Source organism: Helianthus annuus, chromosome 5 (assembly GCF_002127325.2).
Source record: "Helianthus annuus cultivar XRQ/B chromosome 5, HanXRQr2.0-SUNRISE, whole genome shotgun sequence".
NCBI classification, from domain to species: domain Eukaryota; kingdom Viridiplantae; phylum Streptophyta; class Magnoliopsida; order Asterales; family Asteraceae; genus Helianthus; species Helianthus annuus.
The window spans coordinates 101,292,579-101,364,667 of NC_035437.2; the positions used below are offsets into that span (position 1 = coordinate 101,292,579).

The 72,089-nt window shown below is 40.4% G+C and overlaps 2 protein-coding genes and 1 non-coding gene across 3 annotated transcripts; 1 reads left to right on the top strand and 2 right to left on the bottom strand.

The window, feature by feature from the left end:
- Nucleotides 1–12,023: 12,023 nt before the first annotated feature.
- LOC110943485 (serine/threonine-protein kinase WNK2-like) lies at nt 12,024–13,400 on the bottom strand. Its single transcript, XM_022185232.1, has 2 exons — nt 12,651–13,400; nt 12,024–12,311 (listed from the first exon to the last, which is right to left on the bottom strand). Exons 1-2 carry the CDS (start codon nt 13,398–13,400, stop codon nt 12,024–12,026), a joined length of 1,038 nt encoding a protein of 345 aa, XP_022040924.1.
- Nucleotides 13,401–25,815: 12,415 nt separating this feature from the next.
- LOC118492772 lies at nt 25,816–25,922 on the bottom strand. The gene has a single exon (XR_004894774.1). It is a non-coding gene; the product is annotated as a small nucleolar RNA R71 (small nucleolar RNA).
- Nucleotides 25,923–39,469: 13,547 nt separating this feature from the next.
- LOC110943483 (cold shock domain-containing protein 3-like) lies at nt 39,470–39,916 on the top strand. The gene has a single exon (XM_022185231.1). It carries the CDS (start codon nt 39,470–39,472, stop codon nt 39,914–39,916), a length of 447 nt encoding a protein of 148 aa, XP_022040923.1.
- The last annotated feature ends 32,173 nt before the right edge of the window (nt 39,917–72,089 follow it).

The window sequence follows — 72,089 nt, forward strand, 5'->3', positions numbered from 1 at the left end:
ACCCTTTTTTAGTACTAATGTTGGAAAAAGTATGCTTTTGTCTTCCTTTTGTATTTTCAGGATTAAATGAGCTCAAATGAACAAAAGAAGCAAAAAGACAGCTAAATCAAACATAAATACAAGAAAAGGAACAAAAGTGGCATGCCCGACCTCCTGACAGCATCTTCCCAAGCAAAACAAAGAAGACAGAAGACTGAACACGCCCCGTGCTCAGTGAGCACGGGGCCGTGCCCAAGTGTCAGCAGAAAAGACAAACTCATAGAAGCTTCTGTTGCCCACCACGGGGCCGTGCCCAGCGGACACGGGGCGTGGTCAACTTCCTGCAGACGCATTTATTGAAATTGCGAATTACAATTAATGAAGAGAGAGACGCGGATGGACACGGGGCCGTGCCTAGCGGACACGGGGCCGTGCCCGAGATTCTGTTCAGCCTATAAATAGGAGTGTTTGGATTTCTTGCAACTCATCCCTTGGCACACCACCTCTCTCACACTTCACCCACCACCCACCACCCACCACCTTCACAACACCATCATCCACCACCATCATCCATTGTCTATCATAGAGTGTGTGAGTCGTCTCGGGATCCAAGATTGATCGTAAGAGTTCTTGACAATCAAAGGCCATGTTTGCCTAAGTCTCTTACATCACTTGGTGAAGACAAGTGTTTAGTGTAATACTTTTTATTTTTAATCTTTTGCACTTTTTAATTTGTTTTGTATTAATGACTTTAATTACTAGTTTCTTATGTTGAAGGTGATTATTCCTTATCGTTTGTCCGTGGTGTCTTGGCATTATTTTATTGTCTATATAAAATAAAAGATTTTCACCATTCATATCTCCACGGTCTATATGGAGGTATGTTGGCTACTTGTTCGGGGGTTAAGGGAACGGTTTGGTAAGAGTCTTGCCATTGTTCAGTGTATAGATCCTGCAAAGGACCTGGGTCAAATTTAGTAGGACCTCCTTCAATATCCAAAGGTATTGGATGGCGTGGGTCCAAACTCTTTGATCCCCTCATAAGTTAAACTACTATTAAAACTTTAACCTGGCTACTTAGGACTGTATCCCTGCTGACTCAAACTACTTAGCCGAGGGTAACGTCGCCTTCAAAAGAGGGGCCTACCACATTATGCATTAATAACGTAATTAATTATCTTTCAATAATTCGACCCTTTAGGATTGTATACTTGCTGACTCAAACTATTGGGTTGAGGGTAACGTCTCCTTCAAAAGAGGGGCCTACTACAATAACTAAGATAATCTCTTAAACAAGTGCAAAAGTGCAAAAATAATCAAAGGTTACACTACACACGAGTCGGATCCAAGTGATTCATCTTGTCTATTTGTTTTATTTTTATTTTATTTTTCAGCATTTTAGTTAGTTCTATTTTCTTAGTTTAAAAACATTTTTTCTAACATTTTGATTGATTAGACGTTGAGGATAAACCGGTACTAAAAGCTCTTGTGTCCTTGGACGATCTCGGTTTCTTACCAACACTATACTACGTCCACAATGGGTGCACTTGCCCATATGTGTGTTTAGTGTTAGTAAATATCGTGTTTTATAAATTTAAAACTTGGCTAATAAGTGTAAAAAGGGCCTAAAATATATACCTAAAACATATACACACTAACACGCATCAAGTTTTTGGCACCGTTGCCGGGGACACAAGGATTTTAAGAAAGTTAGGAATCAACGGCCTAATCATTTTTTCTATTTTCTTTTTATTTTTTTTAGGATTTTCTTAATTTTTCAGCTTCTGCAGAACTCAGCACGAGCCGTGCCAGAACACGCCCCGTGCCCAATCATTGGAACTGGCAATCCTGTTTTAAGTCAGACAGTAAGCTGAACACGGGGCCGTGCCAACTCAACACGCCCACGTGCCCAAGATTCTGTTACTGAAAACAGAACCGTAAGATCCCAACGGTTGGTAATTTCTGACACAAAAATGAGTGATAATGATCTTTTTTTACTTTCGGCACTCTTATGGTACTCGGTGTCAATTATGTGGAGGCGGTCATAAAGAATTAGAATGCTATTTTCTAAATTATAAGCCCCACTATATAGACCCATCGTTTGCCTGTAGCCTTAAGAGGGGCGAAAGTAAAAATAATCCTTATCTCTCCCTCGAATGCGCCCAGCCAGATATTTTAGGAGAAATGCTTCTTGATGAACTATTTCAACTAGAAGATTTGATGCTTAATTGGTTAAAAGAACTTAAGGTGGATTTCCTTAATTCATCTCAAGACGATGACCAAGAAGAAGTGTTGGGGTCGCATTCAAACAACCTCGTTGCTCCCGATAATACCTTCAACTCTAGCGAAGACTTGGACGATAGTCGTCCCTATGCCGATTGTGCCGTGAAGGACTCCCCATCGACTTCGTTCGATGCATACATAGACCTGAGCGATTCGGCATACACCTTCTTTAGCGAGAGCCCGGAAAAGGGTTGGACTTGTCCACCTACATTTAGCATAGGAATCACCCTCACCGACAACCTCTTGCGTTCTCATCTTAATCTAGATCAATTAAGGTATCTTAGGCACTTTGGGGTTGTTCCATCCAGTAAGGAACCGCCCGATCCAGATAAGTTCCTTAAAATAGGCAGCTTCCAGACACGGGGTCGTGCCCAGGTCAACACACCCCCGTGTCCCCAAAAGATTCTCTTCTGATTTTATCAGAATACGGACAAAAATGTGTCAGGATTCTATCTGCACACGGGGCCGTGTCCAGCCGACACACGGCCGTGTCCAGCGTACTGTCGTTTTCTATAAATGCAGCATGATTCCTGCTCATTTGGACCACTTCAAAAGACAGAGATTCCTGGGATCTTCACTCATACTATCCTAGGTATGTTCTAAAAGAAGGTTCTCAAACACCCTATTGTCTTTTCCACTTTTGTTCATTGCCTTCTCCTTAAATTTCCAACTACTACCTCCATTAAAGCTTGGAAGCTTCATGATTCCAACCTTTATTGTGATGTTTGTAAGGTCATTATTCAAGGAATCTTGCTTGAAATAAGTTATATCACTATGTTTTAAATTATTTATGATTAAACGTTACTTACAAACAAAGAAAATAATTTAAAACTTCAAGATTCCTTGCTTTAATCTCCTACAGACAACTAGACACGGGGTCGTGTTCATTGAACACGGGACCGTGTCCGAGGTTCTGTTTCTTAAAAATTGAGTTCTTTTTCGGTCTGTTTTCCTAGAATGACGAGTAGAACAAGCGGAGCGTCTTCATCAAGAAACAACCGACAGGGGAGGAGGTCATCAACGACGGAAGACTCTCTTGTAAACTATGTTTACGCATTAAGAGAGACTATTGATGAAATGACAGGGGTGGAAGAAGCATTGGTCGACCGTATCAACCATCTAATGGAGGGACTGGAAGGGTGTCTCCGGGAGGTCAACCTCTTGCACCAGAGGTTGAACATTCTCGCATGTCCTCCTTTGGTGCCTATAATAACCCAAAGGGCATGGAACGTGGTGCCTGAAGTCATCATACCAGCCGAGTGGTATGCCATGTACTCGGGGCCTCCTCGAGACATATTGCAAGGAGTCCCCGTTGGTGTTTCCCCTCCTCCGCAAGATGTTGAGGAAAACGAAGCCGCCTTCTTCCTCCCAAGAGAGATAGAAGAATGGCTTTAACAACATCTAGGAAGATAACCCTCGGCCAAGACTCCTACTACAATACCGAGGATCTATTCCGGGATTTTGGTTCTTAATGAAAAAATGGGACTCGTTATGATAATTTTGTGTATCACTCGACCAATCTAATTTAGGACTTTTAACTTTTTATTTCTTCTTTGTTTTTAATTTCCTAGGACTATGTATCTCTCTATGATTTTTAATGAAATGATGGTTTTAAGGTTTGGATGATCTTGTAATAAATAAAACACACTCGGGATGGTGAAGGATAACAAGGGAAATGAGAAACATCACCCCATACACGAAAACAGGGCCATCCGACAACAAATTCTTTATTACAGTAAGTTCAGCACGGGCCGTGTCCGCCCAACACGACCCCGTGCTGCACAATCTGCAGAAAATCGCCCAGTTCAGGTAACTGGACACGGGTCGTGTTCATTGAACACGCCCCCGTGTCCAGGCTTCTGTTTCTTTTTATTAATTTTTGTCACTGGCAGCTGAACACGGGGCCGTGCCCGGTCACCACGGGGCCGTGTCTAGAGTGCCAGTAACATAAAATTTTGCTTTTAACACCCTTTTACACATTCAATCAACCTAAAAACTTATTTTTGGGACACATTGAGGACAATGTGTAATTTAAGTGTGGGGGATGCTAAAACCTTGAATCTTGCAAGTCCTAATAACAAGCCTTACACAAAACTCTATTGGAACCGCTAATCACCCCAAATTTTTTCAAAAAATTTCATTTTTTCTTTTTACTTGTCTAAGTTTAAGTTGGGAATTTAAGTTCTAACAAGGTTATATTTTTACAAGTTTACAACCGATAGCATCGTGATAAAAAGAACCAACATAAGAAAATTATGAAACGGCATGACAAGCTTAGTTAAAATTTGATTATATATACTTGATCACATAAAACCCTTTCCCACAAAAGTGAGTTTTGAGCCTTTATCGAGCATACAAATACATATCTTTACACGAAATGCTCATTTTTCGTTTCTTGTGTGAATAGCCGCTTGGTTCGTACGACTCTAGAACTTGCCACGATAATACATTCCCGGTCCTTACCAACTTAAACCCAAGTAAGTAAATGATGGAGGTATTTGGACTAACCCTTTTTTTTTCTTTCTACACCATTATTTTCATTTTTTTACCACCTACCCAAAATCCCCCTAGTTAACCCCTTTGAGCCTAAACTTTTTCATTTCTTAACCCAAAACAATCGCCCTTTTTACCCACCTAAACCTTTTTATTTTAACCCTTTCTATTAGTAACAACGTTCGGTTTTCTTATGACTTGAAAAAAAAAGAAAAAAATGTATTTTGATGAAACCAAATAAACAAAGAAGTCCATCAAAAATAAATTTGTTTGAAACAAATGGTTCATCAAAATGAAATAAAAATGTGAAAAATAAAAAGTCTTTCAAAAACCGACGTTTGTTACGCTTTTCGCCCTTTTACTAACCACTAACCCAACCATCCACCTTTAGCCCAAGCCTAACCCTTCACCCAAAAAGTCCTCTTGATATTTACAAAGGTATATAGTTAAAAAGGAGGAGGATTGATTCCATGGCAAGCTTATGGTAGGAGTAAGTTCCATGCCGCTCTCGAGTGATTCACTAAAAATACACCTTCGGCCGAGTGTTGAGTGATTCCCCGTGAGGTATGTGAACTTGTGTATAAATGAAATTTTAAAAAGGAATGTTATGCCCTAATAAGTAATTTATCTTATGAAACGTTTTTAATAAATCATGATGAATAGGATTGTAAATAAATAAAAATAAAACTTAATTAAAGAATCTTGGAAATCCCGACATTCTATGACAAGCCCCAAAACTTCTCTTCTACCCATTCCATTTGGGTGTGTAAGCCACATAATAAAGAGTTTTGCTTGAGGACAAGCAAAGATTTAAGTGTGGGGGTATTTGATGTGCACAAAATGCAACATATAAATTACATCAGTTGTGGCATAAAACTAACCCTTTTTAGTACTAATGTTGGAAAAAGTATGCTTTTGTCTTCCTTTTGTATTTTCAGGATTAAATGAGCTCAAATGAACAAAAGAAGCAAAAAGACAGCTAAATCAAACATAAATACAAGAAAAGGAACAAAAGTGGCATGCCCGACCTCCTGACAGCATCTTCCTAAGCAAAACAAAGAAGACAGAAGACTGAACACGCCCCGTGCTCAGTGAGCACGGGGCCGTGCCCAAGTGTCAGTAGAAAAGACAAACTCATAGAAGCTTCTGTTGCCCACCACGGGGCCGTGCCCAGCGGACACGGGGCGTGGTCAACTTCCTGCAGACGCATTTATTGAAATTGCGAATTACTATTAATGAAGAGAGATACACGGATGGACACGGGGCCGTGCCTAGCGGACACGGGGCCGTGCCCGAGCTTCTGTTCAGCCTATAAATAGGAGTGTTTGGATTTCTTGCAACTCATCCCTTGGCACACCACCTCTCTCACACTTCACCCACCACCCACCACCTTCACAACACCATCATCCACCACCATCATCCATTGTCCATCATAGAGTGTGAGTCGTCTCGGGATCCAAGATTGATCGTAAGAGTTCTTGACAATCAAAGGCCATGTTTGCCTAAGTCTCTTACATCACTTGGTGAAGACAAGTGTTTAGTGTAATACTTTTTATTTTTACTCTTTTGCACTTTTTAATTGGTTTTGTATTAATGACTTTAATTACTAGTTTCTTATGTTGAAGGTAATTCTTCCTTATCGTTTGTCGGTGGTGTCTTGGCATTATTTTATTGTCTATATAAAATAAAAGATTTTCACCATTCATATCTCCACGGGCTATATGGAGGTATGTTGGCTACCTGGTCGGGGGTTAAGGGAACGGTTTGGTAAGAGTCTTGCCATTGTTCAGTGTGTAGATCCTGCAAAGGACCTGGGTCAAATTTAGTAGGACCTCCTTCAATATCCAAAGGTATTGGATGGCGGGGGTCCAAACTCTTTGATCCCCTCATAAGTTAAACTACTATTAAAACTTTAACCCGGCTACTTAGGACTGTATCCCTGCTGACTCAGACTACTTAGCCGAGGATAACGTCTCCTTCAAAAGAGGGGCCTACCACATTATGCATTAATAACTTAATTAATTATCTTTCAATAATTCGACCCTTTAGGATTGTATACTTGCTGACTCAAACTACTGGGTTGAGGGTAACGTCTCCTTCAAAAGAGGGGCCTACTACAATAACTAAGATAATCTCTTAAACAAGTGCAAAAGTGCAAAAATAATCAAAGGTTACACTACACACGAGTCGGATCCAAGTGATTCATCTTGTCTATCAGTTTTATTTTTATTTTATTTTTCAGCATTTTAGTTAGTTCTATTTTCTTAGTTTAAAAATGTTTTTTTCTAACATTTTGATTGATTAGACGTTGAGGATAAACCGGTACTAAAAGCTCTTGTGTTCTTCGACGACCTCGGTATCTTACCAACACTATACTACGTCCACAATGGGTGCACTTGCCCATATGTGTGTTTAGTGTTAGTAAATATCGTGTTTTATAAATTTAAAACTTGGCTAATAAGTGTAAAAAGGGCCTAAAATATATACCTAAAACATATACACACTAACACGCATCAAGTTTTTGGCGCTGTTGCCGGGGACACAAGGATTTTAAGAAAGTTAGGAATCAACGGCCTAATCATTTTTTCTATTTTCTTTTTATTTTTTTTAGGATTTTCTTAATTTTTCAGCTTCTGCAGAACTCAGCACGAGCCGTGCCCGCTGAACACGCCCCATGCCCAATCATTGGAACTGGCAATCTTGTTTTAAGTCAGACAGTAAGCTGAACACGGGGCCGTGCCCACTCAACACGCCCACGTGCCCAAGATTCTGATACTGAAAACAGAACTGTAAGATCCCAACGGTTGGTAATTTCTGACACAAAAATGAGTGATAATGATCTTTTTTTACTTTCGGAACTCTTATGGTACGCGGTGTCAATTATGTGGAGGCGGTCATAAAGAATTAGAATGCTATTTTTTAAATTATAAGCCCCACTATATAGACCCATCGTTTGCCTGTAGCCTTAAGAGGGGCGAAAGTAAAAATAATCCTTATCTCTCCCTCGAATGCGCCCAGCCAGATATTTTAGGAGAAATGCTTCTTGATGAACTATTTCAACTAGAAGATCTGATTCTTAATTGGTTAAAAGAACTTAAGATGGATTTCCTTAATTCATCTCAAGACGATGACCAAGAAGAAGTGTTGGGGTCGCATTCAAACAACCTCGTTGCTCCCGATAATACCTTCAACTCTAGCGAAGACTTGGACGATAGTCGTCCCTGTGCCGATTGTGCCGTGAAGGACTCCCCATCGACTTCGTTCGATGCATACATAGACCTGAACGATTCGGCATACACCTTCTTTAACGAGAGCCCGGAAAAGGGTTGGACTTGTCCACCTACATTTAGCATAGGAATCACCCTCACCGACAACCTCTTGCGTTCTCGTCTTAATCTAGATCAATTAAGGTATCTTAGGCACTTTGGGGTTGTTCCATCCAGTAAGGAACCGCCCGATCCGGATAAGTTCCTTAAAATAGGCAAACTCCATAAGACAGCTTCCAGACACGGGGTCGTGCCCAGGTCAACACGCCCCCGTGTCCACCAAAAGATTCTCTTCTGAGTTTATCAGAATACGGACAAAAATGTGTCAGGATTCTGTCTGCACACGGGGCCGTGTCCAGCCGACACACGGCCGTGTCCAGCGTACTGTCGTTTTCTATAAATGCAGCATGATTCCTGCTCATTTGGACCACTTCAAAAGACAGAATTCCTGGGATCTTCACTCATACTATCCTAGGTATGTTCTAAAAGAAGGTTCTCAAACACCCTCTTGTCTTTTCCACTTTTGTTCATTGCCTTCTCCTTCAATTTCCAACTACTACCTCCATTAAAGCTTGGAAGCTTCATGATTCCAACCTTTATTGTGATGTGTGTAAGGTCATTATTCAAGGAATCTTGCTTGAAATAAGTTATATCACTATGTTTTAAATTATTTATGATTAAACGTTACGTACAAACAAAGAAACTAATTTAAAACTTCAAGATGCTTTAATATCCTACAGACAACTAGACACGGGGCCGTGTTCATTGAACACGGGGCCGTGTCCGAGGTTCTGTTTCTTAAAAATTGAGTTCTTTTCTGGTCTGTTTTCCTAGAATGGCGAGCAGAACAAGCGGAGCGTCTTCATCAAGAAACAACCGACAGGGGAGGAGGTCATCAACGGCGGAAGACTCTCTTGTAATCTATGTTTACGCATTAAGAGAGACTATTGATGAAATGACAGGGGTGGAAGAAGCATTGGTCGACCGTATCAACCATCTAATGGAGGGACTGGAAGGGTGTCTCCGGGAGGTCAACCTCTTGCACCAGAGGTTGAACATTCTCGCATATCCTCCTTTGTTGCCTATAATAACCCAAAGGGCATGGAACGTGGTGCCTGAAGTCATCATACCAGCCGAGTGGTATGCCATGCACCCGGGGCCTCCTCGAGACATATTGCAAGGAGTCCCCGTTGGTGTTTCCCCTCCTCCGCAAGATGTTGAGGAAAACGAAGCCGCCTTCTTCCTCCCAAGAGAGATAGAAGAATGGCTTTAACAACATCTAGGAAGATAACCCTCGGCCAAGAGTCCTACTACAATACCGAGGATCTATTCCCGGGATTTTGGTTCATAATGAAAAAATGGGACTCCTTATGATAATTTTATGTATCACTCGACCAATCTAATTTAGGACTTTTAACTTTTTATTTCTTCATTGTTTTTAATTTCCTAGGACTATGTATCTCTCTATGATTTTTAATGAAATGATGGTTTTAAGGTTTGGATGATGTTGTAATAAATAAAACACACTCGGGATGGTGAAGGATAACAAGGGAAATGAGAAACATCACTCCATACACGAAAACAGGGCCATCCGACAACAAATTCTTCATTACAGTAAGTTCAGCACGGGCCGTGTCCGCCCAACACGGCCCCGTGCTGCACAATCTACAGAAAATCGCCCAGTTCAGGTAACTGGACACGGGCCGTGTTCATTGAACACGCCCCCGTGTCCAGGCTTCTGTTTCTTTTTATTAATTTTTGTCACTGGCAGCTGAACACGGGGCCGTGCCCGGTCACCACGGGGCCGTGTCCAGAGTGCCAGCAACATAAAATTTTGCTTTTAACACCCTTTTACACATTCAATCAACCTAAAAACTTATTTTTGGGACACATTGAGGACAATGTGTAATTTAAGTGTGGGGGGGGATGCTAAAACCTTGAATCTTGCAAGTCCTAATAACAACCTTTACACAAAACTCTATTGGAACCGCTAATCACCCCATTTTTTTTCAAAAATTTTCATTTTTTCTTTTTACTTGTCTAAATTTAAGTTGGGAATTCAAGTTCTAACAAGGTTATATTTTTACAAGTTTACAACCGATAGCGTCGTGATAAAAAGAACCAACATAAGAAAATTATGAAACGGCATCACAAGCTTAGTTAAAATTTGATTATATATACTTGATCACATAAAACCCTTTCCCACAAAAGTGAGTTTTGAGCCTTTATCGAGCATACAAATACATATCTTTACACGAAATGCTCATTTTTCGTTTCTTGTGTGAATAGCCGCATAATAAAGAGTTTTGCTTGAGGACAAGCAAAGATTCAAGTGTGGGGGTATTTGATTTGCACAAAATGCAACATATAAATTACATCAATTGTGGCATAAAACTAACCCTTTTTAGTGCTAATGTTGGAAAAAGTATGCTTTTGTCTTCCTTTTGTATTTTCAGGATTAAATGAGCTCAAATGAACAAAAGAAGCAAAAAGACAGCTAAATCTAACATAAATACAAGAAAAGGAACAAAAGTGGCATGCCTGACCTCCCTACAGCATCTTCCCAAGCAAAACAAAGAAGACAGAAGACTGAACACGCCCCGTGCTCTGTGAGCAGGGGGCCATGCCCAAGTGTCAGCAGAAAAGACAAACTCATAGAAGCTTCTGTTGCCCACCACGGGGCCGTGCCCAGCGGACACGGGGGCGTGGTCAACTTCCTGCATACGCATTTATTGAAATTGCGAATTACAATTAATGAAGAGAGTGACGCGGATGGACACGGGGCCGTGCCCGAGCTTCTGTTCAGCCTATATATAGGAGTGTTTGGAGCTCTTGCAACTCATCCCTTGGCACACCACCTCTCTCACACTTCACCCACCACCCAGCACCATCACAACACCAACATCCACCACCATCATCCATTGTCCATCATAGAGTGTGTGAGTCGTCTCGGGATTCAAGATTGATCGTAAGAGTTCTTGACAATCAAAGGCCATGCTTGCCTAAGTCTCTTACATCACTTGGTGAAGACAAGTGTTTAGTGTAATACTTTTTATTTTTAATCTTTTGCACTTTTTAATTGGTTTTGTATTAATGACTTTAATTACTAGTTTCTTATGTTGAAGGTGATTCTTCCTTGTCGTTTGTCCGTGGCGTCTTGGCATTATTTTATTGTCTGTATAAAATGAAAGATTTTCACCATTCATATCTCCACGGTCTATATGGAGGTATGTTGGCTACCTGGTCAGGGGTTAAGGGAACGGTTTGGTAAGAGTCTTGCCATTGTTCAGTGTATAGATCCTGCAAAGGACCTGGGTCAAATTTAGTAGGACCTCCTTCAATACCCAAAGGTATTGGATGGCGAGGGTCCAAACTCTTTGATCCACTCATAAGTTAAACTACTATTAAAACTTTAACCCTGCTGCTTAGGACTGTATCCCTGCTGACTCAGACTACTTAGCCGAGGGTAACGTCGCCTTCAAAAGACGGGCCTACCACATTATGCATTAATAACTTAATTAATTATCTTTCAATAATCCGACCCTTTAGGATTGTATCCTTGCTGACTCAAACTACTGGGTTGAGGGTAACGTCGCCTTCAAAAGAGGGGCCTACTACAATAACTAAGATAATCTCTTAAACAAGTGCAAAAGTGCAAAAATAATCAAAGGTTACACTACACACGAGTCGGATCCAAGTGATTCATCTTGTCTGTCTGTTTTATTTTTATTTTATTTTTCAACATTTTAGTTAGTTTTATTTTCTTAGTTTAAAAACGTTTTTTCTAACATTTTGATTGATTAGACGTTGAGGATAAACCGGTACTAAAAGCTCTTGTGTCCTTGGACGACCTCGGTATCTTACCAACACTATACTACGTCCACGATGGGTGCACTTGCCCATATGTGTGTTTAGTGTTAGTAAATATCGTGTTTTATAAATTTAAAACTTGGCTAAAAAGTGTAAAAAGGGCTTAAAATATATACCTAAAACATATACACACTAACACGCATCAATACGATGTGTCAATGCATTATGTTGTGTCATCAAGGATGTAAGTATGTCCTCCGTAGAGTACCCAACATGGTACGGGTGGTACGGATCAGACAATGACATGATAGGGGGCGTAGTCCATAAAAATGGCTCGCTCGATGGCATGAAGGATGGTGCAGTAGGTGGTGCAACATGTGGAAACTGAGATGTGAACGGAGAAGGTGATGACAGTACGGGTGGAGCAGAAACAGGCGGCTGCCTCGATGACCCCTCTCCAGGACGAGGTGGCGGTATGCCCTGGAGGAACGTAATGGGAAGATCAGTATGATGAGCGTCTGTGGTGTGTGGGGAAAACAATGGGATATCAGTGGGTGCAGAAACCGGTGCTACTGGGGGAGTGACAGGCAGCACAAACGGTGGGTAATGGTCATCATCATCGATCCACCCGTTGCGGGTGTCGGCGTATCGAGGATCTATATGAGCAGCAAAAGGTGCACGGTCAGACAATACCGGCACGGGATCAGGTAACGGTGCATCAACAACAGGATCATCTACCAATGGTGGAGCAACAACGGGAAGATCAGCAATGGGTATATCATCAACAAGAGGTGCAATGGCTGGTGCATCATCATGAACAGGGTCATGCTCTATTGCAGGATTAGGAGCAACTACAGGCTCTGGGGCCATGACAGGCTCCGGGTCAACAAGGTCCATGTTAAAATCAGCAGGGATGTAAAACAAAGGATCAATAGGAGCTACGGGCGCCTCTAAGGGCTGGTCCAGGTGAATAAACTCGATCTCCTGGTTAGGATCGAAATCAGGGGGAAAGTCTGGATCCAAATTATCATCGACCTCGTGGTCAAACTCGAACTCGTGTGCGAGACCAGGTGCAGCTGACATCGCCAAGTCGGGGTCGGTGTCAGGAGAGTGATGCTGCACACTCTGGTCGTGCAAAGACACAGATGCCACACACTCAAATGAGTCTGGGACAGGTGAACCAACAGGAAGCTCCTCTACAGGGGCCTCTGCAATGGGAAGAATGACGTTAGCAACAATAGGGGCCCTGCCCTCATAGTCAGCCTCAAGCAGATCCTCCTCGAACAGATCAATGTCGTCATCAGAAACGACGTCGAGTGGTATATCTACTACTGGAAAAGCAGCAAGCGGTGTGGGAGCAGGGATCACCGCATGAGGTAAATCCCCCGCAGGAATGCCATCAGCAGGCTCAACTCCGACGTCTGGCAGCGCGAACGGCTGGAAATCAACGTCATCAGTGCTGGTGGTGTCTGATGTGTAGACCTCTCGCTCTGACAGAATCTTGTCATCTGACACAACTGCCATAGGATCCAAGGTGTCCGATACTCTTGTGTCTGAAGATGATGGCATGATGTCTGTAAAACAACCACACATATGCACAAATATCACCATAAGATCAAATAAACATGTAAGTCACCATAAAGCAAACAAGTAATTCTCCTAGTCTCCTAGACTACCCTCCCAGCCTCTCAGACAGAACCTCCTAGCCTCTCAGACTAACTCCCTGGTCTCTAAGACCAACTCCCAGTCTCTAAGACTAAACCTCCCAAATCTCTAAGATTGAACCCTTCAGTCTCTAAGACCGAACCTTCCTCAGCCTCTAAGGCTGAGCCTCCCCAGCCTCTAAGGCTGAACCTCCCTCAGTCTCTAAGCCTGAACTCCCTCAGTCTCTCAGACTGAACCATAAATTTTAAGAAAAAATGTTTTTGTGCCTTTTATTTGTAAAAATGTTTTGTGCACTGGATCTGGACGTTTTAGTGTATGCAATGTAAAAATGTTTTCGTGAGAGCCCTAGTGATCATAGTCTAGACTCGAGAAAGAATCCTAGTTCGCTATGATCAATGCTCTGATACCAAGCTGTCACACCCTTGCTTTTGCGGAAGCGTGGGTTTATTTGGTGTGACTTCTTAATACCATAGCAATTATCATAACAATGCTATATGAAATTAAACCATATGATGTTCATCCATTCATCAAGTTTTAAAAGTTACTACGACAACATTATTTAAAAGTCGACACATGAACGAATTACAACCATGACATAATTAAAAGCTTGTTCATACGACCCGACAAAAAACTTGAAATAAAAACACATTTTAAGACTTGTAACCCGTCTAGGCAAGGGTCACACTTCCTAACCTCGGATGACATCATTATTCCTACGCAGCTTGACGAGATTGCATACCTTGCCAGATCCACTAATTTCCTGAAATACATGTAATTTGAAAAATCAACAAAAAGTTGAGCGAGTTCATGTAAAAGTGAGTATGTATAAACCTTTAAATTATGTATAAAAGTCCCTGGTATGTAGCAATAAGGAAAAAGAGATCACCAATGGGTTGCAAAGCCACTGGTATGTGTGAGAAAGTGCAGGAAAACTCAAATCTAGCAAATTTGTTACCAGGCTTCGGCTGGAAGACACAGTCACCTCTATGGGCCGCCCCGGCCTCACGGGTGTGGGCTCGTTACACCCAAATAAATCTATCACTCTTGTCTCCCTCGGTCCTAACAACAGGGATTAATGGCCTCAAGTGTTGTGCCCACCTCTCACATGATCTAGTAGTATAAACCCTTCCTACGCTAACCATACCATGTAATAAATGTTTGTAATAATTATCGCATGTATTTCACCCCCGAAGTATAAAACTGAAAACAGTAAGGAGAAAAGGGGGACATGGACTTACAAAAGTTCGTCTCCTGAAATAGTCGTCAATCCAAATCAATCTGCTACGCGACGACCTACACGTGCTAATGCCTATTAGACGGATGGTCGTGCCTTGGCTTAGGGTTTAACGTTTTTGGAAAAATAGTTAGGCAACTATTTCGTATTCACACTTCGTATTTATTTATTTTATACATGTACATGTTATAATTCCGAAAAATATATTTTAAGTCCCACTTAGAAAATATATATTTAATTTACTTGTCTAAAATGTTTTAAATTCCAAAATATATATATTTTTCCCAAAAATATTATATTTTACTTCATAAGTTTCCAAAAATATTATTTTATCGGAATATGCGTATGAGAGTATTTTTCCAAAATATAAAGTTACGTTTTAGCGTGTCGCGTTGTAATAATACTTGTGTAACTTAAATATTTATTTTGTGAGAGCGTTAGTATTCTTTGGAGTCGTAATTTCATGATATCATAAGTTATATTATTTTTACCCTAAATATAATATAACTAGTTTACAAAACAACAAATATTCACGCAAGAGTTTTAGTATAAAATATATATTCTAATTATACATTTACTAAGTTTTATTTACGAAAATCAACCTCCGAGACTTTGTGTTTTTGTAATAAAAATGATGGCGAAGTTTATTTCGAAAAATAAAGTTAAAAATATAATTGTATACACTTGTTATAAAAATATTTCTAAGTGTTGTAATTCTAGAAAAATTTCGCCAGAGTTTCCTCTGTAAATGGAGGTGTTCATGTTTTTTAGCATATCATTTTCTTTTGTTAAATCATTCAAACAATTAACAATCAACAATATACAATTTTTGATCACCATCATTGACAAAAATAAACATGAACCATAAACTTATGAACTTGAAAGTTTGTAAAAATATGTAGTAAATTACTAACACACTTAGTAGGTGTTGTTATCTTTAAAAATATGATTAGTTTCTTAAAAACTTTATTTTTAAAGAATGTGTATTTTCACAACTTCTAATCATATTTTCTAAAAATATTTCTTTGTTAAATTTTCTTTCTACACAAGTGTTCCTACACTTTTTTACCACTAAAAATGTGTTTATCTCATGTAATATCCACGTTTTAACAAAACTCGTTCCTTTCACTTGGTTCTTTCGAAAAACTACTTATAGATCTTTAGATCTACAAGTTTACAACTTTATTTTTCGAGAAAACTTATATTTATTCAAGTTCAAAGTTCATGTGTGGATAGTTTCATCATCCTTCATATCTTTAACCTTTACATCTTGCTAGTTCATGTTCTTAAACATGATCTAGCAAGTCTAGGTGATGAACCATCTTACTTCTACTAACAAACAACATGTATTAAACATAACAACACAAGATCAACATCATTTAACACTACTTCATCTCTTTATCCACTCTTTATCCTTTATGTTTCAAGACTTGTTTAAGTTCTTAGAGTTTCTTAAGTTTTTATCATTCTTTCAAATATTAACCACCAAAAATAAGAACAAGATGAAGATTTAAAGCACTTACTACTAGCATAAGGCTAGGGGAGTTTCAAAGCGTAAAAGTGGTGGATAAAAGAAAACTAGAGCGGTTCTTGAGCTTCCGAGTGCACCAAGCTTACTTGTTGGACCTCTTGCACCTTTGAGTGTATGGAAATTGCTTGAAAGAATGCTTGATGGTGGTGTTATGGTGGATGGTGGTGGCGGCCGTAAGCAAGGAAGGAGAAGAGAGGAAAGTTTGTTGGTGGTGAGTTGATGAAATGAAGCTTAGGGTCTTGTGGTTTCTTATATAAACCAAGTTTGCCATTATCCAACAAATAATGTGCTCCTAATCTTCCAACATTTGCAATTAAAATAATTAAAAGAATGTGAAGGTGTCCCCACACCTCATAACCGTCGAGTGGGGGGGGGTATGGGGTTGAGATGCAATTGATCTAGTTACTTATTTATTTAGGATCTAATGATATAGTTAGTGTATTATGGTGTGTTATGTAATATAAGGTGTGTTAGGGTGTTCGGGGACCCTAACTAGCTCAGAAAAGTAAAAACAATGTGTTTGGCAATATTTTTTTTTTATGTTTGGGTAAAGTCCGGTTGTTCGGTTGGATGTTGATCCGTTAAAGTGCTAAATTAGTCTACAAAGTGTCTTCTATAATATTTTTAGTGACACATTAAATTCCCAACACTTTGGAAAGTATCTAGGACTATTTTACCAAGTTTCTGCACTTTACTAGCATTGTTAAATTCTGAATTTTGGTATTTAGTGCAGAATTCTGCAATTAAGGTATGTTTTTGGCACTTCCGGGCACTATAACTATCACCCAGTGACGCAGTTTTATGGTCCTCACCTCCCTACACTCACTACTAGTGTAGTATTCTATCTCTGGCTCATACTGGCCTCAAAAATATTGTCTGTCTAGGTGCTGGCATTGTCAGTATGTTTTTATGGTTATCCGCTCACTGTGCTAACTGTGCTTTGTACATCAAGTTTGTCACTAATGTTCGTGTGTAATAAATGGAGTGACAGTATAAAATGTGATGCATTGGTATGTATGTATCAGAAAACAGAAAGCAGTTCAATCATAATTGTAATCAAGCACAGTAATTAAGCATTAATTAAATATTAATTAATTTGTACGGATACCTGGATTTGTGAGGGTTGTCACAGTTTGACTAAATCTGCTCATTTTCTGCCCCTTGAATTTGACGTTGGCGACCATGTACTCCTAAGGGTATCACCTTGGAAGGGTGTGGTCAGATTCGGCAAGAAAGGAAAGCTCGCGCCTCGATATGTTGGACCCTTTAAGATTCTGGAAAGGATCGGAAAAGTGGCCTACAGACTCGAACTACTGGAGGAACTTAGCAACGTCCACCCGGCTTTCCACGTGTCAAACCTCAGAAAGTGCCTGGCTGAGCATGATTTATACGTACCACTTGAGGATCTTCAAGTCAACGAAACACTACACTTCGTGGAGAAGCCTGTCGAGATCATGGACCGACAAACCAAGCAGCTCAGGCGCTCACGCATTCCCATTGTGAAAGTTCGCTGGGAAGGCAAACGAGGCACAGAGTTCACTTGGGAACTCGAAAGCGACATGAAGGCAACCGCGTAAAACAACAAATCGCGGCGGAATCGTCGGGGAGTGTTGTAACAGAATCATTGTTTCATAACACACGGGAATTTGAAGTTTCATTTTATTAAATACTAAACATTTACATTGTCTGAAAAACCTTAAACAAACAAGTTAAACATAGTCTATCATTGTTATTAAGTCACTAAGGCCTCGTCCAGTCCTATGTGAGCATGCATCCTAGCAATCAACATCATTCAACAACACCTGAAACATATGCCAAAACAAAGTCAGCAAAGAAATGCTGGCGAGCACATAGGTTTAATGAGAGTGTCGGATTCATGGCTAGTTTGCATGTTGCAGTACCTAATTAAAAACCTTGTTTTGAAAAAGTGTATAGTATTGCAACATAATTAACCAACTCAAATCAAGTGGGTTATAGTTTACAAAATCTCGTAGCCATGATTCTTAACCCCAAAACATTTGTTTAATTAAATCAAATTGTAAAACATCTTGTAAAAACTCGTTAATAAAACTTGTATGGTTTATATTATTTAGAAAACATTGTTGTGTGACATCCTTTCAAATCGTTTACCCAAGTGAACTAAATAACGCCACGGTATGTAATACGATGAAAACACTTATATATAGGAAGTACCAGCAGCGTATCCACCATGCTTTCATCACATTACACCCGTCCCATTATCTAAACACTAACCAAAAGCCAATCATTTACCCGAATCGTTTAACTCGTTAAAATCGCTTTAGTCGTTTAAATCATTCTTGTTTTAATTGTGAAAACTACTTTTGGTCGTCTCGCTAATAACATCCAAACCTTCGCAACTCGCCTCTCGCTTCTCGCATTAACAAACCACCAAAGGGTAAGTTAACAATCACAGATTCAGTCGTTACCCACCTAACCCAGACATAACCATGGGTGCAGTCTGAAAACGGGATTTGTCAGATCCTATGGTACCATAACCTAATACTGGTCGGTTCGGCCAAAATTAATGAATGCTATTTGTTATGTAATTACAACCAACATGTTTGTTCACTTTATCGAAATCGTTATTAATTTATTATAAACCACTTTTAATCATTTTCGAAACCATCGTTAAAAACATCGAAATCATTTGACACATATGAATCACCCCAAAACAATCAAAAATAGTAAAATAGGGGAACTATGTACTCACTTGAGAATGCTTAGAAGTCTTGAATAACAACCAAGCAAAGCTAGAGGGATCACGGAAATCAATCGGCACCTAATATTAGTAACTATGTAAATAAACCGGACCTAAATCGGAATATCGGATAGGATGAGGTTTCGTAAACCAAATGAGTATTGGAACTCATATGATATGGTTTAACAAAGCCTACATACTAAATCGAAACCTAACCTAAGGTTGCTTACGACCCATTATGACCCATTAAGGTAGCTTACGCTACTTTAACGCGTCGTTCACGTGCAACGCGTTCGGACCGCCTAACCAATCCTATGACAAGTATTATATGCCTTAACATATCTAATAATGTTATCTAATCAGTTTAGATGTGAAAATTTTGGTTACATATACTTAAATGAATTTATGCGTAAAAAGGGCGTTTTGGTCATTTTCCTAAGGCACATAAACTACCTATCATACAACTAACTAAACGAAATGACCATAAGGTATAACCTCGGAAGGTTATTCCCTATACAACTATGGTCACTAAACATGCTTGGTCGGATCCTAAAGATCGACCAAACGGGTCTAGTTCGAAAGTCTAAGCGGTGGTTTAGACCGCTTGACTTACGACTCTACACAAGTACTAAACTAAAAGTGACGAGCTAAACATGTTAAAACATGTTTAACGAAGTTAGAAAACAACTTTGATATCAAAACAAACGGTTTTGATTCCCAAGAACAGTTTGGTTGCAAAATACGCATGAATACGCATTTTGACCGAAACTATGACTCGTCACTACACCTAATCAACGTAGTAATCAGTAGGCATAGTCACAAGGGACTATAACCATCGTGATTACGCTCACGTTGTGAAGTTCAAACGAACTTCGTGTTGACCAAAGACTGGTCAAAGCAGAAAGTCAAACATTGTTTGACTTTCATGCTTGAAAAGCGATAAAAGCATGAAAGAAACTTACAAAGGGTCCAAGCTAGGAAGATCTTGATCCAATTTGCTCAGGTATGAAGTGTTAAACCTCAACTTAGAGCAATTGAATCAGATTTGTGAGGAATGAGAATGAAAGTGATGGGTATTTATAGAAAACCCACAACCGTTAGGATCTTTCTTCGCAAAACGTGCTTCGATCTTGACCCTCCATGTGGGCACATGGTATTGTAATACAAAAATCAGCTGCTAAAACCATCAAAAACAGGCTGGAAAGCCAGATTCAATGTTTCTATCTGGCAGGCTGTCGCGCCCCGCGTAAGATGCAGCTTAATCTATCGCAGCCCGCCTAGTAAGTTTGACAGATTTACACATTTAGTCCCTGCAGCCCAGAAACTTGTATTTTGATGCATATTTGACACTTTTAAGTCGCGTGAACCTCATTTCAAAGCTCTAAACATCTCGTATGTCGGTTCGTTTGGTCGTACGGTTGCGTTATTCGGTTAATTACGACGGAAGTCGTAACGAACGCAAAAACGATCCAAATTAAGCAACGAATGGAATTTTATCATGGCAATCATTAAAATAAAGTATTCTAATGAGTACATAAATTTTGGATGTCCGGATATATCTAGAACGTAAGATATGCGCGAAAATTCAAACTTATGCACTTTTTGACGCTTTTAGTCCCTATTGATCAATAAGTTTATTTTTGCGCATCAAAACACCTCAAAGCCTATTTCTAAGCTATTTAAAGGATATTTAGGGCATGTTTAACTTATGATCATATTCTGGAAGGTTCGTTACAGTACAAATCGGCATACTTTCGTAGTTTGTCTAAATTAGTCCCTGTAAGCGAATAAACTTGATTTCGACACACCAAACCTTCCAAAACTTATTTCTAATTTATGTAAAGGTTATTTCAGGTATGTTAAGCCTATGTCACTACTCCGGAGTGTTTGTCGCATTAAACTGATTTCATTTACGCACCAATTTGCGTATAACTTTCCAGAAAGCGATTTAGAGCTCGAAATCGAACGAGAATTGATATGTGCAAATAATACACATATTTATACTAATCCCAAGCATGAAACACAATATTTCATTGATTTGGTATTTGTATGATGGCCATGGAGGCACAGATGTCACACGAAATTCCTTTAAGAAGGGGAGGCTGTAACACCCCTTGTTTTGAAAGTCAAAGTCAAAGTCAAGATTGAAGTCAAAGGAAGAAAAGATTGCTAATTGCGATCTGTCACTCCTTGCTTAACTACTGTTTTTACTTCTTTGACTTGTAGATAATCTTTTTATTTTATCGCATTTGTTGTATTATGGGGAGTACTTTTTAATAATCGAGGTTTAATCGCTATTTATCGCATGTTTTATCGCTTTAACGCTTATCGCATCGCAATCGCAACCCGAATTATGCGTTCTAGATATTGTTTTACGTGTGTGTGCTATTTATGTGTTACTTGTGCATGCTTATTATGTTTATGTTGTGGTGATTAATCGGAACGCAATCGCAACTCTATCGCAATTGAATCGCAAACGCTAAACGCAAGTTAATTATGATGATTGTATGCTAGATATAGTATTTGTATGTTTATTATTAATCTATCGCGTCACTAAATCGTAACCCGCATCGCAAAACTCAAACACACAAAACCAAACACCGAGACTCAGATCGTCAGAGCCACGCGATCGAGTGGCTGCTCGATCGGATGGCCAACCGATCGGATTGCCATCCGACCGGACAGCCATCCGATCGGTGACCCACTCGATCCTTTGCACTTTCCTTTTTGGGAAACCCTATAAATACCCTCACTTGTCACATCACTTGATGTGACTGCTCCTCACTCGACCCAGCCGCACTTCAGCCTTCTTTCTCTCAATTTCTCGCGATTCTTGTAAGTTTTTAACCTAAATCTTGCACTTCTATGATCTACACGCACTCCTTCATCTTTCTCTATTTTGAATCTTAACTTTTAACCGTGAAACCAACGGAATTGAGGTGTTCTAGGGTGATGTCATCATTGAGTTCTTATGAACTTCAAGTATTGGCCTCATTCCACCAAGAACAACTCAGATCTGAAGGATTTCCACATGAATCAACAATGTTTTCGCATAGATCTACACAGATTCATGGTGAAAAGGATTGAAAGATGGTTTTCTAACTTTTTTTCAACTCTTTTACACTCAATGCACTGCAAAACCGATAGAATCGGAGCTCGTTCTGATCTTCTACTCCTTCTTAGTGATGTGTTGGTTCAAGATCTGAATTCTATCCAAGAGACAACTGATTTTGCGTTGAATATGAACCACCGTCTCGAACAGTTAACTGATCGGACTAGGGTGATTCCGTCCGATTGGGTCACTTGAGTCTTGACGAGGTTTCTGTTGTCAGCACGTTATCACACCGCCTCGATCAACTGCAAAACTTTCAAAACAAACAATTGTCAAAGACGATCAGGACGTCGGGACGGATTGCTGTTCGATAGGATTGTCGTCCAATCGGACAGTCATCCGACCGGCTTGCACTTGGTTCCATACTTAAACTTTTATTTATTCAAGGGACTGAACGTTGAACGGATTACCGTACGATCGGATTGCCATCCGATCGAACGACCATCCGACCATGCGACGTTTAGGACTTCAACACTTAAACAATTTTCAACATGTTAAATACATGAACAGTGAACAACGGATTGCCACCCGATCGGATTGCTATCCGATCGAGTGAGAACCTGCTGTGAACTTGTTCTCACTAAGTGTCCTACTAATCGGATCGCCGCCCGATCGGACCGCCGTTCGATCGATTGACCTGAAGGGTCAAGATACTTCTTTGTTTTCAAAATGCTACAATGAAAACTTTAAAGCCATCATACACAAACACATCCTTACTAAACGAGATGTCAATCCCTTCGAATGGCCATCCGATCGGATGACCATCCGAACGGATTGACATCCGATCGACTAGCCATCCGATCGGATTGTCATCCGATCGGATTACCATCCGACACTTATCACTTTTACACCGTTTTACGCGCCGCTTATCGTTATGCTATCGTTAACTGTTCAGGCTAATCTCTCTCAGCGCTCCCTTTAATCCAAGAGAGTGTTTACTTGTTAAACACAATCTGTGAGTATACTCGATCCCTTTTTGCTTTACGCACTTTTGGGTGTTACAAACGTTATCTATATTCAAATCACAACCGACACACAACGAAAACACTATTTATACGCTAACCGTTATTTCATGCTACGTGTTATTCGATGAATGCGTGTATGTTATGTTAACACAGTGATTGTTGCTGATGTGTGTAAAATGCAACATATAAATTACATCAAATAAGGCATAAAACTAACCCTTTTTAAGTACTAATGTTGGAAAAAGAGTGTTTTTGTCTTCCTTTTGTATTTTCAGGATTAAATGAGCTCAAATTCACAAAAGAAGCAAAAAGACAGCTAAATCTAACATAAATACAAGAAAAGGAACATAAGTGGATTGCCCGACCCCTCAACAGCATCCTCCCAAGCAAAATAGAGAAGGCAGAAGACTGAACACGCCCCGTGCTCAGCCAGCACGGGGTCGTGCCCAAGAAGCAGCAGAAAAGACAAACCTATAGAAGCCTCTATTGCCCACCACGGGGCCGTGCCCAGTGAACACGGGGGCGTGGCGAAAGTACAGCAGGCGCATTAATTGTAATTGCGAATGACAATTAATGAAGAGAGAGAGTGTCAGACGGGCATGGGGCCGTGTCCAGCGGACACGGGGCCGTGCCCAACCTTCTGTTCAGCCTATAAATAGGAGTGCTTGGTTTCATTGCAACTCATCCCTTGGCACACCACCTCTCTCACACTTCATCCACCACCCACCACCATCACAACACCATCATCCACCACCATCATCCATTGTCCATCATAGAGTGTGTGAGTCGTCTCGGGATCCAAGATTGATCGTAAGAGTTCTTGACAATCAAGGCCATGTTTGCCTAAGTCTCTTACATCAATTGGTGAAGACAAGTGTTTAGTATAATACTTTTTATTTTTAATCTTTTGCACTTTTTATTTGGTTTTGTATTAATGACTTTAATAACTAGTTGCTTATGTTGAAGGTGATCTTTCCTTATCGTTTGTCCGTGGTGTCTTGGCATTATTTTACTGTCTATATAAAATAAAAGATTTTCACCATTCATATCTCCACGGTCTATATGGAGGTATGTTGGCTACCTGGTCGGGGGTTAAGGGAACGGTTTGGTAAGGGTCTTGCCCTTATTCAGCGTTTAGAGGTCCTGCAAGGGACCTGGGTCAAATTTAGTAGGATCTCCTTCAATACCCATAGGTATTGGATGGCGGGGATCCAAACTCTTTGACCCCCTCATAGGTTAACTACTATTAATACTATAACCCGGCTATTTAGGACTGTATCCCTGCTGACTCAGACTACTTAGTCGAGGGTAACGTCACCTCCAAAAGAGGGGCCTACCATAATTTGCATTAATAACTTAATTCATTATCTTTCAATAATCCGACCCTTTAGGGTTGTATCCTTGCTGACTCAAACTACTGGGTTGAGGGTAACGTCGCCTTCAAAAGAGGGGCCTACTACAATAACTAAGATAATCTCTTAAACAAGTGCAAAAGTGCGAAAATAATCAAAGGTTATATACTAATACACGAGTCGGATCCAAGTGATTCATCTTGTCTATCTGTTTTTATTTTTATTTTATTTTTTTCAGCATTTAGTTAGTTTTTATTTTCTTAGTTTAAAAATCTTTTCTAACATTTTGATTTGGTTAGACGTTGAGGATAAACAGGTACTAAAAGCTCTTGTGTCCTTGGACGACCTCGGTATCTTACCAACACTATATTACGTCCACGATGGGTGCACATGCCCATATGTGTGTTTAGTGTTAGTAAATATCATGTTTTATAAATTTAAAACTTGGCTAAAAGTGTAAAAAGGGTTTAAATATACATCTAAAATATATTACACCGAATGCACATCAAGTTTTTGGCGCCGTTGCCGGGGACACAAGGATTTTAAGAAAGTTAGGAATCAACGGCGTAATCATATTTTTATTTTTCTTTTTAATTTTTTAGGATTTTCTTAGTTTTTCAGTTTCTGCAGAGCTCAGCACGGGCCGTGCCTGGTCGGACACGGGCCGTGCCCAGCGTTGTTACTGGCAGTTTTTAGTTTTCCAAGTTACAGAAGGCTGACCACGGGGCTGTGTTGGTGCAACACGGGGCCGTGTCCAAACTCTCCAGTAACTAACTGGGATCTGGAAAACAATCACTGTAACTCCGACCACGGGCCGTGTTCACTGAGCACGGGGCCGTGGTGAACCCTCTGACCAGCATTCTTTTTTGTTTTTATTGCAGGACTTGGAACCAGACGCCACCCCTACGTAGTTTATGAGCTCCCTTTCTAATATGGACATAAAAGAACCTCTAGAAGAACCCGAACGCTTTTTCAGAAAAAGACTAAAAGCCAAAAACCAAGAGAAAGTTTCGGGAAATCCACCCCCAATGGCGGATCAACGTACTCTCATGGATTATCTACGACCCACCGTAGGTAACCTCGGCGCCGCTATCAATGCACCGAATGTTGAAGCCAATAACTTCGAACTTCGGCCGCATTTGATACAAATGCTACAAAACTCCGCAACCTTCCATGGGCTTGCGGACGAGGATCCCCATCTACATATTACTAATTTCTTAGAAATATGTGATACCTTTCGGATTAATGGAGCATCAAATGACGCCATCCGCCTTCGAATGTTTCCTTTCTCACTAAAAGACCAAGCAAAAGCTTGGCTTAACGCCCTCCCAGCTGGATCGGTAAACACCTGGGATGAACTAGCCCAAAACTTTCTATATAAGTATTTCCCTCCCGCTAAAACAGCTAAATTAATGACTGAAATTAATACATATTCACAAGAGGACGGGGAATCCTTATATGAAACTTGGGAAAGGTTCAAGGAGCTATTGCGAAAGTGTCCACATCACGGCCTTGCGATATGGCAACAAGTATCCACTTTCTATAATGGGTTGTTGCCACACACAAGGCAGACACTTGACTCTAGCTCCGGGGGACTTTTAGGTAATCGCCGCCCACATGAAATATATAACCAAATTGAGGAAATTGCTCAAACCAATTTCCAGTGGCACACTCCCCGAGGCAATAAATCTATTGCCCCGGGCGCCCATAAGGTTGATGAAAACACTTCCTTACAAGCCCAAATCGAGGCCCTTTCTTCAAAAATAAAAAAATTGGAAATGACAAAATCGGTCTCGGTTATGGCTTGTGAAGGGTGTGGTGGGCCACATGAAAATTGGAGTTGTATGAAAGAAACGGACGATCAACAAGAGTCGGTAAGCTACATTGACAATAGACCTAGGCCGTCGGGTCCTCCAACGGGCACTTACAACCAAGGATGGCGGAATCATCCTAACCTTGGTTGGAGAGAACCCGGCAATAGTAGTAACCAACAAAACCAACGAACAAACTTTCAACAACCAATAAATGAGTCACAAAATTTCACTCAACAACAAGGTGGACGAGATAGGCTTGAAGATACTGTATCTCGCCTCATCTCCGACACTGAAAAGAAAAACTCGGAAAGGTTTCTACAATTAGAATCAAATTTTAGAAATCAACAAGCTAGTATTCAAAACATAGAAAAACAATTAAGTCAACTAGCCCAAAATTTTTCCGAGAGACCACCAGGCGCATTACCAAGCAATACCGAAACAAACCCAAAAGCGCAAGTTCATCTCATCACGTTACGAAACTGTACCGTGGGGCCTGCGGAAGCGCCACCACCGACCAAGGAGACTACACCACCACCTCTGCAAGAAAAGGACTCCCCTCCGTCATCAGAGCCTATCAAAGCTCCTCGAGTTCCGTACCCCGGTAGGTTAATTCGTCAAAAGACCAATGAGCAATTCGCAAAATTCGAAAGTATACTAAAACAATTGCATGTCAACATTCCTTTTATTGATGTGCTAACCCAAATGCCTAAATATTCTAAGTTCATGAGGGACTTCCTCACTCATAAAAAGAAAATTTAAACGTTGCAATTAGTTAACTTAGGCGAAGAATGCTCTGCCCTCGTACTCAACAAACTCCCCCAAAAGAAAATCGATCCCGGAAGCTTCACAATTCCTTGCTCGATCGGGGACTCCCCCGTTCGTAATGCACTAGCCGACCTTAGGGTTAGCATTAACCTCATGCCCTCATCAATGTTCAAAAGACTCAGCCTAGGAACAACGAGTCCTACAAAAATGAGCATACAACTTGCTGATCGATCTGTCAAATTCCCACAAGGTGTCATCGGAAATGTCCTAGTAAAGGTAAACAAATTTGTCTACCCGGCCGACTTTGTTATACTTGATATGGAAGAAGACACCGAAGTCCCCCTCATACTAGGGAGACCATTTCTAGCCACCGCACAAGCCGTGGTAGACATGAATGACGGAACGCTCACCTTAAGGTACGGAGATGATGAAGTAAAGTTCGGGGTTGGGAGGAGAATAGAGGACGATGACCCGGTCAACTACATGAAGGTTATTGATTCGAGTTTGGATGCCGCTCTCCGACGGTGCAATATGGGATGCAAAACATCCCACTCAGAAAATATATAACCTCACTTTGGGTCTAGCCAAGGACCCTTATAAACGTGGCGCACCACGGAGGCACTCCGCGGAACTATACTTAGCTTAGTTTAATCTTTTAGTTTTAATTTGCAGAAATAAAACACAATCATGGTGGTAAAGGATGATAAGGGAAATGAGAAACATGGACCCATGCACAAGAACAAGGCCACACGTCGACAATTTCTCCGTTACAGTAGGTTCAACACGGGCCGTGCTCAGCCAACACGGCCCCATGCTGAACCCCCTGCAGAAAAATGCCCAGTTCAGGTAACTGGACACGGGCCGTGTTCACCAGACACGCCCCCGTGTCCAGGCTTCTGTTTCTTTTTCTTAATTATCGTTACTGGCACCTGACCACGGGTCCGTGTCCGGTCCCCACGGGGCCGTGTCCAGGCTGCCAGTAACATTAATTTTTGCTTTTAAACACCATGTTACACATTCAATCAACCTAAAAATTTATTTTTGGGACACATTGAGGACAATGTGTAATTTAAGTGTGGGGGGGGGGGGATGCTAAAACCTTGAAATTTTGCAAGTCCTAATAACTAGCCTTACACAAAACTCTATTGGAACCGCTAATCACCCCAATTTTTTTTTTTTTACTTGTCTAAAGTTTAAGTTGGGAATTCTAAGATTAATAAGGTTATATTTTTGCAAGTTTACAACCGATAGCGTCGTGATAAAAAGAACTAACATAAGAAAATTATGAAACGGCATGACAAGCTTAGTTAAAATTAGATTATATATACTTGATCACATAGAAAAACCCATTCCCACAAAAAGTGAGTTTTGAGCCTTTATTGAGCATACAAATACACATCTTTAGATTAAATGCTCATTTTTCGTTTCTTGTGTGAATAGCCGCTTGGTTCTTACGACTCTAGAACTTGCCATGACGATTCATTCCCGGTCCTTACCAACTTAAACCCAAGTAAGTAAATGATGGAGGCATTAGGACTAACCCTTTTTTCTTTCAAAACCATTCTTTTCATTTTTTTTCACCTACCCAAAAACTCCCCCTAGTTAACCCCTTTGAGCCTAAACCTTTCATTTCTTTACCTTAAAACCCTTTTAACCACCAAAACCCTTTTTATTTTTACACTTTATTTTAGTAACAAGATCGGTTTTCGTGTGACTAAAAAAAATAAAATAAAAAATAAAAAATAAAAAATAAAAAATAAAAAAAATGATGGAGTTAGAAATAAACAAACAAAGCTCTTAAAACAAAAAGCTTGTTTGAAGAAATACTTCATTAAGAATAAAAAGTCACTAAAACAAAATGTTTTACAATTAATTGTAATTGCGAATTACAATTATTGAAGAGAGAGAGTGTCAGACGGGCACGGGGCCGTGTCCAGCGGACACGGGGCCGTGCCCAACCTTCTGTTCAGTCTACAAATAGGAGTGTTTGGTTTCATTGCAACTCATCCCTTGGCACACCACCTCTCTCACACTTCATCCACCACCCACCACCATCACAACACCATCATCCACCACCATCATCCATTGTCCATCATAGAGTGTGTGAGTCGTCTCGGGATCCAAGATTGATCGTAAGAGTTCTTGACAATCAAGGCCATGTTTGCCTAAGTCTCTTACATCACTTGGTGAAGACAAGTGTTTAGTATAATACTTTTTATTTTTAATCTTTTTCACTTTTTATTTGGTTTTGTATTAATGACTTTAATAATTAGTTGCTTATGTTGAAGGTGTTCTTTCCTTATCGTTTGTCCGTGGTGTCTTGGCATTATTTTACTGTCTATATAAAATAAAAGATTTTCACCATTCATATCTCTACGATCTATATGGAGGTATGTTGGCTACCTGGTCGGGGGTTAAGGGAACGGTTTGGTAAGGGTCTTGCCCTTGTTCAGCGTTTAGAGGTCCTGCAAGGGACCTGGATCAAATTTAGTAGGATCTCCTTCAATACCCATAGGTATTGGATGGCGGGGATCCAAACTCTTTGACCCCCTCATAAGTTAACTACTATTAATACTATAACCCGGCTATTTAGGACTGTATCCCTGCTGACTCAGACTACTTAGTCGAGGGTAACGTCACCTACAAAAGAGGGGCCTACCATAATTTGCATTAATAACTTAATTCATTATCTTTCAATAATCTGACCCTTTAGGATTGTATCCTTGCTGACTCAAACTACTGGGTTGAGGGTAACGTCGCCTTCAAAAGAGGGGCCTACTACAATAACTAAGATAATCTCTTAAACAAGTGCAAAAGTGCGAAAATAATCAAAGGTTATACTAATACACGAGTCGGATCCAAGTGATTCATCTTGTCTATCTGTTTTTATTTTTATTTTATTTTTTTTAGCATTTAGTTAGTTTTTATTTTCTTAGTTTAAAAATCTTTTCTAACATTATGATTTGGTTAGATGTTGAGGATAAACCGGTACTAAAAGCTCTTGTGTCCTTGGACGACCTCGGTATCTTACCAACACTATACTACGTCCACGATGGGTGCACTTGCCCATATGTGTGTTTAGTGTTAGTAAATATCGTGTTTTATAAATTTAAAACTTGGCTAAAGTGTAAAAAGGGTTTAAATATACATCTAAAATATATTACACCGAACGCACATCATTACCTGACACCTTAGGAACGATAGTACTATAGTTTGGACTCAGCTCCTGTCGTGGACAGGGGTTGTTAAGGGCTTTACTTCACGTGTCCCAGTGAGGATATGTGTTTCTTTTTAAGAAAGTTAGGAATCAACGGCCTAATCATATTTTTATTTTCTTTTTATTTTTTTAGGATTTTCTTAGTTTTTCAGTTTCTGCAGAGCTTAGCACAGGCCGTGCGTGGTCGGACACGGGCCGTGCCCAGCGTTGTTACTGGCAGTTTTTAGTTTTCCAAGTTACAGAAGGCTGACCACGGGGCCGTGTTGGTGCAACACGGGGCCGTGTCCAACTCTCCAGTAACTGGGATCTGGAAAACAATCATTGTAACTCTGACCACGGGCCGTGTTCACTGAGCACGGGGCCGTGGTGAACCCTCTGACCAGCATTCTTTTTTGTTTTTATTGCAGGACTTGGAACCAGACGCCACCCCTACGTAGTGTATGAGCTCCAGTTCTAATAAGGACATAAAAGAACCTCTAGAAGAACCCGAACGCTTTTTCAGAAAAAGACTAAAAGCCAAAAACCAAGAGAAAGTTTCGGGAAATCCACCCCCAATGGCGGATCAACGTACTCTCATGGATTACCTACGACCCACCGTAGGTAACCTCGGCGCCGCTATCAATGCACCGAATGTTGAAGCCAATAACTTACCAACTTAAACCCAAGTAAGTAAATGATGGAGGCATTAGGACTAACCCTTTTTCTTTCAAAACCATTATTTTCATTTTTTTTCACCTACCCAAAAACTCCCCCTAGTTAACCCCTTTGAGCCTAAACCTTTCATTTCTTTACCTTAAAACCCTTTTAACCACCAAAACCCTTTTTATTTTTACCCTTTATTTTAGTAACAAGCTCGGTTTTCGTGTGACTAAAAAAAATAAAATAAAATAAAAAATAAAAAATAAAAAAATGATGAAGTTAGAAATAAACAAACAAAGCTCTTAAAACAAAAAGCTTGTTTGTAGAAATACTTCATTAAGAATAAAAAGTCACTAAAACAAAATGTTTTACGAAAACCGACGCTTTTTACGCTTTTCGCCCTTTTCTACTAACCACTAACCCAACTACCCACCTTTAGCCCAACCCTTTACCCAAAAAGTCCTCTTGATATTTACAAAGGTAACAAGTTAAAAAGGAGGAGGATTAGTTGCTTGGCAAGCCTATGGTAGGGATAAGTTCCACGCCGCTCTTGAGTGATTCACTAAAAATACACCTTCGGTCGAGTGTGAGTGATTTCTCCCGTGAGGTATGTGAACTTGTATATAAATGGAATTTAAAAAAGGCATGCTATGACCAAATAAGTAGATTATCCAATGAAACGTTCTAAATAAATCATAACGAATAGGATTGTAAATAAATAAAAATAAAACCAAAAAGATCTTGGATTCCCGACACTCTATGACAAGCCAAAACCTTCTCTTCTACCCATTCCATTTGAGAGTGAAAGCCACGTATTAAAGAGTTTTGCTTGAGGACAAGCAAAAATTCAAGTGTGAGGGTATTTGATGTGTGTAAAATGCAACATATAAATTACATCAAATAAGGCATAAAACTAACCCTTTTTAAGTACTAATGTTGGAAAAAGAGTGTTTTTGTCTTCCTTTTGTATTTTCAGGATTAAATGAGCTCAAATTCACAAAAGAAGCAAAAAGACAGCTAAATCTAACATAAATACAAGAAAAGGAACATAAGTGGATTGCCCGACCCCTCAACAGCATCCTCCCAAGCAAAATAGAGAAGGCAGAAGACTGAACATGCCCCGTGCTCAGCCAGCACGGGGCCGTGCCCAAGAAGCAGCAGAAAAGACAAACCTATAGAAGCTTCTATTGCCCACCACGGGGCCATGCCTAGTGAACACGGGGGCGTGGCTAAAGTACAACAGGCGCATTAATTGTAATTGCGAATTATAATTAATGAAGAGAGAGAGTGTCAGACGGGCACGGGGCCGTGTCCAGCGGACACGGGGCCGTGCCCAGCCTTCTGTTCAGCCTATAAATAGGAATGCTTGGTTTCATTGCAACTCATCCCTTGGCACACCACCTCTCTCACACTTCATCCACCACCCACCACCATCACAACACCATCATCCACCACCATCATCCATTGTCCATCATAGAGTGTGTGAGTCGTCTCGGAATCCAAGATTGATCGTAAGAGTTCTTGACAATCAAGGCCATGTTTGCCTAAGTCTCTTACATCAATTGGTGAAGACAAGTGTTTAGTATAATACTTTTTATTTTTAATCTTTTGCACTTTTTATTTGGTTTTGTATTAATGACTTTAATAACTAGTTGCTTATGTTGAAGGTGATCTTTCCTTATCGTTTGTCCGTGGTGTCTTGGCATTATTTTACTGTCTATATAAAATAAAAGATTTTCACCATTCATATCTCCACGATCTATATGGAGGTATGTTGGCTACCTGGTCGGGGGTTAAGGGAACGGTTTGGTAAGGGTCTTGCCCTTGTTCAGCGTTTAGAGGTCCTGCAAGGGACCTGGGTCAAATTTAGTAGGATCTCCTTCAATACCCATAGGTATTGGATGGCGGGGATCCAAACTCTTTGACCCCCTCATAAGTTAACTACTATTAATACTATAACCCGGCTATTTAGGACTGTATCCCTGCTGACTCAGACTACTTAGTCGAGGGTAACGTCACCTACAAAAGAGGGGCCTACCATAATTTGCATTAATAACTTAATTCATTATCTTTCAATAATCCGACCCTTTAGGATTGTATCCTTGCTGACTCAAACTACTGGGTTGAGGGTAACGTCGCCTTCAAAAGAGGGGCCTACTACAATAACTAAGATAATCTCTTAAACAAGTGCAAAAGTGCGGAAATAATCAAAGGTTATACTAATACACGAGTCGGATCCAAGTGATTCATCTTGTCTATCTGTTTTTATTTTTATTTTATTTTTTTCAGCATTTAGTTAGTTTTTATTTTCTTAGTTTAAAAATCTTTTCTAACATTATGATTTGGTTAGATGTTGAGGATAAACCGGTACTAAAAGCTCTTGTGTCCTTGGACGACCTCGGTATCTTACCAACACTATACTACGTCCACGATGGGTGCACTTGCCCATATGTGTGTTTAGTGTTAGTAAATATCGTGCTTTATAAATTTAAAACTTGGCTAAAAGTGTAAAAAGGGTTTAAATATACATCTAAAATATATTACACCGAACGCACATCATTGCCTGACACCTTAGGAACGATAGTACTATAGCTTGGACTCAGCTCCTGTCGTGGACAGGGGTTGTTAAGGGCTTTACTTCACGTGTCCCAGTGGGGATATGTGTTGCGCATTCTACAACTCGCAATCACGTCTGTGCATATTTCTCTGTCGATAACCTACTTGCCTTCACTTTATACATGTTACATGCTGGTTATGCGTAAACTATTTCAAACTCTATTATGCTATTATCAAACTTGTATGCTCACTTTTACACTATGTGTATTGACCCATATTTTAACGTATGTGACAGGTGTTTTGTGCCAACTGTCACTTTTTCGTACATTCCGTACACTAATTGAACAGTAATCTGTGCATAATCTAGCTTATAAGACAAATGACTTTCTGATTACTGTTATATACATACAATGGCATTTCATGTTGCAAGACTTTTATCATTACTACATGCAACACGATATAGTTCTAATAATGCACAGAACATAATTGGCACCATTATCAGACAAACTAAAAGCACTGACGGGAGTTCAGTACATAGACAGACAGTGTTTTGAGACCCCGTATGAGCCAGAAACCAAGTTCTACACTAGTATAGTGTGTAGGGAAGTAAGGACCACAAAACTGCATTCCTAAGTGATAGTTTAAGTACCGAGAAGTGCCTAAAACTCACCCAAAGTGCAGAATTCTGCATAATTCAGCAAAAATCAGCATTTTAACAAGTTTGTATCATGTAAAAATATGACTAAATGGTCCTGAATGCTTTCCTAAGTGTCGGGAATTAAAAGGATCACAAAAGAGTACATAAAGGTCACTAAACGGTAAAGTTTGACACTTTAACGAACCGGTATCTAACCAAACAACCGGACAATACCCAAAACATCAAAATTATACTAGAAGCATTGTTTTAATGTTTCTAAGCTAGTTATGATCCCCGAACACCCGAACACACTATATAACACCATATATGCATACACACTAACTATTATACTTAGAACTTTAACTAATCACTTAACTTATCATTCAAAATCAACCAAGACCCCCCCCCCTATCCAAGTGGACAGTCACTTATGTGGCCCCACCTCCAAAATCTTGCAAGATTTCTCTTGATCTTTCTTGGATTTGTGAAGATTCATTTAGATTGTGTTATGTACTTAAGAGACATAAGACCCAATGGATAAGAGCTTAAGTGAGGTTATAAGAAGGAATATGATGGATCATTCTCACACACACCCAACACCTTCATCTTTCTCGTCTTCTCCCCTCCCTCTCGGCCGAGAACCACATCAACACCACCACCACCTTTCATCCATCATCCATTCATTCCAAGTTGTACTCAAGGTGTAAGGAACCATATAAGAAGGTTTGGTGGTCTTGGATCTTGAAGGACCTCTCCCGATTGCTTTTATCCAACTCATTTATCATCTACAACATCAAGTGTTCTTCCCTAGCCTTGTGCTAGTAGTAAGGCCCTCATAACCCTTTGTTACTTCATATATTGTTGGTTAAAAGATGATATACATTGTTAATCTTGATGAACACTAAAAGTCATATTCATGAATCTCTAACATAAGCTTATAAACATATGAATACTTGTTGTTTTGTGTTTATTTGCTTCTTGTTGATTGATTATTAGTGTTAGTGATGTTAGACATCATATGTAACCTACTAGATTATGATTAAACAAATGATCTAGTAAGTTAATGTGATGATCTTGTGAAAGACCAATATCATCATGCCTTATGTTTACATGAACTTCAATAATAAAAGTTGTTTTCATGTGATGATGATTTAAACAAAATATAAGTCTTGTGAGTGGATGATTTCTAAAATAGTTTTCCAAAGAAACCAAGTTAAATAACAAGATTTACATAAAAATTGTTTTTAAAGAAACTAATCATATTTCTAGTGTTGAAACAAGTATAAGAATATATTGTTTACAAGAAAAACCTAAGAGAATGATTTTTGGAAAAATCATCTAGTAAGTTGTAAACACCTAAATCCTTTACGAATGAGATTTTTAAAGAAATGAACACACTTTAAAGGGTAACTAAACCTACTAAACACACTACCAAGTTACTACGAGTTTTTATGAAAATTTCAAGTTCTTGATTAATATGTAGATAGCTTTGTTTTGGCACTTGGTAAGTGTAGAATGATTGTTGATTGTTTGTGATGATTTTGAAAAGAAAATGATATGCTTTGATAGCATGGACACCTCTATTTTTAGGGGAAACTATGGTAAAATTTTCTAAAAACATAAACACTTAGAAAAATATTTTCTAAACAAATATTTACAAGTGTGTTTTAACTATGGTTTTCAAAATAAACTTTGCCATAGATTTTCTTACAAAATACCAAGAATTTACAATCCAAAATAATACCAAAAATCACAAGGAATAAATGTAAAAGTTACACACTTAATATTGTGAAACCGAACGAAAGAACGTAACTTACAAGATATTCCGGAAACTACATTTATGAGCATATTTTTGGTAAATATTGTTTTGGATACAAAAGAAATGAAAGTATGATTTTTTTTTTATTATTACAAAGTATATCATATTTTCGACAAGGAGAAAATATATTATTTTCGGAAGTTAAATTATATTTTCTTGGAATATTTAGAAGATATATGGTTTTTGGGAAAAATATATATTTTCTTGAAATACATTATTTTTGGGACAAAAAAAGTTTAAATATATTTTCTAAAATAAGACTTGAAAATATATTATTTTGGAAACTACAAATACAAGAATACGAATACACATGTATGAGATACCCCCATCCTTGGGAAGAAAATACGAAAAGAAATACTTGAGAAGTATTGTTATAAAAATATTGTTTAACTATTATTCCAAAATTAAATATAATTTAAAGTTAAAATAATTATTATTTTAACAAGGAATTATAACTTGGAATAATATTGAAGACATAAAAGAAACGTAACATAAAAACATAAATACTAAGGCAAGGCAAGGCACGGCCCGTCCGTCTAATAGACCCTAGTACATTGTAGGGAGTCGTGTTTGCTGAGGAGATTTGAGTTACGAGTATCGAAGACGCAAAACAGTGAGTTCATGCTCCCCCTTTTCTTTAACTGTTTTCGGTTTTATAACTCTCGGGGGTCGAATACATGTTACGAATACTTAAACGGTATGAATTGCCTGTGAAATGCACTATTAGATCATGTGAGCATAGACTAAATATTGAAATGCCATTAATACTTAATTAGGGACGAATGTTAGATCTAACGGGTACGGCCGAGCCCCACTCATGGTACTTGTGACCACTTGAGTGCTTCGGTGTCCCAGTCGAAGGAAATCGACGTAGTCGAGGGAAATCGACATAGTCAAGGGAAATTGACATAGTCAAGGTAAATTGACATAGTCGAAGGGAAATTCGACATAGTCGAGGGAAATCGACATAGTCAAGGGAAATCAAAAAGAGTATAAGCCTACTCATTTCGAGTGCTCCCTATGTCCTCACATGCTTTAATGTCCTTGTACAACACTTATTTGGTATGTTCATACACGCTTTTCATACCTGTTTTTAAAGGAGTCTCTCAAAGTTTTACAAGTACTCAAACAAAACGCAAGAACTCGCTCAACTTTTGTTGATGTTTTCCAAAATTACATGTATTTAGGTGACAGGTTGGATCTTGGGCGCGGGTGTTGTCTCTAGAAGTAGACTTCAAGTTTAGATGTCATCCACTTTTGTTGGTTTGTAACCTAGTCGAAGGTTGTGTTTTAAAACTTAAATAACCGGTGTTTGTAATACTCAAATTTTATGAATGGATGAGCATCGTTTTGACCATGTAGTTGTTTATTATGATTGAACGCAATGATATTAAAACAGTCATACATCATACGCTTCCGCAAAAGTCAGGGTGTAACAGTTTGGTATCAGATCTTTGATTGTAATGAACTAGGATTCCTTCTCGAGTCTAGACTACAATCACTAGAATTCTCTCACAAAAAAAAAAACCGTTTTACAAAAAGGTTTTCATTGCATTCACGTATGCGTCAAGATCCATGAGTCAAACATTTTCAAAGAAGAGACAAGGCAAGGACATTAGTAGGGAGGAGAATACCCCAAAATAAGGTGCCAACTAAGGCATAGTCTACATGAGTTAGACTTGCCAAAGACAAAATGACCCCCCCAAAAGGATAAACGAGAGTTATATGAGATATGATGCATCGAATTGCCTGTTTATGCTAAGTAACATATTTGTTTATTGATATATACATACGAATAAGTGTACGGAATAATTATTGACGTGAATAAGATACCTTCGACTTCGAATCCTATTATTGTTCTTACTCGCACGATGAAGCTATCGGACTCGCGTTCATTGCAAAGCTCATGGCTGGAGTGATTACCAAACAAGATTCTGAGCTTGCTTCCGTAGGAGATGGCTGCTCTTCCCTCTCGATCGTGAAGGTGCCTGACTACGGTAGTGACGGCAAGGCAGAGGCGACAACCTTGGACAACTTCTTAATCAGCGGGACAAGGTCCCTGCGGCATTTGTGAAGCAAGATTTACGACACACTTGACCAGACAAGGAAGATGAAGTCTTCGTCTTGAAGGTGCCCCTCCAACTACCAGGAATTCTCCTTATTCCTATTTCGTTTAATCATCGTGCCTATTCGCGCGTAACGATAACGAGTGTTAGCGCGTGGACCACCGCAATGGTCCTTTCCATGACAGAGGTATAAGGACAGCGGTGTCCCCTCCTTGGTTGATCATCTGCTTGGACGACGGAAAATTGGGGTAACTATGCAAGATAATTTATTATTACGGGGGCCCACATAATAACAACTTGTAGTGCATGGAAATCCTGGTGGACTCTGCGGGTCAGGTTAACGATCACCCTTCCTCCAAAAATAATCTATAGGTGTTCACACCTTCATCTGGTAGAACAATACATAGACCATTGCTTTAGCACTTTATAAAGTAGGAAACCTGTCTTTGCCTACTTCGTGTCTGACACTTCTACACGTGTACGAGACGTTTGAGAACCGATATTTAAGCAAGTGGAGATGGATAACATTCAGAAAGATTCAGTGACGTTACACTCCCTATCACCCCTTCATGGACAACCCCCATCTCAAGGGAAGTATACCCGTCTTGTAAAGCTATGAAGAAGGAAAACAACTACCACTTCATGAAACTTGTATGACCAAGGCGATGTTGCCTCGAGTTCATTTTATTTTTCCCATTACAAACAATAAGCCAAGTTGCCAAGCCTATGTGAAGGCTCAGTAATTGTTTCCTCGCTCATACATTTGTGATTATATATGCATGTAATATTGGGAGATTACATGTTTGCTTGTGGTAATATGTACCTCGTAGACAATTATGGAATGTTGTCTAACCTACTCCTTACCATTTTGACAGACGGAAATGCCGCCCAGACGTGACACGGACACCATTACGTTAACTAAGGCCGAACTCAATGAGCGCATTTCCCAAGCCACAGCGCAGCATGAAGCCCTCCGCTCTGAACGCAGTGGTGGCACTTCTGGAAGTAACCCTCCAACTGGCTGCACCTATAAACAGCTCCTGGACTGCAATCCATTGAATTTTGATGGCACAGGAGGTGCCGTTGCATTTGTCCATTGGGCAGAAAAGACTGACTCCGTTCTAAGAATGAATAACTGTTCGCCCCAGCAGAGAGTTACCTTTGTCTCAGGGTTGTTTTTAGATGGCGCACTCTCCTGGTGGAACCTTCAGGTTCAGACCCTCGGTGACGAAGCTGCTTATGCACTGAGCTGGGACGAGCTCAAGGAAATGATGGAGAGGAAATACTGTTCTAGGGCTGAAATCCAGAAGCTTGAGGTGGAGTTCTGGAATTTGAAAATGGACAGGCCGAAGATTTCTAAGTACGTCTAGCGATTTCACGACTTGTCTAGGGTCGTTCCCTACTTAGTCAAGCCGAAATTCAAGAGGATTGAGAGATTCATTTGGGGACTTGCACCTCAAATTAGGAGCATGGTTACTACCTGAAAGCCCTCGACCATCACAGAGGCTATCGATTTGAGTGTCACTCTTACTGAAGAAGCCCTACGCATGGGAAAATTTTCGAAATCTGAGGATAACAAAAAAGAGACTCATGTGGAGTCATCGGGCAACAAGAAAAGGAAGTCTTCGAACCTAAAGATAGGCACCCAAGTCAGCTATGGAAGCTCTAAAGCAAACAAAAGAAGGGAAGTGAACCCGCCCCATGGCAGGAAAGCTTATGGAGCCGCTAAAGAGGCCGGTGGTAAGGTTTATTTGGGAAATAAGCCAAGATGCGAGGAATGCAATTTTTACCATGAAGGTCGATGTCTGAGGCCTAAGTGTGGAAAGTGTAGAAAGGAAGGGCACAACAAGGATGCCTGTTGGGCGAAGGATCCAGACGGTAGAGATAATGGGAAATCTCCAGGCTGCTACAGGTGTGGTGAAATAGGGCACTTTAGGAAAGATTGCCCTAGGAAGAACCAAGTAAGAAAGGGTCTTCACGATCGGAGCTCGTGAAGCACGCAAGGATCCAGATGCGGTTACGGGTACGTTCCCTATTAACCAACTTTATGCATCTATTTTTGATTAATACTGGCACCAACTTTAACCTTGTATGCTTAGAACTTAAGAAACTGCTTGGCCTAGTTTCAAGTAGAATAGACGTCCCGTATTCTTTAGAAATGGGCATATAGAAGGCTAGTTTAAGCAGACGAAGCAATTAAGGATTATATTTTGGGGATTCAGAAGGCCGGAACCTTCTATTACCATTGACTTGGGAAGTCATGATATGATAGTCAGCATGGATTGGAAATCCAAGTATAGAGCTGAAGTCGTTCGATATAAGGAAAATCAGTCGCATCCCTCTTGCGAATGATGAAACATTTATAGTACACAACCTTCCTGCAATAGGTGCAAGGGTGCTAGACCCCATAAGGCAGCGGATCTGCGACATCTCTCATTGGTCGAAGAGACACAGAAGCGCCTCCGAGTAGACTGCATAGCCTTCCTAGCTCATGTTGCTGATAAGGAGACCTAGGAGCTGGAGCTAGAAGACAACCCCGAGGTGGAGGAATTCCCAGAAGACCTCCCTGAAGACTTGCCAGGAATACCTCCACAGCAACAAGAGGAGTTTAGGATGAACCTAGTGCTAGGAGCGGCACCAATGCCGAATGACGCCTTACCAACTAGCTTCGTCCGAGAAGCATGAGCCTCCGATATAACTTCAAGAGCTGCTAGACAGAGGGAATTAAGGACATGACACCCTTAGTTAAGGACATAAAGAGAAAGTTGACAGTTTCCACTTTGCATAAATTCCAGAGAATTGGATATCAAGGATTGGTATCCTTTGCCAAGGATTGATGACATGAACAGACCAACCGTCAGGTTATAATTACCACTCAAAGATTGATTTGAGGACAGGATGTCCTCAACTGTGAATACAAGAAGGAAATATCCCTAAAACGACCTTTAGGACTTGCTTCGAGCGTTACGAGTTCCTTGTCGTACCATTTGGCTTAACACATGCATCGACCATATTCATGGACCTCATGAATCAAAATTTGTAAGCCATACTTGGTTAGATCATGACTATATTTATTGACTACATTCTTATATGACCAACGACCAAGGAAGGTCATGAGCAACATCTGCAATTTACCTTGCGACTCTAAGAGAAAGAACAGTTATGTGCTAGGATGTCGAAGGGCGGATTTCGAATTCGCGAGGTAAGAACTTTTGGATACATGGTGGATAAGAATGAGATTCATACCAACCCTCCAATCAAGAGCTAAGGAGTTAGAGTTGCAATTATGTAACGCTTCTCGGCAAAGTCTCGATTGCGCGTCAATGCAACGAGACCACGACATTGCATACGCGACACGTTGATTAAGGGATCATGAGAAGAAACCTTGATCTAGATACAGTAATTACGCGCCGCAAACTTGATGTCATTACCTGTAAGAAAGCGCTGCACGACCTTTACTAATCGCAAGGGTTGCAGCACACCGTTGATCGTAAGAACTTAAATATTAACGAAGATGGACTGAGCTACTCAACGATGCAGACTGTATGGACATGTTACATGCTTGTGTGATAAACTTTGATGAAAAGTTGGAACACTCACTTGCCCTTGGTGGAGTTTTCCTACAACAGTAATTATCACAGCGTTGTTTAAACCGCTTCGTGTGAAGCTTTAGATGGAACATAATAAGTCGATCCCCGTTGTGTTGAACGGACACCAGAGATAAACAATCTACTGGCCCGAGTTGGTTCAGGAAAAATTAGATGCAAGATCGTTCAGGTATGTGATCACATCAAGACAGCTGGCGGAATACAGAAAGATTGCACCGACGAGCGGCAGAAATCGTAGGAATTTAAGATAAGAAGTATGGCTATAAAGGGAGCCTCGCCTTGAGAAGGCGTGGTGCGATTTGGAAAATGTGGAAGGTCGGACCCCCGGTATATTAGACCTTTCGAGATCCTCGTAGGGATCGGGATCATTGCTCACAAGCTGAAACTTCCAGAAAAGTGTCACACCCCGACCACGTAAAACAACAAAACGTGGCGGAATTGTCGGGGAGTGTTGTAACAGAATCATTGTTTCATAACACATGGAAAAATTGAAATTTTGTTTTATTGATTAAAAGAGTTACAATGTCTTAACAAACAAAGAAGTATAACAAAAATTAACTAGTCTTGCATCTTTTATTGTCACTAAGGCCTTGTCCAATCCTATGTGAGCATGCGTCAATATTATCATCAAATATCATCAACTATCGTACCTGAAACACATGTGAAAATACATCAGCATAAAAATGCCGGCGAGTACATAGGTTTTGTGAAAATAGGATTCATGACTTAGGTTTAAGAAAATGTTTAATGAAAACTTGTCATGAATCCAGTTTAAGTGTTTGCTTTTATAAAACGTTTGAAAGGCGATAATAAAGTAGATGATATGTAAAAGAGTAATGTAAGGTTAAGTGCATAACCAAGTAAAAATAAGTTGTTTATAAAACAATGTCTTGTGAAAAATATGTTATTTGTGTAAAAATATATAAATCCAAGTTGAATGATTTAAATAACGCTACGACATGTAATATAATACAAGCACTTATATATAGGAAGTACCAGCGGCGTATCCACCATGCTTGTATCACATTACACACGCTTCGCTACTTAAATCACTTACCCAAACAAACCACCAATGTAAATTGCCCATGTCTAAACCATTTGTCAAATGTCATTGTGAAAACCATGTCAAAATGTCTATGTCAAATGTCAATCATGTAATGTGTAAACAAAATGTCATGTATGGCAAGTGAAATATGTATCCACTAAACCATGTGTAAAAATGCACAAAACAATGTATTGAGGTAAAACGTGGTTTAAATCAATGTTATGTTTTGTGGAAATGCATGCTATACTGATTACAAAGATTTATGCGGTATTGTTAAAATGCATACATCCAAGCCTTGCGACTGTGGTGATAGACCCCTAAACGAATTTAAAGGTCTATCTGTCTAAATGTTTTAATCGAATTCGGTCATTCCTTCCATCCAAACATACCCAGGATGTCAGGAACGGGAGTTGTCAATTCCTATGGTACCATTACCTACTAACGAGCGGCGTAGCTAATGTTAATGAATGTATATTGTCCCACTTAAATTAACCAAATGTCATACCCAAAATGTAAGCATGTGATGAAATGAAGATGTACTAAGTATGATGAACATACATAGCATGAAAATGTCATGTAAAACGATGTACTAAGTATGCACACAATGGGCATACATAGCAAAAACATAATGAAATCATGTACTAATAGTGTACTAATGAACATAGCAAGTATATGATGTAAAAACATGGAAAACATGAAAGTAACAAGTAGGCACATGTGTTTCACCCCAAAACGTTTGAAAAACAGTAAAAGAGGGGACTATGTACTCACTTGAGGGTGCTTAGAAGTCTTGAACAATAACCAAGCAAAGCTAGAGGGATCACGGAATCAAACGGCACCCTATATAGATAACTACATAAATAACCGGACCTAAATCGGGGGATTGGATAGTATGAGGTTTCATAAACCAAATGAGTATTGGAACTCATATGATATGGTTAATCAAAGCCCACATACTAAATGAAACCTAACCTAAGTGCTTACGACCCATTACGACCCGTTTAGGTAGCTTACGCTACTTTAATGCGTCGTTCGCGTAAAACGCGTTTGGAATGCCTAACTAGTCCTATGACAAGCAAGATATGCCTTAACATGCTTAATATTGTTTCTAAATCAGCTTAGATGTCAAAAATTATGTTACATAGGTGTAAAATGAATTTTTGCTCAAAAAGGGTATTTTGGTAATTTTCTTAAGGCATAAGAACTACTTATCATACAACTATTTAAACGACGTGACCATAAGGTATAACCTCGGAAGGTTATTCCCTATACAACTATGGTCACCTAATGTGTTTGGTCGGATCCTAATGATCGGCCAAATGGGTCGGGTTCGAAAGTATAAGCGATTGTTTAGATCGCTTAACTTTACGACCCTAGACAAGCACTAATCTAAAAGTGACGAGCTAAACATGCTAGAACATGTTTAGTAAAGTTAGAAAACAGGTTTGGTATTAAAACAAACGGTTTTAATACCCTAGAGTAGTTTGGTTACAAAACACGCGAGGAAACGCATTTTGGCCGAAACTACGACTCGTCACTAAGCCTAGATAACGTGGAAATCAGTAGGTATAGTCACTAGGGACCATAACCATCGTGATTACGCTCACGTTATGAAGTTCAAACGAACTTCGCGTTGACCATAAACTAATCAATGCAAAAAGTCAAACGCAGTTTGACTTTAACGCTAAAACGAACGATAAACGCGAAAGAATACTTACAGAAGGTCCCCGCAAGATTCGAACCCGATTCACTCTCAGGTAGGAAGCATATACTTCCACTTAGAGAGTGTAGAATCAGATTCAAATGTGAGGAAGAATGAAATGGATGAGGGGTATTTATAGATTTCATGGAACAGTTAAGATCGTTCGTCGTAAAACGTGATTTAATCTCAACCGTACACATGTGCCCATGGTTTTATAAAACCATGGGAGCCCCTAATATGAGCCCATAGAATTTTAATAACCATTAAATATCAGCCCATGGTATTGCAAAACCATGGGCTTAAAACCATCAAATCTCAAAAGTGGACCAAGTTCAATGTATCTGCCAGAAATTTCAAAAATGGTCCCTACACTTGTAACACTTGATTGTTTTGCACTTTTAAGCCCCTTTCAAGGCTCTAAAATAAAGTTAAAGTATAGGGAACATAAAATATGCTCAAAAACATCTTGGATGTCGGTTTGTTTGGTCGTACGGTTGCGTTGTTCGGTTAATTACGACGGAAATCGTAATGAACGCAAAAATGATCCAAATTACGCGACGAATGGAATTTTATTATGCCAATCACTAAAATAAAATATTTTAATGATTACATAAATCTTTGGATGTCCGGATATATTCAGGACGAAAGATATGCGCGAAAATGCGAACTTATGCACTTTTGACGCTTTTAGTCTCTATTGATCAAATAAGTTTATTTTAGCATACCGAACCTCTCAAAGCCTATTTCTAAGCTATGTAAAGGATATTTAGGGTATGTGTAACCTATGATCAAGTTCCGAAATGTCTGTTACAGTACAAATTGACATACTTTCGCAGTTTGTCGAATTTAGTCCCTGTAAGCGAATAAACTTGATTTCGGCATACCAAACCATCCAAAACTTATTTCTAAGTTATGTGGAGGTTATTTGAGGTATGTTAAGCCTATGTCACTATTCCGGAGTCTTTGTTGCATTAAACTGGTTATATTTACGCATTAGTGCGCATATAACCTTCAAGAAAGCGATTTAAGGCCCGAAATCGAACAAGAATTGATATGTGCAAAAGATACACATGTTTATACAAATCCCAAGTATGAAATACAATATTTCATTGGTTTGGTATTTGTTTGATGGCTGAAGTGACACAGGTGTCACAGTCTCCCCTACTTCAGGAAATTTCGTCCCGAAATTTATTTAGAGGAAACTTGTGAGAGCTTGAAACATGAAGTTGAAAAGATCGAACAGCACTGGTTAGAGTCCTGAACTTCTAGTAACTTTAAATAACATCATGCTTGCAATGTGAGAGGGTTACTTATATACAAGTATATAAAGTGTTATTGGTGCGTCCACCGTACCTCTATTATATTGTTCACATTTGTTATGGTTGCCACTATTGGTTCTTACACATAATAAGTCTTACCGCGGTTTCCGTGCACTGAACTTCATAATTATGTATGCATCCATAATTACGTAATTCCTTGCATAGTCACGTAGTGCATCTTATAATGTGTAGGGGACGAAAACGATGAACGAGCCTGTGATGATTGTGATTAGACCATAATGGGGTCCTTTTTAATTGAGTCAATAAATGATCTCCAGACCGCCAAGGAGTCTTTTCAACTTATATCATCACATGTCATTCTCAACCAGATTTTGAATCAATCTTTTGACCTAGACCACTAAAAGGGGTCTCTTTGAATGATGGAATGGCACTATAAAATCCATGGGTCTTAACTATCACGTAGAAGCCTAATTAAGGATTTGAGATAGTACCTTTGAATATCCTACTACGAATCCCTCATATAAAAATACGAAAGGTTCTATGAGGATTTGGATAACGAATTATCCAGAGTATACAAAATCACAAAATGCATAAAAGGAAACACAAAATGCATAAACACATAGTCACATAACCACAAAATTGTTTATCTTGATTTTAAATTTGTCATGATTTAATTTGTTCTATTAACTGTGCACATGCATTTAAAGCACACCAGGTATCCAATCAGTGGATTTTGATTGGTGCTTTAAACATTATCAAGAATCTAACTATGAAGATAGAAAGATCTTAAATAGGAAATTCGATTTCGATTGCAAGGAACCGAAATGTTCGAATTAAGGTACACAAGGAATCCAATTAAGGATTCTGATTTGAATGACAATTATCCACAAGAATCTAATTGTAAAGATAAAAAGATCCCATATGGATTTTGGGAATTGAAGATGTTTTGAAACCTTGCACTGGATGTGCTTAAGTCAAAACATGAAGTAAAAATTCTTATGAAGTTGAAATGCTAGATATGCCAAGGCGACATATGAAGAGGAATTTGAAGGTTAAGTCAATGTATGAGGAAAATACTTTGAAAACTATGCATGGGGTTCTAATATGTGTTCAATGTTTTTGGAAACCATATATATAATACTTTTGAAATCATAAAGTAGGTGTATTAGGTAGGTATATTTTAAAGAAAAATGTTTTAAAATCATGCAAGATGAATTTTGAAAATATAAGGTTTTTGAAATCATGCACTTGATATAAGTAATTATATTGTATTAATATTGTTTTCAAACTATATGAAACATTTTTGAAATCATGAAGGTTGTTTTTGAAAATATAGACAATATTTTTGAAATCATGGGGGTTGTTTTTGAAAACTTATGTTATGCATGTTGAAGAATCAGAACGTAATGGGTATGAGATTTAAAAATACCCTTAACCAAGGATTTAAGGACACAGATGTGCAAAAAGCACGATTACTCATAATTTCGCTTTATTTCTTGTACTTTGTCTCCTATAATGAAACGGGTACTTAAAATTTTTAAGGAAATCATGAGCGATCACTTGAAAGGGAGAATCACATGAGTAGTTTGTAAAGAACATAGTTCCCTGATGTAGGTATTATAGGGAAATGCCATACTCACATGTAATTACATTTGTATATCAGAATTGCGAACAACGACTTTTATTTATGAACAAAACAGACTGTTTCACAATACAAGAAAACAAAAGAAACAAAGGCATAAGACAACAACATCTTCTGCTCGGCCAAATGTTTATCCAAGGGTTGGATTTGCATTGACAATCTTTGGGCATTTGTTCCTGAAATGGCGCGTTTCGCCACAGTTGTAGCAAGTACCAGACGGAAGACGAGCTTGAGTAGGATTGACTTGGAGTTGGGTAGCAGCAAGATTTGCAACAACTTTGTTTTGGATAGTAAAGCGGCATATGTTAATCAAATGTCCCAACCGTCCACAGTAGGTACATTTGGAGCAGGGTACGAGGTTTGAATGGTGATGGTTGCATCGTTTGCACCATGGGGCAGTTCCTATGTACGGCTTCCTAGCTGGTGGCGCTGCCACTTGGCTAGGTCCCGCTTGATTAGGTGTAACTGTTGCGGGTTTCCTTGAAGCCTTACGCTTCCTTGATTTTGGTGCAGGCTTGACTTCTACTTCCTTTGGTGACTCTTGAGTGGCTCCATTTTTGAGACGAGACATGGCAATGCCTAAATCCACAGACTTCAAAATCACTTCGCCTATTTGTTGGGCAAATTTGGCTGCTTGCTCGGACATTTGCCCGTTGTTGAGAGGAAGAGACATTCTAGAAGAAAATGGAAGACATAGGAAGCAACGAAATGAAATGTTATCGGATAAACAAAACAGAAAGGCAATGCATACGAATTGCGATCGTTTGTTTGTTACCTAAGGCAAACAAATGAGACGGTGACAAATCAAAGCAAACGGGTCATAATAATGCATCGCTGAAGACATACTCGCCTATAAGTGAACACTCACCCCAAGAGTTCCTAGGTAAGAGTGACTGGTCCGATACCGCGGATTTGTATGAACACTCTAGCCTTAGACAGAAAACTCAGAGTACAGGCATTCACTCTTCCAGTTTGCACGTGTTCACATTATTTAGACCCAAACTTTGACGAGTTTGAAAACTCAAAAGGCACTAAGCCAAATATGAGTCAAACTGGAAGGGTTCAAAACCTTATAATAAATCATCCTAGAACAGATGATTAGTTTCCAAAGCGGTTTCGAATTTTGTGTTCTTGTTGTGGTTCTCGCCTAAGGATAGACGACGGTATTGTTTTATGACTAAACGCAAGTAAACTCGCGTTAGGGTCCTAGGAAGGTTATAGACTAGGTCAAAGCATTACTAATAACCTAATTCCCTATAACCATGAGCTCTGATACCAACTTTTCTGTCACACGCCGACCACGTAAAACAACAAAACGTGGCGGAATTGTCGGGGAGTGTTGTAACAGAATCATTGTTTCATAACACATGGAAAAATTGAAATTTTGTTTTATTGATTAAAAGAGTTACAATGTCTTAACAAACAAAGAAGTATAACAAAAATTAACTAGTCTTGCATCTTTTATTGTCACTAAGGCCTTGTCCAATCCTATGTGAGCATGCGTCAATATTATCATCAAATATCATCAACTATCGTACCTGAAACACATGTGAAAATACATCAGCATAAAAATGCCGGCGAGTACATAGGTTTTGTGAAAATAGGATTCATGACTTAGGTTTAAGAAAATGTTTAATGAAAACTTGTCATGAATCCAGTTTAAGTGTTTGCTTTTATAAAACGTTTGAAAGGCGATAATAAAGTAGATGATATGTAAAAGAGTAATGTAAGGTTAAGTGCATAACCAAGTAAAAATAAGTTGTTTATAAAACAATGTCTTGTGAAAAATATGTTATTTGTGTAAAAATATATAAATCCAAGTTGAATGATTTAAATAACGCTACGACGTGTAATATAATACAAGCACTTATATATAGGAAGTACCAGCGGCGTATCCACCATGCTTGTATCACATTACACACGCTTCGCTACTTAAATCACTTACCCAAATAAACCACCAATGTAAATTGCCCATGTCTAAACCATTTGTCAAATGTCATTGTGAAAACCATGTCAAAATGTCTATGTCAAATGTCAATCATGTAATGTGTAAACAAAATGTCATGTATGGCAAGTGAAATATGTATCCACTAAACCATGTGTAAAAATGCACAAAACAATGTATTGAGGTAAAACGTGGTTTAAATCAATGTTATGTTTTGTGGAAATGCATGCTATACTGAATACAAACATTTATGCGGTATTGTTAAAATGCATACATCCAAGCGTTGCGACTGTGGTGATAGACCCCTAAACGAATTTAAAGGTCTATCTGTCTAAATGTTTTAATCGAATTCGGTCATTCCTTCCATCCAAACATACCCAGGATGTCAGGAATGGGAGTTGTCAATTCCTATGGTACCATTACCTACTAACGAGCAGCGTAGCTAATGTTAATGAATGTATATTGTCCCACTTAAACAAACCAAATGTCATACCCAAATGTATGCATGTGATGAAATGAATATGTACTAAGTATGATGAACATACATAGCATGAAAATGTCATGTAAAACGATGTACTAAGTATGCACACAATGGGCATACATAGCAAAAACATAATGAAATCATGTACTAATAGTGTACTAATGAACATAGCAAGTATATGATGTAAAAACATGGAAAACATGAAAGTAACAAGTAGGCACATGTGTTTCACCCCAAAACGTTTGAAAAACAGTAAAAGAGGGGACTATGTACTCACTTGAGGGTGCTTAGAAGTCTTGAACAATAACCAAGCAAAGCTAGAGGGATCACGGAATCAAACGGCACCTTATATAGATAACTACATAAATAACCGGACCTAAATCGGGGGATTGGATAGTATGAGGTTTCGTAAACCAAATGAGCATTGGAACTCATATGATATGGTTAATCAAAGCCCACATACTAAAATGAAACCTAACCTAAGTGCTTACGACCCATTACGACCCGTTTAGGTAGCTTACGCTACTTTAACGCGTCGTTCGCGTAAAACGCGTTTGGAATGCCTAACTAGTCCTATGACAAGCAAGATATGCCTTAACATGCTTAATATTGTTGCTAAATCAGTTTAGATGTCAAAAATTATGTTACATAGGTTTAAAATGAATTTTTGCTCAAAAAGGGTATTTTGGTAATTTTCTTAAGGCATAAGAACTACTTATCATACAACTATTTAAACGACGTGACCATAAGGTATAACCTCGGAAGGTTATTCCCTATACAACTATGCTCACCTAATGTGTTTGGTCGGATCCTAATGATCGGTCAAATGGGTCGGGTTCGAAAGTATAAGCGATTGTTTAGATCGCTTACCTTTACGACCCTAGACAAGCACTAATCTAAAAGCGACGAGCTAAACATGCTAGAACATGTTTAGTAAAGTTAGAAAACATGTTTGGTATTAAAACAAACGGTTTTAATACCCTAGAGTAGTTTGGTTACAAAACACGCGAGGAAACGCATTTTGGCCGAAACTACGACTCGTCACTAAGCCTAGATAACGTGGAAATCAGTAGGTATAGTCACTAGGGACCATAACCATCGTGATTACGCTCACGTTATGAAGTTCAAACGAACTTCGCGTTGACCATAAACTGATCAATGCAAAAAGTCAAACGCAGTTTGACTTTAACGCTAAAACGAACGATAAACGCGAAAGAATACTTACAGAAGGTCCCCGCAAGATTCGAACCCGATTCACTCTCAGGTAGGAAGCATATACTTCCACTTAGAGAGTGTAGAATCAGATTCAAATGTGAGGAAGAATGAAATGGATGAGGGGTATTTATAGATTTCATGGAACAGTTAAGATCGTTCGTCGTAAAACGTGATTTAATCTCAACCGTACACATGTGCCCATGGTTTTATAAAACCATGGGAGCCCCTAATATGAGCCCATAGAATTGTAATAACCATTAAATATCAGCCCATGGTATTGCAAAACCATGGGCTTAAAACCATCAAATCTCAAAAGTGGACCAAGTTCAATGTATCTGCCAGAAATTTCAAAAATGGTCCCTACACTTGTAACACTTGATTGTTTTGCACTTTTAAGCCCCTTTCAAGGCTCTAAAATAAAGTTAAAGTATAGGGAACATAAAATATGCTCAAAAACATCTTGGATGTCGGTTTGTTTGGTCGTACGGTTGCGTTGTTCGGTTAATTACGACGAAAATCGTAATGAACGCAAAAATGATCCAAATTACGCGACGAATGGAATTTTATTATGCCAATCACTAAAATAAAATATTTTAATGATTACATAAATTTTTGGATGTCCGGATATATTCAGGACGAAAGATATGCGCGAAAATGCGAACTTATGCACTTTTGACGCTTTTAGTCTCTATTGATCAAATAAGTTTATTTTAGCATACCGAACCTCTCAAAGCCTATTTCTAAGCTATGTAAAGGATATTTAGGGTATGTGTAACCTATGATCAAGTTCCGAAATGTCTGTTACAGTACAAATTGACATACTTTCGCAGTTTGTCGAATTTAGTCCCTGTAAGCGAATAAACTTGATTTCGGCATACCAAACCATCCAAAACTTATTTCTAAGTTATGTGGAGGTTATTTGAGGTATGTTAAGCCTATGTCACTATTCCGGAGTATTTGTTGCATTAAACTGGTTATATTTACGCATTAGTGCGCATATAACCTTCCAGAAAGCGATTTAGGGCCCGAAATCGAACAAGAATTGATATGTGCAAAAGATACACATGTTTATACAAATCCCAAGTATGAAATACAATATTTCATTGGTTTGGTATTTGTTTGATGGCTGAAGTGACACAGGTGTCACAAAAAGATCAGTAGTGATCGCGACACATTCCACTTGTCTATTCTTTCGAGGAGTCTTACTCAAGGAACAGTCGTAATTCCCACAAACAAGGTTCACGTCAACGACAAACTCAAATTTACTATAGAACCTGTTAAAGTTGCGGACAGAGAGTGTCACACCCCCAAAATCCACATGCGGAGTATCACCGCTTGGAGGCGTGACTGACCAGGATCAAGCCACCAATCATATTGAACATAGCAAGTAATAAATAAAATTCAACCACACAATATGAAAGGTGTCCAAAACAAAACATAGTTTAGTGTTTAGCGGAAGCATAAATGTAAAAAAACCCAGCATAAGTATCAAGTTTGAAATGTTATAATGTTTTTATCATGGCACCCACTGTCCATGTCCCACAACGATCGCGCCTCCCTGTGCAAGCTCCATGAGTACCTATAGACCTGCAAGGCATGTAACAATAAGTCAACAACAAAGTTGAGCAAGTTCACAGTTGGTTGTTTAGTTTTACCAGTTTGTTTTGAAATCATAAGTCATTTCGTAAACCACGAGTTAACCAGTTCTTTTGTTTCCCAAACTGTGACCATAATCAGTGGGGGGGCTTCCCCTGTGAACCATGAGACCATACAATATCGACTACTAACGAAACATAAGTGGTGCCCTACATCAGTGTCTATCATCATTGACAGTTTGCCATAGTCCATTAGTACACACCCGTTCGAACGACACGGTGTGAGGTTTATTAAACCTAATAGCGCTATTAACTAATGACCCGCTCGCCATCGGCCTCGGTGATTAAGTCGATAAAGAGGAGGGACTTCATGATAGAGTTTTGTCTAGTAAGTTAAGGTTGCTCTCCTACCCAAGGAGGACGAGCGTACGAAGTTCTACCCAAGGAGAATACGTAGGAGTTATGGTGGCATCCTACCCATGGAGGATGGCCGTACATATCCTACCCAAGGAGGATATGGAGAGTTCCGTTTAGTTCATTAACCCATTCCCAACCCCTGGGAATCCCATGCCTTGTAGAGAGTGTGAACTCACCTCGGTTTGCTCGGTATGTGATGTGCACAAAATGCAACATATAAATTACATCAATAATGGCTTAAAACTAACCCTTTTTTAGTACTAATGTTGGAAAAAGTGTGCTTTTGTCTTCCTTTTGTATTTTCAGGATTAAATGAGCTCAAAATAACAAAAGAAGCAAAAAGACAGCAAAATCTAACATAATTACAAGAAAAGGAACAAAAGTGATATGCCGACCCTCCCGACAGCATCTTCCCAAGCAAAACAAAGAAGTCAGAAGACTGAACACGCCCCGTGCTCAGCGAGCACGAGGCCTTGCCCAAGAAGCAGCAGAAAAGACAAACCTATAGAAGCTTCTACTGCCCACCACGGGGCCGTGCCCTGCGGACACGGGGGCGTGGTCATAGTGCTGCAGGCGCATTTATTGTAATTGCAAATTACAATTAATGAAGAGAGAGAGTGTCAGACAGGCACGGGGCCGTGCCCAGCGGGCATAGGGCCGTGCCCAGGCTTTTGTTCAGCCTATAAATAGGAGTGCTTGGAGCCATTTCAACTCATCCCTTGGCACACCACCTCTCTCACACTTCACCCACCACCCACCACCACCATAACACCATCATCCACCACCATCATCCATTATCCGTCATAAAATGTGTGAGTCATCTCGGGATCCAAGATTGATCATAAGAGTTCTTGACAATCAAAGGCCATGTTTGCCTAAGTCTCTTACATCACTTGGTAAAGACAAGTGTTTAGTGTAATACTTTTTATTTTTAATCTTTTGCACTTTTTTATTGGTTTTGTATTAATGACTTTAATTACTAGTTTCTTATGTTGAAGGTGATTCTTCCTTATCGTTTGTCCGTGGTGTCTTGGCATTATTTTACTGTCTATATAAAATAAAAGATTTTCACAATTCATATCTCCACGGTCTTTATGGAGGTATGTTGGCTACCTGGTCGGGGGTTAAGGGAACGGTTTGGTAAGAGTCTTGCCATTGTTCAGTGTATAGATCCTGCAAAGGACCTGGGTCAAATTTAGTAGGACCTCCTTCAACACCCAAAGGTATTGGATGGCGGGGGTCCAAACTCTTTGACCCCCTCATAAGTTAAACTACAATTAAAACTTTAATCGGGCTACTTAGGACTGTATCCCTGCTGACTCAGACTACTTAGCCGAGGGTAACGTCGCCTTCAAAAGAGGGGCCTACCACATTATGCATTAATAACTTAATTAATTATCTTTCAAAAATCCGACCCTTTAGGATTGTATCCTTGCTGACTCAAACTACTGGGTTGAGGGTAACGTCACCTTCAAAAGAGGGGCCTACTACAATAACTAAGATAATCTCTTAAATAAGTGCAAAAGTACGAAAATAATCAAAGGTTACACTAACACAAGAGTCGGATCCAAGTGATTCATCTTATCTATCTGTTTTTACTTTTATTTTTATTTTCAACATTTAGTTAGTTTAATTTTCTTAGTTTAAAATCTTTTTCTGACATTTTGATTTGATTAGACGTTGAGGATAAACCGGTACTAAAAGCTCTTGTGTCCTTGGACGACCTCGGTATCTTACCAACACTATACTACGTCCACGATGGGTGCACTTGCCCATATGTGTGTTTAGTGTTAGTAAATATCGTGTTTTATAAATTTAAAACTTGGCTAAAAAGTGTAAAAAGGGCTTAAAATATATACCTAAAACATATACACACTAACACGCATCAAGTTTCTGGCGGCGTTGCCGGGGAAACAAGGATTTTAAGAAAGCTTGAAATCGACGGCCTAATCTATTTTTCAAAACCTTTTTAAAACGCACGCACATTTTTCTGCATTTTAGTTTAGTTTGCATTTACAGTAGCCTAAAAACGGGCCGTGTTCACTGAACGCGGGGCCGTGCTGCATATTTTTAGTTAGATACCTATATATAGAGTCTGAACACGGGGCCGTGCTCAATGAACATGCCCCCGTGCTCAACGAGATCAGTAACTTTAATTAAAACGCCCAGATACAGGCCCTGAACACGGGGCCGTGTCCAACTTCTGTTTCCGTCTTTATTTTCTGTTTTCTGGTCCCGAGACTCAGTTGTGGTCTGTTGGGTGATCCCCATGGATCAATACTCAGGAGGCTACAACTACACCTATGAGGAGGATGATTATATGAGAGACTATTGCACTAATTGTGGAAACCCGCACTCTGTACAATATTGTAACTTATTTCAACCATCCGCTTCATACAACTATTATGAGGAGCCCAGGTACGAGCCATCGACTTGATACACATCCCATGAAGACCAAAGGTATGAACCTTCTCCGTCATACTCATATTTTGACGAACCAAGGTATGAGCCTTCATACTCATACCTTGAGGAATCAAGATATGAGCCACCACCTTCATACACTTATTATGAGGAACCATGGCGTGAACAACCCACCTCATATGAGTACTATGAAGAACAAAATTTCGACCCTTATCCATCATATACTTACAATGAGGAACAATGGTGTGAACCATCTACTTCATATGAGTACTATGAGGAGCCAAGGATCGAACAACCGGATTCAAGCTTTGAGGATCCCGATCCTTACTCTATCACTGACATAGCCGATAGGATAATAGAAAAACTTAAAACTATCGAACGTTGCATAAAAGAATCTCGCGCAAGGGAAGAGGAGTCCCGCGCAAGAGAAAGATTAAATAAAGAAACGATAGTTGAAGAGTTAAAAATGGAAGAACAAATAAGTGAAAAACCGACACATGAGCTAAACAACGAAAAAGGTGAGGCCGATAACATTAAAATTCAAGAAGAGTCTAATTTTGAAGAAATTAATCTCTTGTCACCTTCTTTCGAAAATCATTGTTTAGTACCAACTCATGCTAAGTTTTTAAAAGAGCTAAACACTAACAGTAAAATTGAAGAAATGGTAAGTGTTAAGTTAACTAATGATCAAACCTCGCTAATAAAAGAAGATCCTTTTGAAATTAACATTACACCGGTTCCATGTTTTTTTCAAAATTCATTTATTAGTAATGTCACCATTGATAAAGATCTTTGTGTTAACATAATGCCCAATTACATTTTCGAAAAATTAAGTATTAGTGATTTTGCTTCACTTCAAATACCCATTTTTCTATCCAATCGGAAAGTAATAAAATCAATCGGTGTAGTTGAGGACGTCTTGGTTCAAACAAATCAACTGGTTATTCCAACCGACTTTGTCATCCTCGATGACGCTCCTCTAGTGTTGGGAAGACCTTTTGTAAAAACTCATGAAGCTTTGAAAAGCCGGAAGTTTAATAATCTACCTCTTCAATTAGGGGCATTCAAAAGGAGCATAGATATTGAGCGATCAATGAAATATCCTTTTGGCAATAATGACCCCCTAATTGAAGATGAAGATGAGCCACCCGATACAAGTGAAAAAGTTGACCACTTTGTTGAAGAAGAGGTCGTCATAGAACAAACCATTAAAGTTTTTGATTTAGATGAGTCACAAAATAAGGAGTCTCCTAAAGACCCACCCATTGAGCTCAAAGAACTCCCAAAAGGTTTGGAATATGCTTTTCTAGACAAAGATGGTAAATCACGTGTAATTATTTCGTCTAAATTAAATGGTGTAGAAAAAGAAAAATTAATTAGACTTTCTAAAAAACATAAAAATGTGATCGCTTGGAAGCTTGTAGATATTAAAGGAATAAGTCCTTCCATGTGCACGCACAAAATTTTAATGAACGATGACTACAAAACGGTAATGCAACCACAACGTAGAGTAAATCCCAATGTGCAAGAATGGTTAAAAATGAGGTCATCAAACTCCTTGATGCCGGACTTATTTATCCTATCTCAGATAGTCCATGCGTAAGTCTCGTCCAAGTAGTTCCAAAGAAAGGAGGTATGACGGTAATAACTAATGAAAAGAATGAATTAATACCAACGAGAACCGTCACAGGATGGAGAGTATGTATAGATTATAGATGATTAAATGAAGCAACAAGGAAAGACCACTTTCCTTTGCCCTTCATTGATCAATTGTTAGAACGACTATCCGGTCATAAATTTTACTGTTTATTGGATGGCTTTTCAGGTTACTTTCAAATTCCAATAGCACCTGAAGACCAAGAAAACACGACTTTCACATGTCCCTACGGAACTTTCTCTTATCGACGCATGCCATTTGGTCTATGTAATGCACCTGCAACATTCCAACGTTGCATGGTGGCCATTTCCATGATATGATAGAAAAGACAATGAAAGTCTTCATGGACGACTTTTCTATCTTTAGAGATTCATACGACCAATGCCTCGATAACCTCGAACGAATGCTATCCCGATGTGAGGAAACTAACCTCACCCTTAACTGGGAAAAATGCCATTTCATGGTAACAGAGGGAATAGTACTCGGTCACAAAATCACGAGCGAGGGAATGGAAGTTGATCGAGAAAAAATTGACACAATTTCTCGATTACCTCCACCATCCTCCATTAGAGCAATCAGAAGTTTCTTAGGGCATGCCGGATTTTATAGAAGGTTTATCAAAGACTTTTCAAAAATTTCAAGACCTCTAACAAAATTACTTGAAAAAGATGCGCCTTTCATCTTTGTCAAGGAATGCAATCAAGCATTTCTAACCCTCAAGGAAATGCTAGTCAATGCACCTATCATGATAGCGCCCGATTGGAAATTACCTTTCGAAATCATGTGTGTTGCAAGTGACTTTGCTGTTGGAGCATTTCCACCCAATTTATTATGCTAGTAAAACACTTAATGATGCACAAGAAAATTACACAACCACTGAAAAAGAATTACTAGCTATGGTATTTGCTTTTGATAAATTTCGTTCTTACCTCGTTCTTTCTAAAACTGTAGTCTATACAGATCATGCAGCTATCCGATACCTCTTCAAGAAACAAGACGCCAAACCCCGTTTGATCAGGTGGATTCTACTCCTACAAGAATTTGATATTGAAATCAAAGACAAAAGAGGAGCAGAAAACACTGCGGCAGATCATCTTTCACGCCTAGAAGACCCAGCTTTGGAGGCAAACAGGGACGAACAAATCAACGAAAAATTCCCAACAGAGTCCCTGGAAATGGTGGAAATTAGACAAGAACCATGGTATGCCGACTACGCTAACTACTTAGCTAGCGGCATAGTCACCAAAGGATGGCCACATCACCAAAGAAAGAAGTTCTTTGCTGATGTAAAGCATTACTTTTGGGAAGACCCTTATCTTTTCAAAATGTGTGCAGACCAACTCATCCGAAGGTGCGTACATGGCAGCGAAGCACGAAGAATTCTCCGCCATTGTCATGAAGGTCCATATGGGGGACATCATGGTGCCGCTAGTACCGCACGAAAGGTATTTGATTCAGGATTTTATTGGCCGGCCATTTACAAAGATGCGCAAAATCTTGTAAAGACATGTGATGCTTGCCAAAGATCTGGTAATATTTCTTCCAAAAACGAAATGCCTCAAAATGGCATTCTCGTTTGTGAAATTTTTGATGTGTGGGGTCTCGATTTCATGGGACCCTTCCCACCGTCAAAAGGAAACAAATATATACTTGTGGAAGTCGATTACTTGTCTAAATGGGCCGAGGCCAAGGCACTTCCAACAAACGATGGAAGAGTAGTGGTAAGATTTCTGAAAAAATTATTCTCTCGTTTTGGAACACCTAAAGCATTAATAAGTGATAGAGGTACCCATTTTTACAATCACCAACTCAAAAAAATCTTAACAAGATATGGGGTCTATCACCGGGTCTCAACAGCATATCACCCTCAAACAAACGGACAAGCCGAAGTGACTAACAGAGGTTTAAAACGAATACTTGAAAAAACCGTAGGTTTAAATAAAAAGGAATGGGCTGATAAATTAGATGATGCTTTATGGGCCTTTCGAACTGCTTATAAAACCACTATAGGCACAACCCCATATAAGCTCGTCTATGGAAAAAGTTGTCATTTGCCAGTAGAAATAGCTCACAAAGCCTACTAGGCAATAAAAAATGTGAACCTAGATTTAGAAATTGCAGGTAAAAATCGATTTTGTCAAATGAATGAATTAGACGAACTAAGGAATTATGCATAATCTAACTCAGAAATTTATAAGGAAAGAATGAAAAATTTACACGACAAATACATTAAGCCTAATGAATTTCGAGTAGGAGACCAAGTTCTATTGTTTAATTCGCGACTTCGATTATTTCCGGGTAAACTAAAATCTAGGTGGTCAGGACCTTTTTCCATCACCTATATTTTTCCTCACGGTGCAGTAGAAATTAAATCTCGAAATGGAATTCCATGACTAACGGCTAAAGCTCTATCGCGGATCCATTGAGGATGAGGAAGAAGAGATCTCGCTTCAAACGGTCAACGAATAAAAAGCATCCACATCATACCTGGCATGTTACGAACAAGTGAGTACACATCGAAACCGGTAAGTCTTCTAACCATGTTTTTGGGAAAAAACGGGCACTCACACGAGCACAAAAAAAATTTCAAAAACTTTGCTCTGCACGGGGCCATGTCCGCTGGACACGGGGCCGTGTCTGCGCAACTGTCGGGATAAAACCCTCTTTTCATATCAGTTACACTATTCCACACGCCCCGTTTCCCCGAAAAACGCTCTGGTCCGGGCGATTTTCCGCAGATTTTCGACATATCTTCTCGTTCTAACAACATCAAGGTATGATTCTATCATCATTAGTAGTTAGATTAGTTACTTGCATTTAGTTAAAACATCAAAAATTTGAGGAAAAATCTAGGGTTCTTGAAGTTCATCCGGATCGAACCTCAAATTTTTGAAATAATCTGTTAGCATTAGTTTAGCTTAGTATAATGGGAAGTAAATACACTTGTATTGTTGATAGATTTGCCCGATTTCTCACAAAAACCTCAAACCCTCGTTTTTGAACCGAAAAAGATAAAATTGAAGGGGTAAACAGTTTTGTTGGTGCACTACATCTGCTGATTACGTCTTGTATCGAGTCATTATCTTAGAACGTTAGATCTAGGCACGTAATACGAGAAATTATGAGATTGTATAGGTCTATAGTGTTTGGATCGCTCATAGATACATGGTGATAGTGGACCGCTTATGTGACAATATCTTGGGCCGCTTATGTGACAATATCTTGGGCCGCTTATGTGACAACTTGCTGGGTCGCTTATTTGTCATGTTGGGCCGCTTATTGGGCCTGTCCAATAAGCGGTCCCAAAGCCCTATATATACCCTTAGAGCGGATTCATTTGTAACGGTTCCTGATTTTCGTACCGAAGTGCTGCCAGATCGAAAACAGGTTGTACTCATCGTCAAATCAATAGAAAAGGAGTTTAAAGTGATATACAAGCTATTCCTACGTCATTTACTTGTTTTCCGCACCTGTACTTGACGAAAACACCTCTGAACGACTCGTTCGGGTCACCAAACGATCCTACAGGTTTGTTTTGGGAAAAACGGCACTTGGGGTTTCATTTTCGGGGGAAACCGCACATACTTGGCCAAAAATTTTCAGATTTTCGGGACCTGGTCGAAAAATGAAATTTTTGAGTTACAGACGCCTGGACACGGGGTCGTGCCCGGTGGCAAACTTGACCTTGCGAGCCTCAGGGCACTCGCACATTTCGAATACTGATTCTAGCTTCTCGAACCAGTGGAGGAGTCCAACCGCTCCTTCTGTGCCGCTGAAAGAGTTTGGACGACAGTCCATGAAATTCTTGAACGTGCAGACAGGCTGCTGCGCGTGTTGACCTATTGTGTACGAATAGGACGAGGTTAAATACGAGAGTTAATGTAGGATCTAGGGATCCTAGTGTGTGCCTATACTGCAGGATATACTACCTGCTTGAGCTGCTGCAACTGCCGCAGCAACTTGAGCTTGAACAAGAGCCTCTAGCTGGGCTTGTGTCATGTTGATTCGTCCAGACATGATCTTCATAATAACAAGTAGCATACGTAAGAATGGTTCGCGAGTAGGGCGATGACAGAAAAGCGTAGGCATATAGGTGTTCTCATGTAATCAAAGCATATGTATCTAAGCGTAATACGAGCAAGGTTCTAAGCAGTTCTAGCAAACAGGCAATAAACATAACCTTATTACCTAGGATGTCGAGTCTTGCACGTGGAGCGAAGCGTCGTTGTGGATCGTTGAGAGCACTGTACTGGTTATAGTCTGGTTTTAATAAAAACGTTTTCCCATATTAAAACCAAGTTCTCTATAAACCTGGCTCTGATACCAATCTGTCACACCCCCAAATTCCGCACGCGGAGTACCACCGCTTGGGAGCGTGACGTGACCAGGATCAAGCCATCAATCATATCAAACATAGCATTTAATATAAAAGTAAATAACGTAAATCATCATGACATGATTGATGTTTCAAAAAAACCAACATCGTTTAAGTAGCGGAAGCATAGTATGAAATCTCAAAATAAATATAAGTTCGAATAACGTTCATGATCCATCTGCCACAACGACCTGCTCCTCCCTGTGCAAGCTCCGTAATGTACCTAAGGTCCTGCAAGGCATGCAGCAAATAATCAACAACTAGTTGAGCGAGTTCACAGAAAGTAAGTTCATAACGTAGTGTATAAGCATAGCTAGTGGGGGCTTCCCATACTAGTGTGTACTAAAGGTGGGGGCTTCCCATGTTCATCCTAGTTAATGAGGGCTTCTCATTAACGGTACTTACTAGACTAACTTCCGACCATGTGTTCTTCTTTACCGAGAACAGGAAAACGTACAGGGTCACGTAGGCTTTACGTGACGTGCCCTTCCCCGAGGACAGTGGTACGCGTGGGGGCTACGTAGGCTTTACGCAGCGTGGCCTTCCGACCTGGAAGCCAGTGGATGGTATTGGGTTACGTAGGCTTTACGTAACGTGTCCTCCCGACCCGGGAGACAAATGGCAAATATACTGGGTTACGTAGGCTTTACGTAACGTGTCCTGACTAACCTGAGGACGATGGTCTATAGTCTGGTATATGCGTAAGTACGAGTAATCATTCCATATCCAACATATCCAACCCAATTCCCAACCCGGGAATCCCATGCCTTGGCTGTGTGAACTCACCTTGGTTTGCTCGGCAGATACACAAGGAATATAAGTAGCAAGTAAATGGTCACTCACGTCCTATCATGGTTATTATACGAGTCAGGTTCGTATATAGCACGTATATAGTAATCACGTATAGACATGGCAGACATGTACGCACGTAAGCAGATAAGACATAGCATGTGAGGATCCAATTGTCTAAGTCCAACAATACCCGGCCCAATAACATAAGCAGCCCAATAACAAAACAATCCCGATTCTCAATCGGCCCAAATAGAAATCACATACAAGTCCATTAATAAACAGTCCACAGTTCAAATCGTTGGGCTCAATAGGTTGGGCCCGTAACAGTAAAGGCCCAACAGTGTGCGTGTAAAGGGTGGTCTCGAGTCGCAACGGAGATCTCGAGTCGCAACCGGAGATTACGAGTCGCAACAGCTGGTTGCGAGTCGCAATGGAGATCTCGGTTCATCATGGTCTGGTTACGAGTCGCAACAGGACTCGCAACCGTGGTTACGGTTCATGCTGTTGTGGTTTCGAGTCGTGACCACGAGGTTTCGACTCGCAATCTGAGTCGCAACCGTGTGACGTGTGTGTAACCGGTTTCCATAAATCTTGCATTGACTTATCCGTGATTTCAGCTAACAGTTTGGTCAGTTTCGGTAACAGATCAATTAACATAATTTCAACAAATCATTAGCATAATATCGATCAAACATAACAATTTCAACACAAATTCATAAGAACCCTAATTATACCATGCATGAACACCTCTAACAATTCATCAACAAACCAACATTCAAGCTAACCCGATGCATACTATAGCCGATTACTTGATCATTCAGTAGTACCACAAGAACATCGATCCTAATGCAATTCATACATATAACCGGTTCATATCTAGGCCAATAACATGATCATCAAAACAGCCGATTTCTATATATCAATACATTCGGTTCTAAGTTAATCATAATTACAAACTGATTATATACGAATCAATTCGAAGCCCAAGCATAACCACATAATCTAACCGGCCCTAGTTCATTATCATGCAAATTCCAATCGGTTCGATCTAAGCATGTAATCAAAACATCATTTAACACAAAAACATAAGCATCATACTAACCGATTACAAGTAACGAGATGTGATCCGAACAATAGGGTGATCGGGTGGCCTTGTGCCTTCGGTTCCTAATCCAGCCGAGAGAGAGATAGAGAGCAAAGCTTCTAGGGTTTGTGTGTGTGTGTGATTTGCAAAAGTGGTAAAACAAAACCCCTAACTTGGTTTTGTGTGTTGCGAGTGGGGAGTGGGCCGAGCCCGCTCGGTTGTCTAATGGACCCGAGAACAAAGAGTGGCCCGAAAGCCTTGTGTGGTTCGAATGGTGTTGTGCGGATCGGGTTTTGTGTTTGGTTTGGGCTCAACAACAATAAACATAACATACACACATAAAAAGCACATAATATCATAACATACATCATGAAATCAATTAATCATTCGGGTTTATAAAATCACATGCCGTGCACAAACGTTACATAAAAGCAAGCCTAAAGTTCGAGTTGTCACATTATCCCCAACTAATTGGAAATTTCGTCCCGAAATTTGGTATGCACTCACTGAGGAAGCTAGGTAAACTGTACTGTTCACTGGTTTTCCTGGGGTGTCACATCCTCCCCCCGTTGATCTGGAATTTCGTCCCGAAATTCCGAAGTAGTAGCTTCAACCTCAGTAGTGGTTGCCTTGTTCCCGAATAACTGGGGGTACTTTTCTGTCATCCTGTCTTCGCGTTCCCAGGTGTACTCTGGGCCACGTTTGGAGTTCCAACGAACTCGAACAAGAGGGATTCTCTTGTGTTTGAGGACCTTCACATCCCGGTCCGTGATTTCTACTGGTTCCTCGACGAACTGCAACCGCTCGTCGATAGTGAGTTCCTTGAAAGGAATGATGAGGTTTTCATCTGATAGGCACTTCTTTAAGTTCGATACATGAAAGACATTGTGAACTGCCCCGAGTTCAGCTGGTAAATTCAACTTGTAGGCTACCTTGCCAATCTTTTCTATGATTTCGAATGGTCCGACATACCGCGGATTCAGTTTACCCCGTTTGCCAAAACGAACCACACCCTTCCAGGGTGAGACTTTCAATAAAACCCGGTCCCCGACCTCGAATTCCAATGGCTTTCTATGCTTATCCGCGTAGGCTTTCTGACGGTCTCGCGCTGCCGCCATGCGTTGTCGTATCTGTGCAATCTTTTCTGTGGCGTCCACTACAATCTCTGGACCCGTGATCTGACTATCCCCCACCTCTGCCCAACAGAGGGGTGACCGACATTTACGCCCGTACAATGCCTCGAATGGAGCGGCTTGAATGCTGGTGTGATAACTATTATTATAAGAAAACTCCACCAAGGGGAGGTGCTTTTCCCAGCCGTTGCCGAAATCAATGACGCATGCCCTAAGCATGTCTTCGAGAGTTTGGATTGTTCGCTCAGACTGCCCGTCCGTCTGAGGGTGATAAGCTGTGCTCATGTCTAACTGTGAGCCGAATGATTTGTGCATCGCTCTCCATAATTCCGATGTGAATCGTGCATCACGATCCGAAATGATGGACGTGGGCACCCCGTGCCTCGAGACAACTTCTTTGAGGTAAACGTCTGCGAGTGTGGAGAACTTGTCCGTTTCCTTAATCGGCAGGAAGTGTGCAGACTTAGTGAGTCGATCAACTATGACCCATATCGTATCGTTCCCACGCTGGGATCTAGGTAGGCCTGTAACGAAATCCATGGAAATTTCTTCCCATTTCCATTGAGGTATCTTAGGCTGCTGAAGTAGGCCAGCTGGTTTCTGATATTCGACCTTGACTCTCGCACAGGTCAAGCATTTTCCAACGTACGTAGCAATGTGGGCCTTCATACTAGGCCACCAATAAGTAGTGCTGATATCGTGGTACATTTTATCCGACCCTGGATGTACCGAGTAGCGAGACTTGTGAGCTTCATCCATTACAAGTTCGCGTAAACCGCCATAAAGAGGGACCCAAATCCGGCCCGTTACATAATAGGCGCCGTCTGCCTTCTGTTCCATCTGTTGTCGTGAGCCGCGTAAGGCTTCAGCCTTGACGTTTTCGGGCTTCAATGCTTCTACCTGAGCATTTCGTATCTGTGCTGGAAGGCTAGACTGAATCGTAAGCTGTAGCGCTCGCACGCGCCGTGGTAAAGTGTCTTTTCGACTAAGGGCATCAGCCACAACATTGGCTTTGCCTGGATGATACTTGATAGCGCATTCGTAATCGTTCAGTAACTCGACCCATCGTCGTTGACGCATATTCAAATCCTTCTGCTTAAGGATATGCTCGAGACTCCTGTGATCGGTGTAAATCGTGCACCTGGTACCGTACAGGTAGTGTCGCCATATCTTAAGCGCAAAAACAACAGCTCCCAGCTCTAAATCGTGCGTCGTGTAGTTCCGTTCGTGAACCTTGAGTTGACGAGAGGCGTAAGCAATAACCTTGTCGCGCTGCATTAACACACATCCAAGCCCCCGAATGGATGCATCACAATAAACCACGAAGTCATCTGTGCCCTCTGGCAAAGAGAGGATAGGTGCACTGCAGAGCCTATCCTTTAGGTGCTGAAAAGCAGTCTCCTGGGGCTCTCCCCAGCGATAGGTAACACCCTTCTGTGTCAATAACGTAAGCGGCTGAGCAATCTTCGAGAAATCCTTGATAAACCGTCGGTAGTAACCTGCCAGACCCAAGAATTGGCGTATTTCTGTTGGTGTACGCGGTGCAGGCCAGTCTCTGATCGAATCTACCTTGGATGGATCGACGTGGATCCCATCCTTGTTCACCACATGGCCTAAGAAGTGGACTTCACGAAGCCAGAAGTCGCATTTAGAAAGCTTGGCGTACAATTGTTCCTTTCGAAGGAGTTCCAAAATGAGACGAAGATGCTGCTCGTGTTCCTCCTGACTCTTGGAGTAAATCAGAATGTCGTCGATGAAAACAATGACGAACTTGTCAAGGTAGGGTTTGCACACCCTGTTCATAAGATCCATAAATACAGCAGGCGCGTTCGTTAACCCGAACGGCATGACAAGAAACTCGTAGTGACCGTAACGAGTTCTGAAGGCTGTCTTGGAGACGTCCTCCTCCCGGACTCTCAGCTGATGATACCCAGACCTCAAGTCTATCTTCGAATAGTAACACGACCCTTGCAACTGGTCGAATAAGTCGTCGATGCGCGGAAGAGGATAACGGTTCTTCACCGTCACCTTGTTGAGTTCACGGTAGTCGATGCACATTCTGAACGTACCGTCTTTCTTCTTCACGAAGAGTACTGGAGCTCCCCAAGGCGAAGAGCTTGGACGAATGAAACCCTTTTCCAAGAGTTCTTGTAGTTGCTTTGACAGTTCCTCCAATTCTGATGGAGCTAGACGATATGGTGCGCGAGCTATGGGTGCTGCTCCCGGAGCGAGCTCGATCTGAAATTCGACCTGACGATGAGGCGGTAAACCAGGTAAGTCTTCAGGAAACACCTGAGGGTAATCACGTACAATTGGAATATCATCCAATTTCTTTTCCTTTACTGATGCGTCTGTAACGAGTGCCAGAATGGCTGTGTGACCCTTACGCAAGCATTTCTGAGCCTTCAAGAAAGAGATGATGCCAACCACAGCACCACTCTTGTCGCCTTGAACTTCTAGAGGTTCCTGACCAGATCGTGGAATGCGAATAACCTTTTCGCTGCATAAGATTTCTGCCTGGTGTTGTGATAACCAATCCATCCCAATCACGACGTCGAAGCTACCCAAAACTATGGGAATGAGATCAATGGAGAAGGCTTGACCAGCTAGGATAAGATTACAACCCTGAACTACGTGCGTGGCTTCTAGACTTTTACCGTTAGCTAACTCTACTACATGTTTGGTGGGTAAAAGTGTTGGTGCACGTTTTAGCAGTTGACACATTTTCACAGACATATAGCTTGTATCCGCACCCGAATCAAATAAAACAGTAACGTAAATATTGTCGAGGAGAAACTTACCCATAACCACGTTGGGATCGTTCACTGCGTCGCCTCGACCTAGCACAAAAGCACGACCACGAGCTTCATTGCCGTTGTTGTTGTTGTTTCCACCGTTGTTGTTGTTCCCGTTGCCCTGGTTATTGTTGTTGCGATTCTGGTTCAATTGAGGGCAATCGCGTTTGAAGTGACCTTCAGCCCCACACTGGAAACACCCCCGGTTTCCACGCTGTGGCTGCTGTTGCTGCTGGTTCTGTGGAGCTGGTTGCTGAGGCTGCTGGTTCTGATTCGCAGGACGAGGGCTCCTGCAGTCTTTGGCCTCGTGACCCATTTTGAGACACCTTTGACAACGACCCTTGTTACATGGGCCGTGGTGATGCCTGTTGCAGTTGTGGCACCTAGGTTGACTACCCTGATATCTCCTCTGTCTGTGACCACCAGAGGATTGCTGACTGGGGCTCTGATAGTGGTCAATCTTCTGCTGCTGAGATTGTGGCTGAACAGATGCTGAACTTTTACTGGAATCCCCATCCCATTTTCTTTTACTGTCACCAGACGTAGCAGGAGTAACTGAGGTGGTGACGTTAGCAGTAGCGTTAACACGCTTGGGCAGTCTATTCTGATCCACTGCCTGATCGGTGATACGGTGAGCAAGACGCTGGATTTCTTGGATGTTTTCGAGGTTAGCCGACGTCACGTGGCTCTGAATTTCTGGCGCCAATCCCTTGAGATACAACTCGATGCGCTTGTATGGAGGGTCCACCATAGTAGGACACAGAACGGCCAGCTCATTAGACCGTTTAGTATACGCCTCGATTTCCGATCCTACCATTTTCAAGTTATACAGCTCGTCTTCCAGCTTGTGAATATCTTCACGCGTGCAATACTCACGCTTGATGAGTTCCTTAAAGTCGTTCCATGGGGTGGCGTTAGCAGCTGCCAACCCTAAGATCTGAACTTGGGCGTTCCACCAAGTTAGTGCTATCCCTTCCAATGTACCGGTGGCAAACTTGACCTTGCGAGCCTCAGGGCACTCGCACATTTCGAATACTGATTCTAGCTTCTCGAACCAGTGGAGGAGTCCAACCGCTCCTTCTGTGCCGCTGAAAGAGTTTGGACGACAGTCCATGAAATTCTTGAACGTGCAGACAGGCTGCTGCGCGTGTTGACCTATTGTGTACGAATAGGACGAGGTTAAATACGAGAGTTAATGTAGGATCTAGGGATCCTAGTGTGTGCCTATACTGCAGGATATACTACCTGCTTGAGCTGCTGCAACTGCCGCAGCAACTTGAGCTTGAACAAGAGCCTCTAGCTGGGCTTGTGTCATGTTGATTCGTCCAGACATGATCTTCATAATAACAAGTAGCATACGTAAGAATGGTTCGCGAGTAGGGCGATGACAGAAAAGCGTAGGCATATAGGTGTTCTCATGTAATCAAAGCATGTGTATCTAAGCGTAATACGAGCAAGGTTCTAAGCAGTTCTAGCAAACAGGCAATAAACATAACCTTATTACCTAGGATGTCGAGTCTTGCACGTGGAGCGAAGCGTCGTTGTGGATCGTTGAGAGCACTGTACTGGTTATAGTCTGGTTTTAATAAAAACGTTTTCCCATATTAAAACCAAGTTCTCTATAAACCTGGCTCTGATACCAATCTGTCACACCCCCAAATTCCGCACGCGGAGTACCACCGCTTGGGAGCGTGACGTGACCAGGATCAAGCCATCAATCATATCAAACATAGCATTTAATATAAAAGTAAATAACGTAAATCATCATGACATGATTGATGTTTCAAAAAAACCAACATCGTTTAAGTAGCGGAAGCATAGTATGAAATCTCAAAATAAATATAAGTTCGAATAACGTTCATGATCCATCTGCCACAACGACCTGCTCCTCCCTATGCAAGCTCCGTAATGTACCTAAGGTCCTGCAAGGCATGCAGCAAATAATCAACAACTAGTTGAGCGAGTTCACAGAAAGTAAGTTCATAACGTAGTGTATAAGCATAGCTAGTGGGGGCTTCCCATACTAGTGTGTACTAAAGGTGGGGGCTTCCCATGTTCATCCTAGTTAATGAGGGCTTCTCATTAACGGTACTTACTAGACTAACTTCCGACCATGTGTTCTTCTTTACCGAGAACAGGAAAACGTACAGGGTCACGTAGGCTTTACGTGACGTGCCCTTCCCCGAGGACAGTGGTACGCGTGGGGGCTACGTAGGCTTTACGCAGCGTGGCCTTCCGACCTGGAAGCCAGTGGATGGTATTGGGTTACGTAGGCTTTACGTAACGTGTCCTCCCGACCCGGGAGACAAATGGCAAATATACTGGGTTACGTAGGCTTTACGTAACGTGTCCTGACTAACCTGAGGACGATGGTCTATAGTCTGGTATATGCGTAAGTACGAGTAATCATTCCATATCCAACATATCCAACCCAATTCCCAACCCGGGAATCCCATGCCTTGGCTGTGTGAACTCACCTTGGTTTGCTCGGCAGATACACAAGGAATATAAGTAGCAAGTAAATGGTCACTCACGTCCTATCATGGTTATTATACGAGTCAGGTTCGTATATAGCACGTATATAGTAATCACGTATAGACATGGCAGACATGTACGCACGTAAGCAGATAAGACATAGCATGTGAGGATCCAATTGTCTAAGTCCAACAATACCCGGCCCAATAACATAAGCAGCCCAATAACAAAACAATCCCGATTCTCAATCGGCCCAAATAGAAATCACATACAAGTCCATTAATAAACAGTCCACAGTTCAAATCGTTGGGCTCAATAGGTTGGGCCCGTAACAGTAAAGGCCCAACAGTGTGCGTGTAAAGGGTGGTCTCGAGTCGCAACGGAGATCTCGAGTCGCAACCGGAGATTACGAGTCGCAACAGCTGGTTGCGAGTCGCAATGGAGATCTCGGTTCATCATGGTCTGGTTACGAGTCGCAACAGGACTCGCAACCGTGGTTACGGTTCATGCTGTTGTGGTTTCGAGTCGTGACCACGAGGTTTCGACTCGCAATCTGAGTCGCAACCGTGTGACGTGTGTGTAACCGGTTTCCATAAATCTTGCATTGACTTATCCGTGATTTCAGCTAACAGTTTGGTCAGTTTCGGTAACAGATCAATTAACATAATTTCAACAAATCATTAGCATAATATCGATCAAACATAACAATTTCAACACAAATTCATAAGAACCCTAATTATACCATGCATGAACACCTCTAACAATTCATCAACAAACCAACATTCAAGCTAACCCGATGCATACTATAGCCGATTACTTGATCATTCAGTAGTACCACAAGAACATCGATCCTAATGCAATTCATACATATAACCGGTTCATATCTAGGCCAATAACATGATCATCAAAACAGCCGATTTCTATATATCAATACATTCGGTTCTAAGTTAATCATAATTACAAACTGATTATATACGAATCAATTCGAAGCCCAAGCATAACCACATAATCTAACCGGCCCTAGTTCATTATCATGCAAATTCCAATCGGTTCGATCTAAGCATGTAATCAAAACATCATTTAACACAAAAACATAAGCATCATACTAACCGATTACAAGTAACGAGATGTGATCCGAACAATAGGGTGATCGGGTGGCCTTGTGCCTTCGGTTCCTAATCCAGCCGAGAGAGAGATAGAGAGCAAAGCTTCTAGGGTTTGTGTGTGTGTGTGATTTGCAAAAGTGGTAAAACAAAACCCCTAACTTGGTTTTGTGTGTTGCGAGTGGGGAGTGGGCCGAGCCCGCTCGGTTGTCTAATGGACCCGAGAACAAAGAGTGGCCCGAAAGCCTTGTGTGGTTCGAATGGTGTTGTGCGGATCGGGTTTTGTGTTTGGTTTGGGCTCAACAACAATAAACATAACATACACACATAAAAAGCACATAATATCATAACATACATCATGAAATCAATTAATCATTCGGGTTTATAAAATCACATGCCGTGCACAAACGTTACATAAAAGCAAGCCTAAAGTTCGAGTTGTCACATATTCTTTCAGATGTCGGCAAAGTTCACAAGATTCAACGCAAATGAGCTCGATGCTAGGGCTAGATATGACATACTTCAAACAGGACCCGAAGAATACCCAAGGCAAGCATGCACGGACCTCTTAGCCATGGTGAACCAACTTGACCGATTCAACAACCTTGTTACCGGACCACTAAGGGTTGCCCTAACCACTTGACTTTGATCGGTGCATCAATGTACTTTGGAGTTCTACAGTACTTTCACCTTCACTTCAAGGTGTGACCCGTTTGACAATGAGGGGGTTGCATTTCGATGTGGTGGGACGAGATACTCGATCTCTATGGCGCAATTCTGGGCAATAGTGGGACTGTATACGGAGGAGGATTCGGGAAATGAAGAAAACACCAGGGGATTGCGAGAACTGGATGAAAATGAACGCCAAGCCGCATGGGCTCAGATTGGTGATGGGTTTTACAATCCGAGGCAGCACTAAGAGTACTAAGCTGAGGGATCCGCTTTATCGCTACATTCATAGACTCCTCACTTACTCTCTTAGTCAAAGACATGACAGCAGCGGCGTTGTTGGGTTAAGAGATTTGGTAGTCCTTCACTGCATCCACAACCGAAGACCCCTCGATGTTCCATTCCTCCTACTCCGAAACATGCATCTGAACCGGCTTGCTCATGCACCAACCCCTATCTTCTATGGGGGATGGGTGTACCGCCTCTTCAAGCACTTCACGCGCATTCCTAGGTCTTTTGAAAGAAGCCCATGGTCGGGGGGGTCGATGTGCACATTTGCCGCACCATGAACCTAATCTATGAGGCGGAAGATGGATCGGTGAGCTTTCAAAGGATGCAAGGTCATGCATGGAACCCGTAAGAGGCGCTAGTTCTTCATGCCCCACCTCCCCAATACCGGTACCAACCCCACGGTGACCCGGGGCAGTCCTCCTCACAAGGAGGTGGTTTTCCT

Bases quoted from the DNA above. Each gene is read 5' to 3' on its own strand.
- LOC110943485 (XM_022185232.1), bottom strand. From the start codon at position 13,400: ATGCCATCATCTTCAGACACAAGAGTATCGGACACCTTGGATCCTATG. The intron at 12,312-12,650 runs GTTCATGATGAT...ACGTTCCTCCAG, and splicing joins CTGCAATAGAGCATGACCCT to GGCATACCGCCACCTCGTCC.
- LOC110943483 (XM_022185231.1), top strand. From the start codon at position 39,470: ATGGGAAAATTTTCGAAATCTGAGGATAACAAAAAAGAGACTCATGTG.